The sequence below is a fragment of the Camelina sativa genome, chromosome 2, assembly GCF_030686135.1.
Source record: "Camelina sativa cultivar CO46 ecotype springtype chromosome 2, ASM3068613v1".
Classification (NCBI taxonomy): domain Eukaryota; kingdom Viridiplantae; phylum Streptophyta; class Magnoliopsida; order Brassicales; family Brassicaceae; genus Camelina; species Camelina sativa.
Window position 1 is genome coordinate 2,960,973 of NC_141881.1, and position 53,426 is coordinate 3,014,398.

General features: G+C 34.1%; 6 protein-coding genes, 1 long non-coding RNA gene and 2 pseudogenes across 8 annotated transcripts; 4 read left to right on the forward strand and 5 right to left on the reverse strand.

Moving 5' to 3' along the window:
* Positions 1 to 3,320: 3,320 nt before the first annotated feature.
* On the reverse strand, positions 3,321 to 6,195 carry LOC104716099 (putative 3'(2'),5'-bisphosphate nucleotidase, mitochondrial). 2 transcript variants are annotated; one of them, XR_015576228.1, is made up of 9 exons: positions 5,921 to 6,138; positions 5,727 to 5,823; positions 5,541 to 5,643; positions 5,202 to 5,413; positions 4,807 to 4,866; positions 4,195 to 4,513; positions 3,984 to 4,062; positions 3,823 to 3,873; positions 3,321 to 3,614 (listed from the first exon to the last, which is right to left on the reverse strand). XR_015576228.1 is itself a non-coding variant. In XM_010433443.3 (9 exons), exons 1-9 carry the CDS (start codon positions 6,034 to 6,036, stop codon positions 3,465 to 3,467), a joined length of 1,209 nt encoding a protein of 402 aa, XP_010431745.1. In that variant the 5' UTR covers positions 6,037 to 6,195; the 3' UTR covers positions 3,321 to 3,464. The 2 variants fall into 2 exon arrangements, 1 of the variants encoding a protein (XP_010431745.1); XM_010433443.3 differs by having other exon boundaries at positions 4,195 to 4,535; positions 5,921 to 6,195.
* A 14,044-nt stretch (positions 6,196 to 20,239) lies between these two features.
* On the reverse strand, positions 20,240 to 23,215 carry LOC104716104 (putative 3'(2'),5'-bisphosphate nucleotidase, mitochondrial). The gene is made up of 9 exons (XM_010433451.3): positions 22,942 to 23,215; positions 22,749 to 22,845; positions 22,548 to 22,650; positions 22,158 to 22,369; positions 21,798 to 21,857; positions 21,185 to 21,525; positions 20,954 to 21,032; positions 20,793 to 20,843; positions 20,240 to 20,556 (listed from the first exon to the last, which is right to left on the reverse strand). Exons 1-9 carry the CDS (start codon positions 23,040 to 23,042, stop codon positions 20,404 to 20,406), a joined length of 1,197 nt encoding a protein of 398 aa, XP_010431753.2. The 5' UTR covers positions 23,043 to 23,215; the 3' UTR covers positions 20,240 to 20,403.
* Positions 23,216 to 24,456: 1,241 nt separating this feature from the next.
* LOC147948187 (uncharacterized) lies at positions 24,457 to 25,923 on the reverse strand. The gene is made up of 5 exons (XR_015573503.1): positions 25,665 to 25,923; positions 25,492 to 25,572; positions 25,281 to 25,398; positions 24,938 to 25,123; positions 24,457 to 24,853 (listed from the first exon to the last, which is right to left on the reverse strand). It is a non-coding gene; the product is annotated as an uncharacterized LOC147948187 (long non-coding RNA).
* Positions 25,924 to 28,249: 2,326 nt separating this feature from the next.
* LOC109127182 (uncharacterized) lies at positions 28,250 to 28,797 on the forward strand. Its single transcript, XM_087479996.1, has one exon. The coding sequence runs from the start codon at positions 28,352 to 28,354 to the stop codon at positions 28,613 to 28,615; it is 264 nt and encodes an 87-aa protein (XP_087336122.1). The 5' UTR covers positions 28,250 to 28,351; the 3' UTR covers positions 28,616 to 28,797.
* A 2,613-nt stretch (positions 28,798 to 31,410) lies between these two features.
* Positions 31,411 to 31,917, forward strand: LOC109128067 (putative defensin-like protein 165). The gene is made up of 2 exons (XM_019233787.2): positions 31,411 to 31,531; positions 31,613 to 31,917. The coding sequence occupies exons 1-2, from the start codon at positions 31,480 to 31,482 to the stop codon at positions 31,807 to 31,809; spliced, it is 249 nt and encodes an 82-aa protein (XP_019089332.1). The 5' UTR covers positions 31,411 to 31,479; the 3' UTR covers positions 31,810 to 31,917.
* Positions 31,918 to 32,050: 133 nt separating this feature from the next.
* On the forward strand, positions 32,051 to 34,225 carry LOC104716129 (vesicle-associated protein 4-3). Its single transcript, XM_010433486.3, has 7 exons — positions 32,051 to 32,575; positions 32,982 to 33,052; positions 33,137 to 33,218; positions 33,331 to 33,449; positions 33,531 to 33,608; positions 33,744 to 33,866; positions 33,993 to 34,225. The coding sequence occupies exons 1-7, from the start codon at positions 32,245 to 32,247 to the stop codon at positions 34,044 to 34,046; spliced, it is 858 nt and encodes a 285-aa protein (XP_010431788.2). The 5' UTR covers positions 32,051 to 32,244; the 3' UTR covers positions 34,047 to 34,225.
* A 5,955-nt stretch (positions 34,226 to 40,180) lies between these two features.
* On the forward strand, positions 40,181 to 41,961 carry LOC147948188 (uncharacterized). Its single transcript, XM_087465668.1, has 2 exons — positions 40,181 to 41,716; positions 41,887 to 41,961. The coding sequence occupies exons 1-2, from the start codon at positions 40,181 to 40,183 to the stop codon at positions 41,959 to 41,961; spliced, it is 1,611 nt and encodes a 536-aa protein (XP_087321794.1).
* A 3,269-nt stretch (positions 41,962 to 45,230) lies between these two features.
* Positions 45,231 to 45,905, reverse strand: LOC104716137 (putative lipid-binding protein AIR1 pseudogene; annotated as a pseudogene).
* Positions 45,906 to 51,737: 5,832 nt separating this feature from the next.
* On the reverse strand, positions 51,738 to 52,360 carry LOC104716146 (putative lipid-binding protein AIR1 pseudogene; annotated as a pseudogene).
* Between the last annotated feature and the right edge of the window lie 1,066 nt (positions 52,361 to 53,426).

Consider the following 53,426-nt stretch of genomic DNA (forward strand, 5'->3'; position numbering starts at 1 on the left):
ACGATACGAAACACGTGATTTTGGGGAGATTTGTAGCGTAATACTGTGTATAAATTAATGTAATAAACTTGTGCGATGATAGTTAAACTAATCAAATGATATGTATAAGATAATTAACAATGCAATCACAATCTAAAAAGGGACATGGACGTCGTTGAGGAGTGTCGCTCTCCGTAGCTTTGGTCTGTTTTCACATTAGCTGTCGCCAAAGTTATGATGCCACGTATTTTCACTCCCTCTCTCTCACAATTTCAACCCATCTCGATCCTTTCTTTTCCTTTGGACTTTTTTCTTCTTTTTTCCTAGAAAAAAAAACACAAAACAGTGGATAAATAGGAGGGATTATGAATATAGATACTTCAAGACTTGTTTGTAAATTTGATGTAGAAATGGAACTTTGAAATTTATCATTAAATATGAAAATCATAATAGTTTACATTGTTGTTTTAAGAACGAACGCTTAATGTAGAAACTCACGATAATAATCGAAGTACGATTAGACGAAATATTAATGTTCTTTTTGATGATTAAGTAACTTTATGTATAATTTTTCCTTTTTTGTAAGTTAGTAAAAAATAGTACAATTACAATTTTTTTTTTATTTGATAAAAGCGATATTAATTAATAACCAATCGCCGTGATAGATGATTGCTGATGTTAAAAAAAAAAAGCCACCAATTAATACATTTGTGAGTTTGATGTATCAATGTATTAATACATATACAGCATATTTAGCTGTTCATCTCTGTCTCTCTCTATCCCATCAAACTTTCTCCAGAAAAAATGAAGACCAATCTTTTGGAATTATTAGCTTTTTTCTACGTGAGATTTTGAATACATTATTGTGAATATGTGTGATGCATGCTTCCAAATTCAAATTGACATTTTAGATTTTGAGTTACGTATCTTCTTATTAATCAGCTGGCTAGGTAGTCATTTTGAAGTGACAAAAAATTTGATTGGTACATTTTGCATGGAGTACGAACATGCACGAGTTATCATGAGACTCGTCTTCTCTTTCGATTATTGGCACTTTACAACTACGAAATTAGATTTGTAAAGTACTCTCTATTTCTCCTAATGATTTGCATTTATGATGATGAGTAGCTAAAACTCTAGAACAAACTAATTATAGTTAATGAATTACAAAAAGGATTTAAAGTTTGGAGTCTTTATTATTGGCGGATATGGCCTTGTGCATAATTTCAGGCAAATTAAGAAAAATCCACTCGAATATATTCCAACAAACAAAAGCATCCAAGTAACGAAAATACACAGGGACAAAATAGTTAATTTATCGACAAAATCTTCTAATTAATAATCAGGAAGGTGGATACATAATTGTGATTAATATATTACTAGCAAGGAATGAAATAATGATCGAAATCACTCTCGTATTTATGTTAATATACTAAAACTTAATGTACATAGTACATTACATTAATGTCCCCTTCCTTGCAAGTCAAGAATATGTCGAGTTACGTTTAACGACAAATGAGAACTTCACAAAATGCGAAATTATGTGTGAATGAACAAGTATATTAGTTTATAAGAAAAAGGAGGATAAAAATATATATACTTTACCAAATGAAAATGAATAAAGGAATAATTAACTAAATTAGATTAGAAGATAGCTAGTGATGCCTATATTAGGGTAGTAACCTGTCACACAACTAGAGGCTTTAATTTGCTTGCGCATGAATTTGCCACAAAGAGTAGCCTACGTGTTACTACATATAGTTGACCATATCTTATTTGTTGATAATGTTTTGAGGCGGCTTTTTATGAATTAAATATATATACATTACAATCACAACCATTATGTGTCGATCACAAACTCACCGTGGATAAATCACTTGGAGCTCGATTGGCTTAAACGTATAGAAACATGTGCAATTAAAAAATTTGCGAAAACAGATCTGGTTTGCATACATTTAATTCGAATTGTAACATAAACATACGTGACTTCGTGTATTTGACATCAAATATGTAGTGAGCTTTCACTCTCTATATATATCAACTATATATTGATCTTTTCTCAAACGATTCATTACACTTAATATTTCTAACGAAGTTATAACTCGTATCAGTACTTGCTGTAATGAAGCCAGATGGAAAAAAAAACAGAGTTAGGCAGTAATAGTATGAAGCCACATATACTGACCTAATTTTTCTTAATATAAGATATATGATTGATTAATATATATATATATATATATATATATATATATATATATATATGAATCGAGTCACGTAGAGATTATCGTCGCGTTCCAGATTTTGTTACGTCAGAAAAGAGCCCATTGAATCCTAAATAGTTGAAAGGTGAAGACAATGACCAAGAGTCCACACACACACATACATAACTACATCTATAATAAACATAACATTTATTTATGTATATAAAACTATAATATATATGCGACACGATATCCGAATAGTTGTGGAGTTGATGTGCCAGATCAATTACATCCACGTTATAGTTAATATTATTAATTAGTAAAAGTATTTAATTAGTATCTATTATAGTATACACTTTAATTATTTTAAAAGTAGTGGTTTCTATTCTTGGAGGTTCGTTCGTTATGTTCCATTATAGAGGTGATGCTATCAAAAATAACGATAAAGAATTTAGTGGGAAGACAAAGACATTCCTTCGTCGAGATAATACTAGAAAAGTTGAAGATCTGAATTGTGAAATTTTGTTTTTCTTCGCCGTGCTCACACTTATGGAGGCTTAGGGCAAATTTTTTTTTTTTTTTGAATATTTAGTAAATTATTTTAATATTAAATAAAAATAAAATGTTAATAACAAAACCATGAAAATTAAAATTAAAATAATTTTTTTAAATCACAATGTTCTATAGTAATTATCCACATGTACTACTTTTAATAATTCTTTGTTTAAATACTGTTTTTTACTTATGTTGCTATATATTAGTAAGGAATTTATTTTCAAGATAAGAAAATCTCAATAAAACTTGAAGTATTTTTTAAAATATACAATTTCTAATGAAAAGTTTCCATTATTAAAAATACATTATATTAAGTTAACTAAATATAAGCTTACTTTTTGTATAAAATGTGGCCTAAAATTTTAGTATTTTTTTGGTGGCTTGGGGCATTTGCCCTTCTTGCCCAAGGGTAAGCATGGCTCTGCCTCCGAATTAACTAACTATACAAGGAGATATATAGCAAATTCTACCTGTAAATATGAGAACACAACAAGAATCCTTCAACTATATTCTAATCGGACAAGAGCTTGCTGATTTTGATTTTTTAGTGCTATTGGTAGAGAAAGAGAGATAAGAGAAGAGGCGTTTCAAAATGAAGACCAAACTTTTGGATAAACGAAAACCAACTAGATATACAGTACTTTCAATAATACAATATATAAACAAACATACTCCGAAGTAGAACAAGAATGGAGATCATCTCAAGAATCTGATTATGAATCATATGAATCAAAGAGCTGGTGAAGCAGAAGATGTCATCTCAAGAAGCTGATTATGTAAACGTCCGTTGCTAACTAGAACACCACCCGCGGGGAAAATGACCCTTCTTTCAGATTGATCTTCCTCCAAATTGATTTCATCACCTTCCCAATCTGTTACCTGAGTAGATAAGAGACTCGATCTCTCAACAAACTTTATAAAGAGATCATGATCATTCGACTGACACAAAGTTACTTCTTCTTTAGGGCTTTGTTAGATTCCTAAGCAAGCGCTATGTTGGTATTTGTCGATATTTAAGACTCTTATTGATGAAATGATATGGTAACAAGAATGGATTTGAGACAAAGTGTATAAAGATTTCACCAACCTTCCCTCCGGCTTCATGAACACATATCATCCCAACAGCATGATCCCACGACTACATGTTTTCAACAAAAACTCTTGAGAGAAAGAGATAAATAATACTCGCTACAACAACATACGAAAAAGATTTTGCTGTGCGTATATCCGAATCAAAAAATCGAGTACCTTTATTGTTCGCTGAGTTTTGGTTCGGAGAAGGAAAACCGATGCTCTGCCTGAAGCTACCACCATATACTTGCACAAACTGAACACACAAATAGGGATAGTGAACTGAGTGGAAATTTTATAATTTGCATGAAGAGGTAAAGATTGTTCATTACTAATTTTTGTATGAAGAACTTTAATGTGTTTTAGTAGATAGAAAGTTAGCAGATACCTTCCACAACATGTGGGCACCAGAATGATATCTTCATGCTGTAAGTCATCTGAAGCTATTTTTGCAGCGAAGAAACCGGAGAGAGGAAGTGATTCCCAGGTTTGGCTTTCTTGTATACAAAACCTTGCTTTGTTCACCAAATCACAGGCATCAACAAAACACCTTGTCCAATCACCGCTTACTTTGCCAGAGATATTTTGTAACCCCTTGGTCCACGTTCCACAGCCAATATGCGAGATCATTAGAGTTCCGGTGGATTGATCTGATAAATCTCCTGGCCAGTTTGGACAGCCCATAACTCCCAGCACAATTTCATTATCTACAACAAGGGCCAATCCTACCTGAGATTTATGCATATAAATTTTATGACGAAGAAGAGATATGAGAAACAGAACAAAACAACATGAAACCTCATATCCAACTGCATATAAGAGAAATATATATCTTGTTCATTGCTCAGTCGTGCTTTTGCAAAAAGAAAGTAAGTAAAGCTAAGCAAGAAGGTTTTTCAGGATATATCAACTTATCAATCCCACAAGATAGTTTCTGTAACTCTCACACAAAACTTTTTAAGACTGAAAGGAAATGAAAATCACAGAGTTATGAAAATACCACATATAAAGCGTCGTCTCCTTTAAGAAACCCCCTTGTGCCATCAATTGGATCCAAAACCTGCAGAAAATCAATGGAAGTGAGTTGCAGATAGCATGGACAAATGATATATGTGCATCATTTTCCATTTTAGAGCCGCAAAGACACCTAAATCGAGTATTACCCATTTCTGAGTTCAAGTCTGACATTCCAAGATTGACAACCTTCAAAATGACAATCACCTGTTGATAGTAGATATCTAATCTATTGAGATTACCAGGATGCAAGCGTTCACAAAGAAAAACTAATGGGGGTAGATGATATGGTCTTATCTTTTTGAAGATGATATGTAAGAACACAACATACAAAACTTAGAGAAACCTTTAAACTATGCTATATATATAATAACAACATACCCAATAAGTAGCTGGTTTGTTGCAAAAGGCATAAGCATCTTTGCCACCTCTGTCAATTGCTTCAAGTACATCAGCATCAGACAAATCACTGTCTCCAACGCTTGCTTTTGATTTGACTTCACTTACCACAGAGCTTACAAGGTTATTAGCACGCACGAAATGAGAGTCCTCTTCAGCCACCAAAGGTATTGAAGGAAACAATTTCGATAGCTCTGCCAATCACAAAATAACCAAAAATAAGACTCAAATTTGGAATCTCTACAACATTAATCACTTTAAACCATTGATTCAACACAATCAAGAAAAGCCTATACTATTTGGACTCCTTTGATCTCTCACCTAAGCTGACTAAAGCTTGAACTCCAAAATCAGCAATTGTAACTGGAGTTTGATCATTCTTCTCAACGATCTTCTCTTTAGAAGAAAAAAGTGATCTTTTGACCTAAGCCATTGTCAAAAGAACCAAGCTTTAATAGACACCCATCTGAGAACTGAGAAACAACGGAGGTAAAAAGATTAACTTACATCAACACAGAGACGACAAGCTCTATCAACGGCATCAATGGCGACCTCAAGCTCTTTATGATACTTAGCTTGATGCTTCGGAAACGGAAGATTAGCTCTGAAGAGACACAAATCGAAAACGTTTGAGAGATCTTCAGAGATTGTGTTACAGAGACGGGAAAGTAATCAGTTTGAAGTAGAAAGAAGAGAGAGACCTTACGATGAAGTATCGTCTGCGGAGAGGTGTAGGCGAAGGACTGAATACTGGTGAGAATTTAACAGCGGAGAATCGAACTCCGCTGTCGAGAATGTGCATCGTGGCGGCTGACATCCACGGCGGAAGGTAAACCGGTGAAATTAAACCGGTTTTGGTTAATAAATGAACGACGTTCCAGCTTTATCAACTAAAATTTTGGTTGATATTTTAGTGAGTGAAGTGGATAATAAGGCTTTATTTTTGTATATACTAGTAGACTTTAACCTACGGGACACCGGGATAATTTTTTTTATAAATTTTAAGTTACATTTTATTTTTTTTGTCGACTTATATTTGTTTGTTTGTTAATATTTTTTTTTTTTAGTGTTTGAGATTGAAAATTTTTATTTTGATTATTAATTCCTAAAATTTTACCCGTGATTCAATTTGTTTTTATATAATCGTAATTAATCAACTTAACTAAATATGTCTAATATTCTAAAACTGATGGTACTAACAAAATAATCTGACTAATGATATTTTTTTAATTTATACTAATTTTTTATTAATTTTAATTATATCAATAATCATACTCTGAAATTTTTGAAATGATGTTAAAATATATATATATATTAGTGATAAACTAAGTAAATATAGAAAATATTATTTTTGAAAAGATAATGTTACTGTGAAAAAGATAAGTGTTTGTGTTTTCCCTTGGTGATCTTAGTTATTTTGTTGTCTTTTGAGAGAAAAAAAATGCATAAGAATTTCATATAACTTGAGTATCCACATGTATGTATTATAGAGCTCAAATGTCTTTCTCTTTCCCCTTAGAGATAACATGTTTTAAACAGTAAATCAAGTTAATCAATAGCTGTAAAAAAATTAGTTAATAATATAAAAAAATATAAAAGATAAATTAACAAAGTCTATCAAAAGTTGTTTATAAGTAGGTGATATTGAATTATATGTATCTACTATGTCCTCTGAGTGAGTCTTCGACGGAAAGATGTGCTGCTCATGACTCATCTTGTCTCTTATATAGTTATATGGTTGTGAGTATGTGACTTATTATCTGAATCGTATCCGTCATCCTCTTCGTCCTTTCGTGTGGCCAATTCATTGGTTAGTTTTCTAGATAGTCTTGGCTAGATTTGAATCTAGGTTAGGAGAGTTTTTTTTTTTTTTTTTTTTTTTTTTGGTTAGGAGAGTTTTAGTGGAATAATTAATTTTTAAAGGGATTCATACAATCACATGTACGATTAAAATAAAACTTATGCAACGTTTCCGTAAGACTCAGAGAGATGAAGGGAGTTATCAATTGCTATTTGCTAGTATTTGGACAAACGAATATATCAACGAAACAATTGGCATATAGTGCATATTATGAGTTAACGAAAAACATAGACATAAGGAAACAGACGCTGGTTAGTCATGAGAAGAAACTGAAAACTTAATTTTATTGATATGATAAATAAAACAATATACAACACAATGAAAACATACACATTGAATGGTTAGTGATGAGTAAGATTCATATCTTAAAGCAGAGTGACTAATTTACAACAAAAAATAAACATCAAAAGCAAGAGAAGAAATAAAGAAAATATAAAGCAATTTCCATCGATTTCAATAAAGTTTCTTTGCTGGTTGTAAGTATGTTCGGTTTTAGCTAGCGAGAAGTTATTTATAGTGCTTTAAGATTGATTGAATTAGGTGTAATATGGAATTGAGAATAAATTGATGAGCAAGCAAACAAATCTCTAAAAATATAGTAAAGGAATTTATGATTTAGGTAATGAATATTCCAATAATCTCATATGTATATTGTATAGTTATTTAGTTTCCATTAGATATACTATCTCGATCTCATCTATATTAACTAGTAGAGATATTTTAGGAATTTAAATGATTTCTCGATTTTTAAGATATATTATAAGAGTAATCATTTATGTTTTGTCATACATATTACTTATTGTTTTTTGTAATATTTTATGGATTGATTTTGTAAATAACTTTTTAAATCTATATACTTATTTAAGCAACCCTTTAAACAAATAACCCTACTCCATGTAAAATATTACACAAAATGCCACTGTATTTTAATACAAAATATAATAACAGAATTTTAATATTAATTTGTTGTAACCTGAAAATGATTATCCAAAAAAACAGTAATTATTAATTTATTAAATAACAAGAAATCATTAATAAAATAATTTCAAAATAATTTAATAAAATTATTTCGAAATTATGTAATAAAATAATTAAACAGATTCTATTTATTGTTTCAGAAATCTTAGGAAACAATAACAAACTATTTAGAAAATTATAAAACTTAAATTTATTTATAAAACTGTAACACCCGCAAACCAATTTTTGGTATTTTGGTAAGGGTGTCGATCGACACCTTCTAGTGAGGCATCGATCGACACCAGTTGTGGCCGGTTTGGTCGGTTCAATTTTAATTGTCCGGTTTGCGGGGTTGGTTTACGGAAAACCCTAGCTCGGGTTTTTAAGGAGGGAGCTCGAGTTTTTCTCCTCTTTTGGCCGCTTTTGTCAAGAACAGAGAGAAAGAGGAGGAAAGCTTTGTTCTTGAGTTCCTGGGAGTTTTTGTGAGATTTTCTTGCTGTTCTTGGGAGATCTAAGGCTGGGAAGGTGTTAAAAGCTTGCTAGGAGTGAGGGAATTCGTCCTTATTGGTCAGAAACTTCCTGCAAAGAGGTGAGTGCATGACCATGGCTTATCTAAGCTAAGATCTCTAGATTCTATGTGATTTGGTGCTTATGTGGTTGTTTCTTTGAGTTCTCTATGATATTTCGTTGCTGTCTGGGCTGGGTTTGGCTTCTGGGAGTGCAAGGAGCGGATTGGAGAAGCTTGGAGGCGAGATTCGGAGTTTCTGATCGAGGGGAAATCGCTGCTCGGCATCGGTGTCGGTCGACACCAGTTGGGGTGTCGGTCGACACCAACGCGAGGACGGCTCGAGACTTTAGCGAGTGTCGAACGATGCCATGTGGAGGTGTCGGTCGATGCAAACTAGGGTTTTCGGGAGTGTCGGGCAGGGTGTCGGTCGACACCAGATAGTCAGTGTCGATCGACACCATCTGGTGTCGGTCGACACCCCTTGTTTCAGTTACGATGGACGTTGCATGCTATGTATATTGCCTGGTTTGTTTTATTGATTGTTGTTTGTGGCATGTAGAGATCTTATTGCTTGTGTGTATAGCCCAGTAGATGGGAGGATTGCCTCACTGAGTGTTTATCAAATACTCATGCATCTCAATTTGTGTTTGTGGTGCAGGTAAAGGCAAAGTGTGATCGTGGAATCAAAGGCAATGAAGAGGAGGATGTTCTAGGGACTCGATTGGATGTTGTCTGGCATTTGCTAGGGTGCTAGAGTTGAGTCATTAGAAACATTGCTAGGTTGCTGGTTTCATGTTTCTTGTTGTTTGGTATTGAGATATTGCCTTGCTATAACATTGGTTTATTATTGGTTTATTATTGGATATTGATTATGTTATTCCGCTGTTGAATGTGTTGTGGTTAGGTGGCTAGTGGGTATGGGACCACTAGCTGTAGTTTATTTTAATATATTATATTTAGTATTTATTATTAAAAAAAAAAAAAGGGTCGGTCGTTTCATTTTGGTATCAGAGCCCTTACGGTTCTAGGTTTGGGTTCACTAGGTTTCTGTTGTGATGTTTGGGATTGCATGTCTTGATTGATTATGTGAGTTAGTCAATTGTGTGTGTGCCCAAGGATGAGGAGTTGAGACAGGAGATTCAGAGAGAGGCTCATGCGAGCAAGTTATCTATTCATCCAGGAGCGACTAAGATGTACCGTGATCTTAAGAGGTACTATCATTGGGTCGGGATGAAGAAGGATGTTGCTAGTTGGGTTTCGAGGTGTGATGTGTGTCAGCTAGTGAAGGCTGAGCATCAGGTTCCTGGCGGGTTACTGAAGAGTTTACCCATTCCTGAGTGGAAGTGGGATATGATCACTATGGATTTTGTGGTGGGATTGCCAGTGTCACGGACCTTTGATGCTATTTGGGTCATTGTGGACCGGTTGACCAAGTCAGCACATTTTCTGGCCATTAAGAAGACTGATGGAGCAGCGGTCTTGGCTAAGAAGTATGTGAGGGAGATAGTCAGGTTGCATGGGGTGCCAGCGAGCATTGTGTCAGATAGGGATTCCAAGTTCACTTCGGTGTTCTGGAAGGCGTTTCAGGCAGAGATGGGTAGGCCTGGGCACTAATACCCGTTACCCGTACTCGACCCGTTACTCGGCTCGTACCCGTCCCAAAAAAAGGGTACCCGCAGCTTTAGGGTCGAGTAAAGGGTAGTATATTTATATTACCCGTGAGTAAGGGATGAGTATAGGGTATTAGTTTAGTTTTCAATACCCGTCCCGTTACTCGGCCCTTTACCCGTTTTGCTACCCGACCCATAAATACCCGTTAATATTTTGTATTATTATTATTATTTATTATTAATTTATAGAGTTAGAGTTAAAACCTAAGTTCAACTTAGCCTAACTGAATTAATATATTATTTTTATTTTCAAAATTCGTAATTTTATAATTTTGGAACTATATATTGCATGAATTTATGAATTTTTCATTTTTTGGATTTCAAAAGATAAAATTATTATTACGATTATTAACATTTTTTATCGGGTACTCGTTTTCCGGGTAATAATAAAGGGTCGGGACGAGTAAAGGGTCAACTATTTTTTACCGGGTACCCGTTTCTCCGGGTACCCGTTATTTAAGGGTCGAGTATGAGTAAATTTTTTCTGTTACCCGTTAGGGTCGGGACGAGTAAAGGGTCGGAGAAAATTCAAGGGTACCCGTCCCGTGCCCAGCACTAGAGATGGGCACTAAGGTGCATATGAGTACAGCTTATCATCCCCAGACTGATGGACAGTCAGAGAGGACGATCCAGACGCTGGAGGATTTGCTGAGGATGTGTGTGTTGGATTGGGGTGGCCATTGGGCAGATCACCTGAACCTGGTAGAGTTTGCTTACAACAACAGCTATCAGGCGAGTATTAAGATGGCTCCTTATGAGGCTTTATATGGGAGGCCATGTCGTACACCATTATGCTGGACTCAGGTGGGGGAGAGGAGCATGTTTGGTGCTAGTTTTGTTCAGGAGACCTCAGAGAAGATTCGGGTTCTCAAGCTGAACATGAAGGAGGCTCAGGATAGGCAGAGGAGTTATGCAGATAGGAGGAGGAGAGATCTTGAGTTTCAGGTGGGAGACAGAGTGTACCTCAAGATGGCCATGTTGCGGGGTCCGAACAGGTCATTGTCAGAGACTAAGTTGAGTCCGAGGTATATGGGTCCGTTCACGGTGATTGAGCGGGTTGGACCAGTGGCATATAGATTGGAGTTACCTGAGGTGATGCGTGCATTCCATAAGGTTTTCCATGTGTCTATGTTGCGGAAGTGTCTCCGTGAGGGAGAGGAGGTGTTGGCTAAGATTCCTGAGGATCTTCAGCCTAACATGACTTTGGAGGCGAGACCAGTGAGGGTTCTCGAGAGGAGGATCAAGGAACTTCGGAAGAAGAAGATTCCTTTGATGAGAGTCCTGTGGGACTGTGATGGTGTTGAGGAACAGACTTGGGAGCCTGAGGCAAAGATGAAGGCAAGGTTCAAGAAGTGGTATGAGAAGCAAGCCGCGACTTGAGCTTGTTTAGCATGGTCCCATCTGTAATCCGTGGCTGGAGCGGGAATGGAGTATTCCAGCCCATCTCTCTTGTTACTCGGTCGCTTGGGGTGGTTGGTTGTGCGACTCAGTAACAAGATGAGGTGGTGTTTGGGGTACAAAGTTTCCGTGAGGCGGGGTTGTGAAGAGAAGTTTCCAAAAGTGGAAAGTTTCCAAAAATGGAAAGTGCTAAATATGGAAAGTTTTGCGGGAGTCAGAATTTGTCCATTTTAGCGGTGGGAAGCCTTGGAGGGGATTGTGTGGCCTTTGTGGCGGGCTTTTAGCCAATGGTGTGGCTTTTGTGGCGGGCTTTTAGCCATTTGTTGGCCTTTGTGGCGGGCTGTTTAGCCAGAGTGTCTTTGTGACGGTCCTTCGGGACAGATGGTCTTTGTGACGGTCCTTCGGGACAGATGGTCTTTGTGACGGTCCTTCGGGACAGATGGTCTTTGTGACGGTCCTTCGGGACAGATGGTCTTTGTGACGGTCCTTCGGGACAGACGGTCTTTGTGACGGTCCTTTGGGGACGAGTGGCCTTGGTGGCGGTCCTTTTTAGGACATTTTGTTTGGCCTTGGTGGCGGTCCTCGTGAGGACATTTTTGTTGGCCTTTGTGGCGGCCCTTGTGGCGTATATATGATCCTTGTGCGGTCATGGGGTATCCCGGTGTGGGAATATGTGGTTGGTAAGACATTGAGATGTTTTACGCGAGCCACGGGAAGGAAACCTGGATAGGGATAGGACTCAGACGTGTTCAGAATTGTTTGCTCGCGACTCTTGGGGGACTTAGGTTCTCCTAGTACTGCCATTTTTTCAGAGACTTTGTGGCTCGGGAGTATGGTTGGTATATCGACTCCGGATGACGATCCGGGGGCGCGCTGTAGGGTGGCAACCCGAGAGACGAGTTTGGATTTTTCCTTATATCATTTGGCATGCAGACTTAGGTCTGATGAGGAGCCAATAAAAACTCAAGGTTTAGGCCTATGAGTAAAGGAAAGTCCAAAAAGTCAAGAGCAAATGACGCCTGGAGCGTGAGTCTATCGCCTAGAGGTGACCTTCTGTAGATCGGTCGGAGGAGTGCAGGCCGTGGAGACGGTTGCACGGGAGTCCTTGACTGATGGTTGTTCGAGATTCGAGGACGAATCTAGTTTGGTGGGGGAGAATTGTAACACCCGCAAACCAATTTTTGGTATTTTGGTAAGGGTGTCGATCGACACCTTCTAGTGAGGCATCGATCGACACCAGTTGTGGCCGGTTTGGTCGGTTCAATTTTAATTGTCCGGTTTGCGGGGTTGGTTTAGGGAAAACCCTAGCTCGGGTTTTTAAGGAGGGAGCTCGAGTTTTTCTCCTCTTTTGGCCGCTTTTGTCAAAAACAGAGAGAAAGAGGAGGAAAGCTTTGTTCTTGAGTTCCTGGGAGTTTTTGTGAGATTTTCTTGCTGTTCTTGGGAGATCTAAGGCTGGGAAGGTGTTAAAAGCTTGCTAGGAGTGAGGGAATTCGTCCTTAGTGGTCAGAAACTTCCTGCAAAGAGGTGAGTGCATGACCATGGCTTATCTAAGCTAAGATCTCTAGATTCTATGTGATTTGGTGCTTATGTGGTTGTTTCTTTGAGTTCTCTATGATATTTCGTTGCTGTCTGGGCTGGGTTTGGCTTCTGGGAGTGCAAGGAGCGGATTGGAGAAGCTTGGAGGCGAGATTCGGAGTTTCTGATCGAGGGGAAATCGCTGCTCGGCATCGGTGTCGGTCGACACCAGTTGGGGTGTCGGTCGACACCAACGCGAGGACGGCTCGGGACTTTAGCGAGTGTCGAACGATGCCATGTGGAGGTGTCGGTCGATGCAAACTAGGGTTTTCGGGAGTGTCGGGCAGGGTGTCGGTCGACACCAGTTTGGTGTCGGTCGACACCAGATAGTCAGTGTCGATCGACACCATCTGGTGTCGGTCGACACCCCTTGTTTCAGTTACGATGGACGTTGCATGCTATGTATATTGCCTGGTTTGTTTTATTGATTGTTGTTTGTGGCATGTAGAGATCTTATTGCTTGTGTGTATAGCCCAGTAGATGGGAGGATTGCCTCACTGAGTGTTTATCAAATACTCATGCATCTCAATTTGTGTTTGTGGTGCAGGTAAAGGCAAAGTGTGATCGTGGAATCAAAGGCAATGAAGAGGAGGATGTTCTAGGGACTCGATTGGATGTTGTCTGGCATTTGCTAGGGTGCTAGAGTTGAGTCATTAGAAACATTGCTAGGTTGCTGGTTTCATGTTTCTTGTTGTTTGGTATTGAGATATTGCCTTGCTATAACATTGGTTTATTATTGGTTTATTATTGGATATTGATTATGTTATTCCGCTGTTGAATGTGTTGTGGTTAGGTGGCTAGTGGGTATGGGACCACTAGCTGTAGTTTATTTTAATATATTATATTTAGTATTTATTATTAAAAAAAAAAAAAAAGGGTCGGTCGTTTCAAAAACTAATATTAAATATTTACATATCTAAATCATTTAATAATAACAAATCCTACTATATTAATTGAGAAGTACAAATATGAAACTAACCTTAAAATGTGTAAAAAATTACATTCAATTGCCATTAGAAAAAATTAATTAAGCTTAATTAACTAATTTAAATAAATATAATTAAATTAAAAATAAAAACACTCACATATCAAATATTAAAAAATCTAAAAAAAATCTAAAAAAATATTTTTTTCTTTCTAATAAATTATGGACGAAATTACTAATTATTTTTTAAAAAAAATATATAAACCAATCAGAATTTTAAAAACTAAGATTTTATATCCAAGTATACAATACAATTATTTTTAATAACTAAATTCGAAGATTTTGTTAAGATTTCAAATTATGATTCTACTATCATTTTTATTTTATTTTATTTAAAAATTGTTTAGAACTTTCATATAATATTTAGAATTAATAAAATGCATATTTTTTTCTGCATATGTTGTGATTTGAATTTTTTAAAACGAAGATATATTACTCAATGCATGAAAATGTGTGTTTTAATTTCCACATTGGCGGGTTGGTAAAACTAAATTTCTATAGATGATAAATTAATAATTTTTATTTACTCACAATTATAATATTAAAATTATTATTTTATATTTCACAAAATATGATGCAAATACAACAAATAAACAATATAAAACTGTAATAATACGTCAAAAGTAAAATACTATAATATTCTAAAATAATTAGTATTCAAATAGACTAATAGATTTAAATAACAATTAAAAATAAATATTATCTCAAACAAAATAATTTAAAAACAAAAAATAAAACAATAATTTTTATTATTATATTATAATTTTTTTTTTAAATGTTGACCCGTGCTTTAAGCACGGGATATATCCTAGTATATATTAAAATTAGGATACAACATTGTTTCTATTTTTAAAATATATCTATATACTTATTTAAGCTATGTTGTTAAAAATTTAACCAGTTTTGATGTGACATATTACGAAAATGCTATTATATTTTAATTATTCTAATAACTTACAAAAGAAAAGTTTAGATTTGTTTACAAAATAGTAAAACTCTATTTATTGTTTCATAAATCTTAGGAAATAATAACAAACTATTTAATTGGCTAAAACTTAATTGTTTATACACAATATTCACTATATAAACAATACTAAGTGTATAATATTGATAATATACATAACCTAATTGTAATTTTCACCTATAAAATTAATATACAACATGTTATACCAATAACTTCAATTTGTAAATTTGGTATATTAAGATCTCTAAACACGATCACATCAATTTGTAATACCAAATCACGGGTCAATACATGTTTTGTTGGATTTTTTGGCTTTACCGAATGTATAATTAACGAATTTGATATTGCACCAAACCAAAATAGTAGTACCAACTACGGGTCGAAATCAGAGTATGACCTTAAGTAAATTAAATATATGATTTTATAAAATGTATAGAATTAATAAATTTTCTACTATTATTTTGTAACAAACAAATCCAAATTTACATAAATATTTCCTCACACTGGTAACATTATTCTACAAAATATTAACGTGTATTTATGAGTCGGGTAATAAAACGGGTAATGAGACGGGTAACGAGACGCTCAAAAATCAAATTAATATCCGATACTCGATCATTATTCATGGATAATATAATTATTATACCATTCACTCGATCCTAAAGCTGCGGGTACCTTTTTTGGGATGGATACAAACCGAAAAACGGGTCCAATACGGGTATCGGTAGTAGTTTCCAGGCCTACCTATTAGTAGTTTAATATGAATCAAAATTCACTATATAGTACTATATTATATAACATGTAAATGAATGATACAACATAAACATAATATTAACAAATAACAAAATAAAAAAAAAAAAATTCCCGCGCTACCAGCGCGGGTTATTATCTAGTTACTATAACTAAAATGGTAGAACCCAAAATGTACTTCAAAAATATATATATAGATGTGTTAGTCATATGCCCATATATTTTTTTAGTTGTAGTCATATTTTTAAATTATTGGGATATATATTTTCATAAAATTTATTTTGTGGTGTTAGTTATGCATATTTTATTTATTTATGCTGATAGTTTAAAGAGATTTAAAATGTTTCAATTAAGAAAAAATCAAAATAATAAACAGTAGGTTTGTAGTGTCTCATACATATATAACTTAGTGAGTCTAACAATAGATTATTAGACTAATACATTTTTCATAAAAATAAAATAAAAAACAACAACTACTTTATTAGGTTATTATCTTAAAGTCTTTAATTGTGTATGGACTTTGATTTATATGAAATAATAATATTTCATATATAAACAATAACTAAACTATATATCATATATTACATGTATATCCTATTCGAATAAACTGATATGTTTATTAAGTTAAGATATCATTGGTTAAATCAAGGGAAAATAATGATATTGTAGAATTTATAAAATTATGTGAGACTAGATATTCACCCGCGGTACACCCGGGACTATATATTTTTTGTTTAGAAATACAAAATAAAATTTCTTTATTATATTAACTATATATGTATATAATATATTTTGTATTTTTAATCTACTATAGTTTTACATCAATACATTATGTAGTATATAATTTTCATTGTCTACATATAGTGGTTTATTATATACAAGTTAAGACATCCTTACTATTCATTAAATTTAATTTAGTCAACAAAATATATATTTTTGTGATTTTTCTTTTTCATTTACAATGTAGAGATAATAGTATTACATAATATATTCTATTTTTATAATATATGAGTATATACTATCATTTGACTTTGTAATTTTGGTTGTTTTATCTCTATATTATTTAACACTTTTGTATTTATAGTTATGCAAGACGATTAAAATGATGGAGTGTTTTTTTTTTGTAAAATTTGATTTATATCAATTATTTCTTATTAGTATGGATCAAAAATCTATATATTAATATATTAGCTACTGAAAAACACTTCGATGAAAAAGTAAATTTTTTTTTAACAATTTGTGTCAGTTCGGGCCCTAAATGTTTTTTTAAAATAAAGTTATTATCAACAGTTTAATCATTTGGCTTTCAAACACATGAAAATAAGTTATTATCAACAGTTTTTTAGAGAATGAATTAATTAAATATAAAATATTTAATGCTAATGGGTGTTGGTCCAATATTTTTGGAAATTTGAATAGGAGAAAATCTTCTTAAGTTAGATTCCAAATTTGATATTATTTAAAATAAAAAATAATTGTAAAATTAATGTTAATGGCATTATTGTAAATAAGTTCCAACTCCAGGATTTATTTCATACATGTCTCCAAAAATGTATATATAGATTTGAAATATGAGGTCATGAGAGTTTTAGTGAGATATGTGTCTTTCTTTTAATAGATACTACATAAATCGATTTATCAAAGGTAACTATTTGAGACTTACAAAAGTGCAATTAGTGCATACTAAGGACATCTGCATCAAATAATTTAATCAAAGTTTCTAAAAAACATATTTTATTCTTAATTCTGATAAAAAAATGAAATTAAAAACTTCTTAAGAAATTTTAATATTTCATGGATCCATTAAAGGTTGTTAAACTTGAGGTTCTTAAAAATTTGTATATATATATTTTTCTAAATTATTATGGTAGAATTTTTTTAAAAAAAATATTATAAGAGTTGTATACTTTTAAGAACTTTAAAATGATTGCAATTAATAAAAAATTTAAACAAAAATGACATAAAAGCATATTAAAAATAGATTACAAAAATGATTAATTTTAATTGGAAATAGAAAACAGTTGGAGAACAAAAACATCTAACCAAGAAGGTCGGATGTAAGTATGCAAATGAAAACAATATGAAAGAAGTGTCATCAATTGCTTTTGAAAGAATAATAAAGGAGGTATTGAAATTAATGTTCTGATGATCAGGCCCATTAAAACCTTCAGACATATCATGACGAATAGTAAGTCTTTGAAGACTTCGGTTAGAGACGATGTGAGACCAATCCCAAGTTTCCCAGTACATATCATCAAGAGAAAATAATTTGAGGTATTATGGAAGAGAATGAGAGAAGTGGAAAAGAATGAGAGAATGTGAAAATGAGAAAGTAAAAGAATATCAATATGAGAGAATGAGTGAATGCTTATTTATATGATAAGAATTGATGGAAGTTACATTTAGAATTATGAAGTTACAATAATAATTTATTGTGTTTGAATAAAATTGAGTGGTGGAATATGATCAATGCATAATTTATTTTATTTTCAGTTATAAATTTATTTTAATGTTTGAGTTAAATGTATTTTGTTAATTGGGTCTTAAATATTGTTTAAAGCAATTAAACAATTAGAAAACAAATAAAAAATAAAAAAATTAGAAAGCGTTAAATGAAAATCAACCAATAAGGCCATCTTTATTGCTACAACACATATTGTGTTCTTAAGGATTTTAAAATAATAAAAACGTTGAATAGTGGGTATAACTGTTCTTAAATAATTCAAAATTGTTCTTATACAAGAACTGTTGAATGTGTGTTCTCATGGCAGAGAGGGTTCACCTGGTATGGTACGGCCTTACACTTATTCTTTGCGAATCCTGACTTTAGCTGCATTACAAACCACCTTCAGCATCTCCACCATCATCCAGGCTGTCAGCCCCCGAATCCTTGCCATGACCTTGTTTCTACTATTGACCCTCACCCCGGTGAGCTCTTTGGCTCTGATTCTCCTATCAACGGTATTGTGTCTTTTGACCGTGACCTATCTGTCATCTCTTGAGTTCATCGAGGATGTCCAATCTTGCAACCATGTTCCTGCTTGTCTCCAACTGCTTGTTAGCACTTGTCTCATAGCTTTCATGGATCATTGCCTGATGTTGTCTTTATCTTTAGTTTTGCTTATGACTTTGGGGAAAGTCTATGCTTGTAACCTTTTAAACTTAGGGATCTTTCATCTCTCTGTAATGTTTCTATCTAATTGAATAGAATCATCTGTTTGTCCAAAAAAAAAAGTATAGACTATTATTTAATTATTTTAGTTTTTCTAAGATCACTACAACTGATCTACCGTTAAAGATGCTCTAAGGAGAAACCAAAACTTTACTTTTATGTATATGATTGTAACAGTAAAAACTAAAATTCTATTTTATTTATGCTTTCTCTTAGTAATATAATTAAATTATTTAAATATCAAATAATATAAATATACCATAAATAGTTGTTATATTTTCAAAACTCTTTTAAGTTTTAACTGATCTTATAAGAATATCTATATTAATAAAAATATAAAAAAATGTAAAATAATTCTAAATATAATAATATATAAATAGTTTTTTTTTTTAAGTGTGTGAGATTGATGTTGTGGTTGGAGATGAAAAAAGAATATATAGGACATATAACACTGAATTTGGTGTTATTTAAACACTAATGTTGTGGTTGTGTACTTGTATTTGCTCGAGAGAAGAAGAAGCCAGAAATAGGAATCCCATTTTTGTTTCAAACGGATTGCTTATCCGATATTAATTTGTTTTGTGTGGAACTCGAATCTGCATAAATCTGATTTTGGTCCAATTTTAAAATATAAAACAATTAACTTGAATACTATAAATACAACATAACGATGAGAAAGTATGTTGAAATTATAAATTCTCTAAGATAGAAAGGACCTACAATAGGATTTTAAGTTTAGTTACTTTTCTCACCGTTTTGTAAATTTAGTAAAAAATTAGATAAAAATTTAAATATTTGGAAATTTTTAATAAGATCCAAAATCATGTTAGTTTTCTACACAGTTTTGTAAATTTAGTATTAAAATCATAAAGCACTCTAAAAAGAATTTAGAAAAATAGAACAATCTTTTTAAAATTATAAAATCCGTGGGAACAAAGAAATACAAAATAAATAAATAAAAATCCTAAAACCAATTTTTGAGTTTAGAAAAAAATATACAAAGATGAAAATTTTGACCTGGCCAATGGGATGCGCCATAGATAAGAAAAAGCGAGGACACGGTATATTGGACAGTTTCTTAATGGGCTTTATATGATTGGGTAAGTGGATTTAGAACAGATTGTTCGATTTTGTAACATGAATCATTCAACTATCATTCAAATCGGAGGAGATATGCATATTTATAGCTTTTGAATTTTGATAATCATAGCACAAGAATGGAGACTGATTTAAAGTTACAAACCACCCGTCTCTCTCTAGTCACCGTATACATAATCTGTGTAAGAATAATCTCAGAACCATATAAATAATTTGACAAGTGTATAAGAAGTATATAGTGATGAATCAAAGAGCTGGTGGTGTAGCAGAAGATGTCATCTCAAGAAGCTGACTATGTAAACTTCCATTGCTAACTAGAATACCACCCCCAGGGAAAATGACCCTTCTTTCAGATTGATCTTCCTCCAAATTGATTTCATCTCCTTCCCAATCTGTTACCTGATAAGATGGAGCGTCAGATGTCTCAAGAAACTTAGACTACGAAGCAGACCCAAGTATTCGATCTTAAACAGAGATCATGATCATCAGGCTTTGTTAGATTCCTAAGTTCATAAAGAGCCAGACCGAGCAAACTATGTTGTTATTTGTCAAATAGACTCTCATCGATGAAATAATTTTGGAGATATATGGTAACAAGAATGGCTTTGTGATAGTATATAAAGATTTTCACCAACCTTTCCTCCAGCTTCATGAACACATATCATCCCAATAGCATGATCCCAAGCCTACATGTTTTTAAGACAATCTCTAAAAAGAATGAGAAATACTCGTATATACACAACAAAATAAGAAAAAAAGTTGATGTGAATAGATCAGAATCAAACAATCTGAGTACCTTTATTGTTCTCTGAGTTTTGGCTCGGAAAAGGAAAACTGCTGCTCTACCAGAAGCTACTACCATATACTTGCACAAACTGTAAACAAAATAGGGGAAGTGAAAATGTTATAATTTGCAACTCGTAGATTATAATGTGACTCTAAAGAGCTAAAACTTATTCATTTCTATTTTTGTTGGATGAAGAACTTTAATGTGTTTTTAGTATAGAGATAGTTAGTAGATAGATACCTTCCATTACATGTGGGCACCAGAATAATATCATCATGCTGTAAGTCATCTGAAACTGTTTTTGCAGCGAAGAAACCAGAGAGAGGAAGTGACTCCCAGGTGTCACTTTCTTGTATACAAAACCTTGATTTGTTCACTAATACGGAGGCATCAACAGAACACCTTGTCCAGTCACCGCTTACTTTGCCAGAGATATTTTGTAACCCCTTGGTCCACGTTCCACAGCCAATATGCGAGATCATTAGTGTTCCAGTGGATTGATCTGATAAATCTCCTGGCCAGTTTGGACAGCCCATAACTCCCAGCACAATTTCATTATCTACAACAAGGGCCAATCCTACCTGAGATCTCAGAAACAGAACAAAACAACACGCAATCTCAAATCCAACTCGTACATATGCATGTGAAAAATATTTATCTCCAACTCAGAATTAATTTGTAGTGCTTTTGCAAAAAAAAAAAAAAAAAAACAATAAGTAGAGCATAGCAAGGAGGTTTTTGAGGATATTTCAAAATTCAAATTATCAATCCCACAAAATGGTTTCTGTAACTCTCATACGAAACTTTTTAAGACACTGAAAGGAAATGAAAGTCACAGGGTTATGAGACATACCACATATAAACCCTCATCTCCTTTAAGAAACGCCTTTGTGCCATCAATTGGATCCAAAACCTGCAGAAAATCAATGGAAGTGAGTTGCAAACACAGCATGGGCAGTATAATGAAAAGTATCATATCATCTAGGCACAACAAATATGTGCATCATTTTCTATTTTAGTGCTTCGGGGGACACAAAAATCGAGTATTACCCATTTCTCAGTTCAAGTCTGTCATTCCAAGATTTACAAACTTCAACAATGACAATCAACTGTGGATGGTATATATCTTATATCTTAAGATTAACAGGGCTCAACGTTGACAACATATGGAACTTAGAGACACATTCATATATCATGCTAAAATGTAACATACCCAATAAGTAGCTGGTTTGTTGCAAAAGGCGTAAGCATCTTTGCCACCTCTGTCAATTGCTTGTAGTACATCAGCATCAGATAACTCGTTCTCTCCAATGCTTGTTTTTGATTTGACTTCACTTACCACAGACCTTACGAGGTTATTAGCACGTACGAAATGAGAGTCCTCTTCAGCCACCAAAGGTATTGAAGGAAACAGTTTCGAAAGCTCTGCCAATCACAAATAACCAAAAACAAGATTCAAATTTGAAATCAGAGTTTCATGAAAACAGTGTTCTTTTGCACAAATTCACTACATAAATCACATCACTTAAACCATTGATTATACACAATCAAGAAAAGCCTAAACTAGTGGGACTCATTTACAAGCCTGCTCATTCTATCTCACCTAAGCTGACTAAAGCTTGCACACCAAAATCAGCAATTGTAACTGGAGTTTGATCATTCTTCTCAACAATCTTCTCTTTAGATGAAAAAAGCGATCTTTTCACCTACACAATTTTCAAAAAACCCCAAGGTTTAGCCTTTAATAGACATCAATCTGAGTTCTGAGAATTGAGAGACAACGGAGGTGAAAAGAGGAACTTACATCAACACAGAGACGACAAGCTCTATCAACAGCATCAATGGCGACCTCAAGCTCCTTATGATACTTAGCTTGATGCTTCGGAAACGGAAGATTAGCTCTGAAGAGACACAAATCGAAAACGATTACAGAGATTAGAAATGTGTTACAGAGATTGACAAGTAATCGATTTGAGACAGGAGAGAGAGAGAGAGACCTTACGATGAAGTATCGTCTGCGGAGAGGTGAAGGGGAAGGACTGAATACCGGTGAGAATTTGACGGCGGAGTATCGAGCTCCGGTGTTGAGAATGTGCATCGCGGCTGTTGTTCTCTGTGGCGGAAGGTAAACCGGTAAAATTAAACCGGTTTTGTTTGATATACGTTCCAAGCCTAGTGAACTAGTTATAATTCTATTTTATCTATGTTTTGTTTTCATTTATCTATGGATTCTCTAAATGAGAGATAGATATTGATTGTGCCAAAAGATTGAATCTTTGTGGAGGATATATAATTAATTATATACGATGTTTTCACCAAAAAAATATTTTCTTTATCAAATAAAAATAAAAATCTGTAAATAATTGTTAGATTTTCAAGACTTTTTAAGTTATAACTTATAAGTAATCATAAAAGAATATATATATATATATATATATATTTATAAAATAATAATAAGTAAATTATATATATATATATATGTGTAAAATAACACATTTTGTTTTTTACATATGATATAACACTATGTAAAAAGAATATATATAAACATATAATATAACACTAATTTTGGTGTTAGTGCAACACTAATGTTGTGGTTGCAGTTGTTCTATGAGAAGAAGTAGCAATAAATAAGAACCCTCATTCAAACGATTTGCTTATCTAATCAATTTGTTTGTGAGGTTTGTGGGTTAAACTTGAATTTTTATAAATCTGATTGTTGGTCAACTAAATTTAAATCATTCCTAAACTATAAATTCATTTCAAAACTCTTATGAAATCTTTGGGAGTGTATGTTAAAATTTCAAAATTCATTTCAAAACTCTTAAAATTTTGTATTTTTTAACATTTAAAAGTTTAATAACAAAATGAATTAATTATGTGACATGGGAGACTGTTCTTTGGCTTGGACCAACCGAACCAAATCCTCAGCAAAACAAAACAATTTGTGTCCGGGGTCTTGTGGGCAAGTGATAAGGAGATTAGTTTGGGACGCCAACACGTTTTAAGTTCGATTCATCTATTTTGCGAAACTCCAATACATTGTTTCTCGAGACCCACACATATATGGGTTCATTGCTTACCGTCAATTTAAAGATCCGAAGAAAATGTCTATTTGTAGCTAGCTGTGCTTCTCCCACTGTTTTAGAATTTACTCCGGGTTATAAAAATTAAGAAAAAAAAAAACAAACAATTTGTGAACTTGATATTATTAGTGACTAGCAGTTGACCCGCGCTACGCGCGGAAGTTTCATGATTTTGTTTTTATTTTTGTGGTTTTTTCAGTTTGATATTTTGTCACTTTTTTCTCCCGCATTTCCATCTCGTTATGGTGGTCGTATATATTTTTTTGTTATTTTTGCGTAAGTTTATTCAACTTCACTCTGCCTTGATTAAAACCCTCTTATTGACAATCGTTCAATTAAATTTGGTTGTCGTAGAATGTCAAGTTCTCATCAGTTTCTGAATGTCAAGTTCTCATCATTTTCTGCATTTGTTTTAAATGATAGCATAAATAGATTAGCACTTCTGGTTGTTTCAAAAGTAGAGTTGAAAATTAATTTTACAACGGAAAGTTGGAAAAGAATCTCATAATAACAACCATATAGTAATGCAAGGAAATTCTATTCAGAAGCAGAAGAGAGAAAGTAGTGAAATGAAGGCAAGCTCTTTAGAAGAAGCAATTGGGAAATTTTAATAAAAAAAAGTAGGCTAATTCCATTTCTGTTTCTTCTGTTTTTTGTTCATTGCTGCTGAAGATGAGCTTTCAACTGGTAAATCTCCAGAACCAAGGGTTTTTTCCTCTGTTGATATATCTACTGCACATGACGTGCTTGTCTGCTGTTGCCGAGTTGGAACTGTTATAGGCCCTTTATCACCTAAATCCACCATTTTCCCACCTTCTGCTTGTGTCTGTACGTATGAAATAATGAAGCAAGCAATGAGTAAAATCCTAGAAAGCAATGAGAAAACTTTTGGATGTGATGTAAAGTTTACCTCAACGAAGGTCGGACCAGGGAGCAGCTCAGTAGTTTGATAAATACGTGACACCGTAAATGACTGATGGTGAGGAGTGAAATTGAAGTTAGTCAGCTTAAGTTGGAATGTGAATTTCTTCCCAACAATGTCAGAGACTATTTTGGGAATTGGAGCACTACAGTCTGAGTTCAGTACACCTTCAGCCTAGAGGTTGCGAGAAGATATTAGAGAGAGTTAAGTAGCAACATTAATGCGTCGATTAAAAGCAAAACCAATTAAAAGTAGTTAATGCGTCGATGGTTTGATGGAAAGGAAAATGAAAGGAAATTAGTTTGAGGTAACATTAATTTAGTAAACTGACCTGCGGATTACCAGTAGCAACAAACTGGTTAAGAGCATCAATGGATACATGTTCAATCTTGGATACTCCATGGAATGGTGCAATAGAGTTTGTGTCTTGTTTTTGTTTGCCCTTTAGCCTGCTTGGTCATGTACGAAAATATGGTTAAGGGACATTAGGAAATTTGTGTGAATGAGTATAAAAAAACAATTTAGAGAAACCGTATCACTACCTCTCAGAAAACTGTGCAGTTGTTGTGACGTCTCCGTCTGTAAAAATTTGGTCCTAGACGTGGCATTTAGGTAAAGTTCACCTGGAGGGTAACTTTTGGTTAGTTGTCATGCTAGTTTAAGAAGGCATAAAGGAAGGAGTCTGAATGAATGGGGGGAGAAAATAATGACATACCTCCAAATAACTTTGGGTTTATATTAGTAGCCAACAATATGTAAGGCCCAACATCTTTTTGGCTAAAAACCTTCTCCAGTGAAGTTGCATGATCAAAAGCACTTAGTCGCACTTTCTCCCCGCTTTCAAAACAGAGAACATGTGTTCAAGCAATAAAGACGGTTAATGTAAAAACCATATGGAGCACTGCAGCAGAAAAGAGTTGTAAGTCGGTGAGGGTCAAACCTTTCAAGAGATAGGAGTACTAACATCCTCTCCAAGGTTTGTGTCATTCCATTTCTATATGCCTTGGTTGAACATACTTGGCCCATGACATCTAAAGAACAGAAATGAAGCCGAAACCATGAGGGTAGAATTTTAAATTTGATTCAAACATTGAAACATTGAAGACACACGCCCTTAATATTATCTACAACATATGTTCTTTTTTTTAAACTGTAAAAGGAGGAAATTCATGACCCATCGATAATGGGACTAAACTTCAAACGATCAACTTAATATTGGAAACGGGTAATTATGAAAGAAACTGTAAAAGGAGAAAACTCATGACCAAACAATTATGAATCTAAACTTCTAGCGAGCAACTTAATATTGGAGACGGGAAATAATTAAAGAGTTTACACTTGGGCCCTGACTGAGAATTTTTCGCAAACATAATAAAGGGGGAGTAATAATAGATTGGGCCCTGACTGAGAATTTTTAAATGAGCTGCCAAAGACAGAAGAAAATAATACATACGAAAATGGGTTGTCTCAAGATATATGGAATTATTAAACAGATAGATATGCTGAGGTGGCAGTACCAGGAATGAGTAAAGTGTATTTTATATATATAGATTCATTATAATGTCCTTTGTTTAGATTTTTTTTTAATAAAGTATTAAATGATTTTTTCCAATATGTATATAAATATATAATAATGCATTAAATGATATATTGTAATGTTGTATTTGTGCTTTTTAAAAAATTAATAAAATCCTATAAAATAAATTTAGAAAGTATTTATTTATTTGTGGCTATGGCTAATTTCGGCTTATGTTCTTTCGCTTTGACTATGTCGGTCATGTCATATTTCAAATTTCTGAGACCACTTGTTCTGAGATAAATGGAATCCTGTCGTCGTTTTTTTGTGGGTTCAACTAAAAGAAAAACAAATATGCGGCTAAGATGTCGTAGCCAGAAACGGAAATGCTAATTATGCTACGAGTTATGGACCTACACAATTTTGACATTACTATTTGGTAATTAAAGCTTGGCGATTGATCCATTATAATCCCCACATTTCCTCTCAAGAGTGTTCAGTGTTGCGATGTCGGTATTACATGGAGACTTTGCAAATTTTGGCCAAAAGAAAATTATTTAGAATATAATGGGTGATACATTATACGAACGTACCTTTCTGGCTAGCATGTTTTGGAGACTTAGCAAATAATAATAAAGAAAGTATATGGAATCTTTATATTAAAAAAAAGAAAGAAAGATGGGAACCTTTCGGATGAAATTCACTATTCAGAGACGATACTCGACTTTGTGACTACTAGCATACTTCACCTAGCTTTATATATTGCCATCACCATCACGACCAGACAGAAGCCACCACCACCAAATGGATAAATGAAATATCTAATTACAAAGGTTCGTTGTTTCTATCGTGTTGGTGCGCATACAGGCACGGCTTGATTGTATGAGATGTGAGGGGGTAAGCTTAGACTCTCTGTTCGTAACAATGGATACACAAATGAAGAACTTGGTGCATGCATGGCTTACAACAATGGATCAAACCTTTTTTTTTTGCCGAGGTTCAAGTAGTGTATACATGAAGGGAAAACAACTTAGTGGCAGACAAGCTTGTCCCTTTAACAATTAGCACACACCACCCAAAATCCGTTTTTTTAAATCTTCCATCTTTACGTATATATCCATATAGTTTGCTCTTTTGATCATGTAGTACAATACAAAAAAATGACATGAAAACGACCGTATTTTATAACATTATATTCCAACACTTTCGAGTTTCCAAATGATTTCATCAAACGTAATATTAATATTTTAAATTTGAGCATAAAACTATAAACTATGAAGTCGTGTGTTGAAGAAAAAGCATGATTGAAATACAAATATAGAAAAGAAAACTCGGTCAAAAACTCGAGTAGACAACCTTATCAGAAAAAAGGTAATTTACAATAGCCAACGTGAAGCAAAACAAAAATAAACGTTATCTACTTATCTTGAAACGATTAATGAAACAACTAACTTCGTCGTCAAAGTGAAAAACATCGTAATTATGATGATTCATAATTATCCATCAGAAAAAAACGACATATGTAATGTAGATATTTTAATTTCTTTATCAAAAAAAAAGGACATTAAAGTAAAGAGAAAGTAATAAAAATATCCATAGATTCATTTTCGATCATATCCCACCACATGTCGCGAACCTTCTCTTAACCGCCACTTGTCAGTCACTTTATCCAATAGTAATCTCAAGATTCGTCGAGCCTCCGGTTTAATACCGACTCAGCCGGTAGTTTCTCCTAAATCATATGGCTCACTCACTAACTTTGTCCCTCTATATAAACCAAAAACACCTCTCAGTTCTTCCAAAGAATAACAAAACTCTCTCTTCGGAATCTGAAAAGCCATAAATTTAGCAGAGAAACAAAAATCTTAAGGATCAGAATTTTATAAATGAACAGAGTGATTAGTCAGTTTTCCGGTAAGTTGATGAAGGAGAGCGGCGGTGATGCGACGGCTTTAAGATCTTCCGTCAAAGAATCAGTCTCGTCGCCGCAAAGTTCACTTTCGTCTTCGTCGCCGTCGTCTTCGGTGAGGAGACTTAATAAAGGCGATCTTGAAGCGAGACGATTTGGTTTAGCGGCGAGTGAGAAGCTGAGGCAGGCGGAGGAATCTTTAAGGACTGTCATGTTTCTGAGCTGTTGGAGTTCTTGTTAGATCTGATCTGAATCGTTTCTTTAACTGTGTTTTGATGTGCTTTTGAGTTTGAACTGATTGTAAAAATATTTTTGTAATTATCCTACTTTGTGTACTTCTCTGTAAAGTCTCTTATGTACATATTGAAGAGAAGCTATGAAGAAAATGGTTTGTTTATCATCAAATCAAACATTTTCATTAAACTTTGTGAATACAGTAAGTAATTTACTAATTGAAACTATAGAGTATAAGATTTCTTTTTGTTTTAATAACGTTGATGATACGTAATGTTGCATATGATGTGTTTGGATTATAATAATAAACTCCAACTTGGAATCTTTTAATGGGTGATATATAATTGTTTGAGGTGCATCAAAATAAATCGGGTTATAAAACTTTATTTCTAAACTCACAAAATTATCAAAATATATGTCTGAACAAAAAAATAATCCAATGTGAATTTTGAGTTTTGAAAAACATAATATGAAATCAAACACAAATACTATTTTAATATTGATTATAATTATTTTAAGATTCATATAATTGATTGTATTTCTGGTGATGGTGGGTTAACTTGAAAAATGTAGATTTGAGGGGTTTTTAAATGCAGAGAAAACCATTAAAGATCATGAATTTTTTTAATAAACTAATATATATATATATTTAGTATAAATAAAGAATATAAGACTATTTATAAAATTAAATGTGTGCTGTCCTGCAAACTGGACAAGGCAGCTCAAGATGAGGTTTTTGGGTTCCATCCGAACAGTAAACATTTACAGTTAACTCATTTATGCTTCGCTGACGATCTGATGGTCTTTGTCCATGGAGATAAGACATCTATTCAAGGTGTACTGATTGTCTTTGATGATTTTGCAGCTTATACAGGTCTGAATATTAGTTTGGAGAAATCAACTATATTTATGGTGGGTGTCTCCACTGATCAGAAAAGCGAGATCCTCCAGCAATTCCCCTTTGCTTCTGGCTCTTTACCAGTTCGATATCTCGGCCTCCCGCTCCTCCCAAAGCGCATGTCCTCTGCAGACTATCGCCCTCTGATTGAACAAATACGTTCGAAGATAAACTCTTGGACGGCTAGAACACTCTCGTTTGCCTGCATTCGCGAAATTGATCAACTGTGCTCAGCATTCCTTTGGTCTGGCCCTTCTCTGAATACTAAGAAGACTAAGGTAGGATGGTCAGAGGTTTGTCTCCCTAAGTCTGAGGATGGTTTGGGGCTTCGTTCCTTACATGAGGCTAATAATGTGAGTGTCCTGAAGTTGATTTGGAGAATCCTCTCTGCTAAGAGTCCACTATGGGTCAACTGGACCCACCTTTACCTCATTCGCAGTGGTTCTTTCTGGTCAGAAAAAGATAATACAGTTGTTGGATCCTGGATATGGAAGAAGCTTCTGAAATACAGGGACATAGCAAAACAGTTTCACCGCATAGAGGTTTACAATGGTGAGTCCACTTCATTCTGGTTTGATGACTGGAGTTCTCTGGGTCGTCTATATGAGAAAGCTGGGGATCGTGGTTGTTTAACTATGGGAATACCAATCTCAAGTACGGTAGCTGAAGCAATGGACCAGACTCGCCGTAAACGGTATCGGAATGAGCTCCTCAGCCTGGTTGAAGAAGAACTACACCGGAAAAGTCTTGAACGTGTTCATAACAGACAAGATGTTTCTCTGTGGAAGCGGAAAGGTAACACTTATCATAAGACCTTTCGAACGAAGGACACCTGGTTACACATCCATGGAACGCATCCATTGATGGCGGAGGCTCGAGTAATTTGGTTCGCTCATGCAACCCCACGATTTGCTTTTCTCACTTGGCTGCTGGTGAAAAACAGACTCGCAACAGGGGAACGAATGGTAAACTGGAACACAACCGCAAACACAGGTTGTGTGTTCTGCAATCATCCGATGGAGACACAAGAGCATTTGTTCTTTCTATGTCCGTTCACGCAGCAGCTTTGGGAGTCGTTGGTGAAAAGACTAATCACGGACAAGTACACAATGGATTGGACGCAGGTGATACACTTGCTTATGGGGACAGGGTTGGACAAAACACAATGGTTCCTATTGAATTATGTTTTTCAGAATGCTATTCACTCAATTTGGCGGGAGAGAAATGATAGGAGGCATGGAGAACCATTCTCATCGGTGGAAAAACTGGTGAAGATCATAGATAAAAACATCCGTAACAGGATAAACACAATGCCGGACAAAGATGGCACCCTCATTCAAGTTTGGCTGGCCTCAAGGTTCAACTGATACTATGGATTTTTCCTTTTCTTTTTCAAGATTTTAAGCATGTAAACACCAGTTTATAAAAACTGTTGTAAAATGTTTATTTTTTTTTGAATATAATTTAACATTAATTCAGAAAAAAAATATATATATATATATATAAAAAAAAATTAAATAGTGTTGAATTCTCATGTGCGCTAACGTAGTAGTAATATCATATACATATGTTATCAACAACAACTTTTGTTTTTTTTTTGTTAAAGGGTTGGTGTAATCAACAACTTTTTTCAGCCCTTTATTTGATGATATAATATATTGTGAGACATTCTATTACAGGTGTGCAATTATTTGTAGGAAGGCAGTCAAAACTTGTCTCGGTCATCTTCAAATATTTTCATCTCATACCTTCTTCCTTATACGTACGATTGTATATTGATACGGTCAAGCCTTTGCATCAATCTCTAGAGAATCATCTCCTTCCTTAATATATCACACAAGTGTTGACCGACAGAGCTTAGAGGATTGTATATAAGTGTTGGCCATGAGATTATGAATAACATAATAAAAATTTCACATTCACTCGATTTCTTTCTCAAACGTTTTTCAAATATTAATAAAAAATCTCGCACCATGAACAAGCAATTGTTTTCTTATTTCATGGTTTTTGTAGTTCTCCTCTCAGGTAACTAACTTTATTCTTATAATAATTTCACATTTTCGTATATGATCAACGATCTAATATGTCAATGTACAATGGATGCAGTAATAACGATTGTTCCAAAAACTGAGGCACAAAAGAGATGCAGGAAAGTACTAAACCCGGGAACACAATGTTTGTTGGCAAAGTGCAGAGAAGATTGTTTCAAGCAGTTAAATGGCAACGGAGTTTGTGTTGAGACGCCACCAACCTCTGGCAAGTACACATGTAACTGTTTCTACAATTGTGGCCCTGGACTATGATTTCTGTATTTTAAAAGCGTTCGATAATTATGTAAACTCAGTTTAAAAACATTATCATAATCTATATATAATATGGGATACGAAATAAAAAATTTTATCTTCAAATTACATATGAAATCCTCATCTTCAAATAATAAACATGATGTTATCAAAAGACATTTCCACTTGTAATGAAATCTCAAACGTCCTTTTTTTTTATTTTGCGATTTCATTATTAACCGTATCTTACTTACTAACCACTACAATACATTAGACGATGATAAGCTTATACTATAAACCTAACCGTTTCATTCAGAACGCAATCGCCACAAATAGAACCATAAACGCTATTTCATTCTGCGTTTCTTTTTACTTCTTCTTTGTCTTCTCTTTTAATTAAATAAAAAAACACTAAACCCAATCAAATCCACTTTGAAGCTTTCCCCCGATTCTCCAATGGCCTTAACGGAGGAGAAATCAGATCCCGATGGTCGACGCTGGGGCAAATTCAAACTCCCCTTTCGAAACTCCAACAACGCTCAAGCTACTTCCTCATCCATGGCTACTTCTTCTTCGTTAGCATCATCGTCTCATCTAAATCAAAATTACATTCATCAAACACGCCATTTTCAATACCACGGACCTCCTGTAGTAGAAGGATTAGGTCAACAAAACCATCATCAATCCGCCGCCGCCACGATCCCTTCTATGTCATCTGTCGCTAGATCGCTTCTTCCTACGAAACGCCGATTGAAGCTTGATCCTTCAGCAAAACTCTACTTCCCCTGTGAGTTATCTATATATTAACTACTCTAATCTCAATCTCCATTGAATCAATTGAATTAACTGATTTTATAATTTCTCACTAGAATTTGACTGATTTGTTTTTGGATCATAGTGTGATATGGACTTGACTGGGTTTTAGCATTTTTGTTCTTTTTCTTGGAATCCATATGAAATTGGATAATATATATATTGAAGATGATGATGTTGACCTTTGTAATTGTCTGCTTACTGGAAATAAAAAATATTTACATATACAGATTGATAAGGTTACTATATAAACTGTGTAAGTTGTCAATTTCAAGATTCACTCTAGTTTACAATGAGATAGTTGTTTCAGGTCGTAGGATGGTGATTCTGTAATTAGTTTTAAAGATTTACTGATTTAAGTTTATGAACTTTGTTTGAAGATGAGCCTGGGAAGCAAGTCAGGAGCGCTATTAAAATTAAGAATACGAGCAAGTCTCATGTAGCTTTTAAGGTTTGTTCTGGATCAAGTTTTTGATTACGGTTGTTGCCATCGTTTTTATTTTTTAATCTCTGCTGATTCGATCGGTTTCTTCAGTTTCAAACAACGGAACCAAAGAGTTGTTTTATGCGTCCAGCTGGTGCTATTCTTGCTCCTGGGGAAGAAATTATCGCAACTGGTTCGTTTCTATCTTGTATATTGTATGCATGTTGGTTTAATCTGCTTGATCAATTGGTATTTTAAGCATTGGCTTCGAGGATTATGTGTTGACTGTTTCTATTTATTGTTAGTTTTCAAGTTTGTTGAGCCTCCTGAGAATAGTGAAAGGCCGATGGAACAAAAGAGCGGGGTTAAGTTTAAAATTATGAGCCTGAAGATGAAAGTCCCAACGGATTATATGCCTGAGCTGGTAAGTGACAATGGTAATAACTATTGGTCAGAATCTTGAATTGAAGAGAAGATAGAGTGAGACTTTTGTGTGTGTTTGCAGTTTGAGGAGCAAAAAGAGCATGTCTCTGAGGAGCAAGTAATGCGTGTGGTATTCTTGGATCCTGAAAGCTCTAACCCCGTGAGTCTTTCTTCTTCCGTTTTTTTTTGTCGCCATCATTTGTGAACTAGTTGGGATCATTTCTCTGCTTTAGACACTTGTAAATATAGCTGATCTTTAAATCTTGTTACCTTCTCTCTCTCGCTCTCCAAAAAGATGATGGAGAAATTGAAGAGTCAATTAGCAGAAGCGGATGCTGTAGATGAAGCACGGAAGAAAGCATCAGAGGGTGTTGTTGGTCCAAAGCCAATTGGAGAAGGACTTGTAATAGATGAATGGGTGCGACGCAATGCTTATTATTTTCATAAGATTAATCATCTCTGGGTTTGTTTGTTTCTTTTCATAAGACAAGAAAGTGTGATTATAATGGTTTAATGTTTTTTTCTCCTTTGTTGTAATAACCAGAAGCAACGCCGAGAGAGGTATCTTGCACAGCAACAAGGAGGAGACATGGCTTGAAACTAAAAGGTCACCAATACAGAATGTGTGTGTGTATGTATGTGTTTGGTTTAGTTGTGTGGTAAATCACAATGTGTGTGAAGAGAAAAGAAAGAAAAAAAAAATGTGACTTTTGTTATTTACAGTTCAGAACAACGATTGTTCCAGCTTATAAGAAACATTGATCTTGTTATAGTTTACTTCGACCTCTACCGAACCAAAAGCTTTGTCGCCACTAACGTTCTGCTAACTCCTGGATCTGCAAGTTCTGATATAAACAGAGCACACATGCAAATTGAAAAAAATTCAATATTCCGCCTACTAAAAAAATAATCGTATCGATTCTATGTTAAATTTTTTCCAAACTGTGACAAATCCCCTATATATTAATAGATAAGTATATTCAAGAAAATGCTGATGTGTCAGAGAGCTCGAGACACCAATGAATTTATTGCCTTCATTATTATGGATATTTACACATATCCCTTATATATTAATAGAGATCTATTTTCAAGAAAATGCTGATGTGTTGTCGTTGGAGAGCTCACGACACCAATGAATTAATTGTCTTCATTTTTATGGATATTTACACATAATTGCTATTGAATGATTAAGGAATATTCCTTTACAATTAATTAAAAAATCAAACAGTTCAATTTTAAAATTTATTTTAATCATTTTTATAACATATTTAGTTATTAAAATATAAAATCATAAGATCTAAATCGTTTTCAAAATTAAAAGGTAAAATCGTTTATTAAACTCTGGCGCGTGGCTTGATGATTAATCGTGATAATGTACGATATATGCCATGCGCCAGAGTTTAATACATGATTTTACCTTTTAACTTTTTTATTTATTTATTTAAAAGACATAGAAAGAAATTTACAATCTTATTCCTCAACGATTAATCACCATTCATCGGACACAGTAAAATCAAAGGGAAATTGCAATTGAAACAAATAGCAAATCAAAACGAATATAGAGCTAACACAAACAAACAACCGAGTTTTGATACTTGAAAACAAGAAAAAACAGAGCCATGAGACGAGAGAGACAGAGGTCTTCAATGGCGGCGAATAAGTTTACTTGGAATAATTAACCCAAGCTTATTCGTAAATGACAATTTTACCTTTTCTTTATAGATTATTCTGTAGAATAGTAGTTTACTTGGGATAATTAACCCAAGTTTTAGCTAAATTGAATTAAAATCTAGATTGATAAACATCATTAACAATTTTCAACCATAAAATAATAATTTTTTAAAAAAAAATTATTTGATACTTTAACATTAACTAATATTTACTCTGGCTTTAGTAAGAAACAACATCTAATTTTTACATAATAAACATAGAGTTTTTTTAGTTTTTATTAATATTATAATATTTTACTGTGTGTGTCAAATAAAAATTTTCTCTAAAAATTTTGACAAATAAAAAAATCCCATAACACAATTGATAGAAATACCCAAAAATTAAATATCATAATCTCAAAGAGATTTTTCTCTCACGCCAACATTCCTTATCAACATATATATATATATATATATATATATATATATATATATATATATATAATCACGATTTAGTACATCCCATACATTAATGTGAACATGGTCTCTTAATCTTTTTTTTTGTTTATGGACCTGGTCTACTATCGTTAAAGGACCAACTACGCACGTTAGGAAATCAAAATTTTTGTTCAAACGTTTAATTATTTTACTCCGTTAACGACATTTTTGTTGGAATGAAATGTGAATTCGTTTATATTTTGTTCAATTCGTTTATCATTTATGCATTAATGTCTCTGTTCTTTAATATATCCACCAAATATTACATCAATGAAGATCGAACGTGTAGCTTTTTTTTTATATATATCATCATATCAAATAACCAATATCCAAATCAAATATTCAAATTTCAAATATCCAATCAAATATTCAAATTTCATCTCGCATTTTTTCATTCCTATCTTTTGCTTTCTAACATCATACTAGAATATGACATCTAGCACGGGTTGAAATTCCTTCCAGTAGTTTATTTGCTAATTTTTATTTAAAATATCGTATATGTGATTATTTTCTTTGTTTTATAAGTTTTTTTTGAATGGAACAATATGCCATGAAATCATATACTGAATATGACTTATGAATAACATCTATTTTGTAAGATATATTCTAGTATATCTAGATTTTAATCCGCGGTATAACACGGTTTAAGTTGTGTGATAAAAAAATTAATTTTTGTTTGTTAATTTTATTTGATTTGTTTAGTATTTAAAATTATATATTGTATTTTGATTGTTAATTCTATGATTTAACCTATAGTATAACGCATATTAATTTTAGGACCAAATATGTAATGTATGTTTGTCAAAACCATCGTGACCGAGAAAGCCTACCAAACAACATTATTTCAAACTTAAATTTAATTCGAGAAATCATATTTTTGAAATTTTAACCCGTGTTCTAGCAAGAAATCATTTTTTTTTGAAATTTTTTCATATTATAGTGACATATTATTGACCCGTGCTATAACAAATCAAATTAAAGTGTTTATAATTTTTAGCTTTTTGATCTATCATATATTTATGATATTCTTAAAAATATCAAATTAAACTATTTTTAAAGATTCCAAATTAAATTATTTAAAAAGTTTATTATAGTATATAAAACTATACAATTCAACAAAAGAAATCTATGAAATGAATTTAAATATTCAAATTTTGACCCGTTACTTAGTCAAAAATTTTTGATAAAGTAAGGTAAGATTTTATTTTTAGTATAATCAGAAATTACTTGTAATAAGCGGAAGAATGATTAATTTCTGAGATTTTTTTGCTTATATATGGTTAGTTAAATATTCTTTAGAGATTTTATTTTATTCTTTAGAATATATTTTTAAGAGGATCCTAATCATAAATCTATATAACCTATCAAATAATTAATCCATATAAACTATCAAATAATTAATCTTAGTTATAACCTATATTAATATTATACGGTCTACCAATTTGAAGTTGTGTACTTCCGTTTTATTAAAAAGGGGATCAATGGCGTCTCTTCTCGCAAACGGTGTCTCCGGCTTCTCACCACAACCCACTTCAGATTCCTCAAAATCACCAAAAGGGTTTCACCCAAAACCCGAATCTTTCAAATTCCCATCTCCCAAATCCCTAAATCCAACGAGACCACTCTTCATAATCAGAGCCGATGTCAGAATCGACTCATGGGTACATAATCAAGCTCAGCCGATAAGCTTCAACAATATTTTCAAAATCTTGATCACGATAAAAAGCACGGATTCATCGAAGACATAGATTCCTTCACGATCCCTAAAGGCTTATCTGAAGAAACGATTCAATCGATTTCAAAATTGAAAGAGGAACCTGAGTGGATGCTCGAGTTTAGGTTCAAAGTTAGGTGTTCCTTTACCAGAGCAGAAACGTTTCGCTAACGTTGCTGTTGATGCGGTTCTCGATAGTGTTTCAATAGCTACTACTCATAGTAAGACTCTTGAGAAGTCTGGTGTCATCTTTGTTAGGGGTAGATCCTCACTCCAACAAAAGGCCCGACCCAGAAAGGGTCCAAATAAACCTCAAAGGAATGAGAGGTATTATGGTCTTTTTGGAGGATGAACCGACACAGTTATCTAGAAATACGAACGTACGGCGTTCGAGGAATGGGGTTGCGAAAAAAGAGGAAAGAATACGGATAGAAAGTACAAGCTCTATCTCGTTCAAAGTTTAGAATCGACGAGCTCACAGCTCGTCCGTTGTCTTTCTTTTCGTTATGTCAAAAGCAATGATCTAAATTATGCTCTTGACCATGTCGAGAAGGCATTTGAGCTTTAGAAATCCATGAGAGATCGCGGATTCTTGTTTGAAGAAAGAGTTTACGTTCCTCTTCTTGATTATTTGATTGATATGGATATGGTAGAGGAATTCCATAGATTTAAGGATGTGATTAGTGAGGCTATTTCTGGTTCGGTTGAGAGACTTGGTTACTATGAAATGCTTCTTTGGATCCAACTTGGCGACGGAGAGAAGATTGAAGAACTTTGCAGTACAAATGATGGTAATAAGGGGGAAAGCTTACAAGGTTAGCCATATTCAGTTTATGACAACTCTGGTGCATGTTTTGTGGAAAAGTGTTAACCTTTTTGTTTTATCTTCAAATAACAAAAAAAATATCTGCTTGCACTATGTAAGAAAGACCAAATGTACCATCTTCAGAGTCTCTTAGAGATAGTAGATGTCACAAAAGTTCATTCGTCGGACCTATTGTCAAACATATTTGAATACCTTGGGAGGTTTTCATTGGATTCTGTTGCAAGAAATTTCCTGTGTGAACTAAAAGAAAGTGGTAAGAGTGCGTTTGACATAATCCAAGAAAATTTTCTTGATGTTGACTTATTGTACAATAACATGCTTATGCTTCTAGAAAATCATTGTTATAGCATGTGTATTATGTATTTCATTAACATGCACAGATGAAGGAGTGACGAACGTTTCAAAGTTACCTACAATACACTAAAGATTTAATTTGGTCTCATACTGTTAAATTATAAAAACTATGCAAACTTCACATTTCTATACGAAATTCACAAAAAAACTTCGAATGTGAATAAAGGAAGTTATTGAAAAACTACATAATATTAATTTACCCGGTGTTTTGTTTTAATATACCAGATATAACCCGACGTTTGATATAATTTACTCTATCTAGAAAAATACTTAGGTTCAACCTCGCTTGTATTCACCCCTCTTCTCTCAGTCAATCAGAATCATGTATATAATATTTTATTTAAAAAGTAAATTAAAATTAAATAAAAAAGTAAAACAAATTAAGGAAACAAATTCTGTATACTTTTAATTAAGGAATGTTAAATATTGGCTTGGTTTAGATTGTACAATTAAAATAAAATTACATGTCGGTTTGAGTTTACAAATGAGAATTAAGGTTTAGATTTTACAATTAGAACGAAATTATATGTCGGTTTGGGTTTACAAATGAGATGGTTAGGGTTTAGATTTTACAATTAGAACAAAATTATATGTCGGTTTGGGATTACAAATGAGATGGTTAGGGTTTAGATTTTACAATTGGAACAAAATTATATGTCGGTTTGGGTATACAAATGAGGTGGTTAGAGTTTAGATTTTACAGTTAAAAAGAAACTATATATCGGTTTGGGTTTATAATTGAAGTGGTTAGGGTTTAGATTTTACAATTAGAACAAAATAATATATCGGTTTGTGTTTATAAAATAGCGGTTTGGATTCTTTATTTTACAATGATATATACATATTTTATTTCCTCATTTTATAAGGGGTGAATCCAAGTATTGTCCCGCGGTACAAAGACAAACGGTTTGTCACAAACCCCAGATTCTAGGTCAACCAAACCGTCAACGAGGCTGCAACACGGCTAAACCAAAGAAGCACCTAGCTCACATTGAACTAGTTATGCGCGTTAACGCAAACACCAAGCTTCAAAACATCTTTTGGGCATGTCTCGACGGCAGGAGCGCTTCGGGTTGGCTATGGTTTGTAAGAAGACGATGGTGGAAAATGGGAAGGGGTGGCTTCAGTTAGGGAAAAGAAGAGGATGTTAAAGGCAAGGAGCCAAGGAAAGTGGCGACAGAGTTATTAGGATACATGAGGATTGGTTATTGATTGGTTCACAATCGGTTAACCTTGGTTCAATTAGTTTGGTTAATATGTGTTAGTATATAAGAAGATGAGATTAAGAGAGTATGGTCAAGCTTTGTAATATACACTTTATTTCCAATAATAAAAAGTTTGTTAGAGCTCTCTGAAGCTCGCTTCTCCTCTTTCTTCTCTGTTACCTTTTCCGGTGTATCAGAACTTTAACATGGTATCAGAGCAATGCTCTTAAGTCTTCTGCTTCGATTGATATTATCAGAATCTTTGTGAGAAGCTCGATTGAGAAAGATGAGTTGTTCAGTTTCGTTTCTTTGGATTGTGAGAATTCCTATCGCAGCGATTTTAGAACTTTTCGTTGGTGTATTCTTTGGGGTTTTTATTCTGCTTTTCATTTCTCGCCTTTGATTGACCTTGATCGTGGCGAATTTCTCAATTTCTTTTATCAATTTCGTCACGATTCTTGAAACTTTCTTATTCTTTCATTGAGAATGGAATCTTTTGTTCCTCTTTCTTCGGGTAACCCAACAAATTCAAACTCGCGTGAGACAGTTGAATCTACGCGTTTTCAGATGGATCAATATGAGAATCCCTATTATTTGAACAGCAATGATCATGCTGGACTTGTTTTAGTCTCTGATAGGCTTTCTACAGCTTCGGATTTTCCATCTTGGAGGCGATCTATGTTGATGGCATTGAATGTGCGTAACAAATTGGGATTCATCAATGGTACGATCTCGAAATCTTTGGAATCTCATCGTGATTTTGGCACTTGGTCACGTTGTAACGACATTGTGAGTACCTGGTTGATGAACTCAGTAGATAAGAAGATAGGTCACAGCTTGCTTTATATTTCTACTGCTGAGGGAATGTGGAAGAGTATATTGTCTAGGTTTAAGCAGGATGATGCACCTAGGATATTTGCGATTGAGCAGAAACTTAGCAAGATTGAGCAAGGTTCTCTTGATGTTACTACCTATTATACATCTTTGGTTTCTTTGTGGGAAGAACACAAGAATTATGTAGAACTTCCGGTTTGTACGTGTGGGAAGTGTGAATGTGATGCAGCTGCTAAGTGGGAAAAGCTACAGCAGCGTAGTCGAGTGACTAAATTCCTTTTGGGTTTGAATGAGAGTTATGAACAGTCTAGGCGTCACATTTTGATGTTGAAGCTAATTCCTACCATCGAAGAGGCTTTTAATATGGTCACCCAAGATGAGAGACATGGAACTATTAAGCCACTTACTAGGGTTGATAATGTAGCTTTTCAATCCTCGGCACCTATTTCTTTTGATGCTGATGGTGCTTATATTGCTGCTTACAATACAGTGAGACCTCAGAAACCTGTCTGTACACATTGTGGGCATCTAGGACATACAATTCAGAAGTGTTATAGACTTCATGGTTTTCCTCCGGGGTACAAGACAAATACTGGTGGCTATAAGGTAAATAATATGAATCCATCGTCTTTCAACCCTCGTATGCAGAATACTCAGTTGCAACCTCGTATGCCTCAAAGTCAACCGAGAATGCCTTATGATCCTATTCAGAAGGCGAATACTGTTGCTAACGTCTATGCAGAGCAGGTTCCATATTCTTTGATTGGTTCTTATCCATATGCAGCACCACCTGAATCAGTTCCTGTTTCTGCTATGACCTCTAGACCTGATGGTAGTGCTTTTCAGACTCCACTCTTTACTCCGCAGCAGTTACAACAAATTTTATCGCAATACAATATTCCAGTACCAGCTCCAGAGACTACGGCTACTTCTAATACTGCAACTGTCACTGAACATGGTCTCATGGCTCAAGCATCTACTTCTGGTACTTTACCTTTTCCTTCCACTAGTTTACGATATGAAAATCACATCCTTACAATTCAGAAACTTGCTTTATCTTCTCTTCAGAATTTTCTAGCCCCTAATGATTGGATTATTGATAGTGGGGCGTCTAGTCACGTTTGTTCTGATTTAGTGATGTTTAGAGAGTTAGTTCCTATTTCTAGTGTTACGGTGACTTACCAAATGGTACGTAAGTTCCTATTACACACACAGGCACCATATGCATTTCACAAACATTGATATTGCATAACATTTTACATGTTCCTGGCTTTAAATTCAATTTGATTAGTATTAGTTGTTTAGTTCAGAATCTATTTTGTTCTGCTCATTTCTTTCCACATTGTTGTCTTATCCAGGAACTTTCTCAGGGATTGATGATTGGGAGGGGTAGACTCATCAATAATCTCTATATTCTTGAGACAGAACAATAGACCCTCTCACCATCGCTTCTTGCTGTTTGTTCCTTCTCTGCTTCTGTGTTGGCTGATGGAGTTTTGTGGCATCAGCGACTTGGACATCCATCATCTGCAGTTTTAAAAAGTCTAGTTAGTTTGATTCCTTCTCTTCGATCAGTTTCTTCGAATGTTTCTCCATGTCAGATATGTCCATTAGCAAAACAAAAACGCTTAGCTTATGTTTCTCATAATACTTTAGCTTCTAAACGTTTTGATCTAGTTCATATGGATATTTGGGGTCCTTTTAGTACTGTGTCTGTAGAAGGTTTTCGGTATTGGTTAATGATTGTACTCGTGTAACCTGGGTTTATATGTTACGTAATAAAAGTGATGTTTCAACAGTCTTTCCTAATTTTCTCAAAATGATTTTAACACAATATGGATCGAAAGTAAAAGTCATACGATCTGATAATGCTCTAGAATTAGCATGTAGTGATATCATCAAAGAACATGGTATGTTGCATCAATTTTCTTATTGGAATGAATGTGTATTAACTGCAGTTTTCTTAATAAACAGAATGCCTTCACCATTGTTAGATGATTAGTCTCCTTTTCAACTACTTAGTGATAAGCTTCCTGATTACACAATGTTTAAAAGTTTTGGTTGCTTATGTTTGGCATCCACTCACACTCATGAAAGGCATAAGTTTTCTCCTCGATCAAAACCCTGCATTTTTCTTGGCTATCCCACTGGTTACAAAGGATACAAACTTTTGGACTTAGAGTCTCATTCAATTTTCATTTCTCGTAATGTGGTTTTTCATGAAACTGTGTTCCCATTTAAAACATCGGATTTGTTAAACAAGACTGTTGAGATGTTTCCTAATAGTATCTTACCGATGCCAGCGCCTTTACATTTTGTTGATTCTATGACTTCCCTTGATAATGTTGACATTGATATACCTGAGAACACTGATACATATCATACATCTGCATCACACACAACACAATTGGAACCTCATATTGTTTGTGTAGAGCTTCCTCCCATAGCACAGGATGCAGTTTCTGATTCTCTACCTATTGCTAGGCCTAAACGAACGGTAAAGGCTCCTTCCTATCTCTCTGAATATCATTGTGCTCTAGTTCCTTATATTTCTTCAGAACAATCTTCTATTCGTCTTTCTTCTTCTCTTTCTTTACCTACTACAGTATTTTCTCCTAAACACCATACTACACCTTATCCTATTTCTTCTGTTCTTTCTTTGGATCGTTTCACTCCTGCTTTGCAATCTTATATTTTCTCATACAGTCTAGAGACTGAACCCAAAACCTTTGCCCAAGCTATGAGATCAGAAAAGTGGACTGATGCAGCTGGTGAGGAGCTTCATGCTCTCGAGCTTGCTAATACTTGGGATGTTGAGACTTTGCCTCCAGGTAAAAATGTTGTTGGTTGTAAATGGGTGTTCACTATTAAGTATAATCCTGATGGCTCAGTGGAACGATACAAAGCGAGGCTAGTTGCACAAGGCTTTACGCAACAAGAAGGTTTGGACTATATGGATACATTCTCACTTGTGGCTAAACTAACAAGTGTAAAATTTCTCCTTGGTGCTGCTGCTAAACAAGGATGGAGTTTGACACAGATGGATGTGTCTAATGCCTTTCTTCATGGTGACTTGGATGAGGAAATTTATATGAGTCTTCCTCAAGGTTATACTCCTCCACCAGGTGTTGTCTTACCTCCTAATCCGGAATGTCGTCTTCGAAAATCACTTTATGGTTTGAAACAAGCCTCTCGGCAGTGGTATAAACAATTATCTTCGGTCTTCTTGGGTGCTAACTTCATCAAATCTCCTGCTGATAATACTCTCTTTGTCAAAGAAAGACCAGGATCTTTTATCGCTGCTTTGGTCTATGTGGACGATATAATGATCGCAAGTAATGATAATCAAGCGGTTGAGAGCTTGTAGGTTCTGTTGAAATCAGAATTTAAAATAAAAGACCTTGGTCCGACAAGATTCTTCTTAGGATTGGAGATATCTCGTTCTTCTCAAGGCATTTCGGTATGTCAAAGGAAATATGCCCAGAATTTGTTGGAAGATGCAGGTTTACTTGGTTGTAAACCGAGTCCTATACCTATGGATCCTAGTCTTCATCTTACTACATCTATGGGAACTCCTTTGTCTAATCCTCGTTCTTATAGGGAACTCATTGGATTGCTACTTTATCTCACCATTACCAGACCTGATATTACATTTGCCGTTCATCAATTGAGTCAGTTCATTTCAGCACCTTTGGACATTCATCTTCAGGCAGCTCACAAGGTTTTACGGTACATTAAGGCTAATCCTGGCCAAGGACTTATGTACTCTGTTGATAGTGACTTGAGCTTGAATGCCTTTTGTGATGCTGACTGGGGGAACTGTAAAGATACTAGGCGGTCTATTACTGGTTATTGCATATATCTTGGTAACTCGCTTATCTCGTGGAGATCAAAGAAGCAAGGAGTCACTAGTCGGAGTAGTACAGAATCTGAGTACCGTAGTATGGCTCAGGCGACATGTGAACTCATTTGGTTGCAGCAATTGTTTAAGGATCTTCGTCTTCCAGTTCCAGGACCAGCTAAACTCTATTGTGACAACAAGTCGGCTCTGCATATTGCTATGAACCCTGATTTTCACGAAAGGACAAAACATATAGAGATAGATTGTCACACGGTTAGAGATCGGATTAAAGCAGGTACTCTCAAAGTCTTCCATGTTCCTTCGGAGAATCAACACGCTGACATCCTCACCAAGCCACTTCATCCAGGTCCTTTCTATGGATTGCTTTCTAAGATGTCATTATCAAGCCTGTATCTTCCAAACCAGACATCTTTGAAGCTACAGAATTGAGAGGGGCGTATTAGGATACATGAGGATTGGTTATTGACTGGTTCACAACCGGTTAATCCTGGTTCAATTAGTTTGGTTAATATGTGTTAGTATATAAGAAGATGAGATTAAGAGAGTATGGTTAAGATTTGTAATATACACTTTATTTTCCGATAATAAAAAGTTTGTTAGAGCTCTCTGAAGCTCGCTTCTCATCTTTCTTCTCTGTTACCTTTTCCGGTGTATCAGAACTTTTTCAAGAGTTTCTAAAGAGCCATTATGCTTAGCGTTTTGAAACAATATTGAGAGAGTGTATTGGTCAATATTAATAAGATAGGTGTGTACCGAGTACGGACCATGTGGTTAGCCCTAGCCCCTAGCAACTAGGGTAGTTTAGCTGGCGATCTGAAGTAAAGCGTTTGGAACGCAATGTTAAGTGTAATAAGTGAATTATTTATCAAATTTTAACGGCACGGTTACAAAAAGACGGAGGAACAATAAAGCAAAGGAGTACATACTTGCTGGCGAAAATAAAATAAAGGGAGTACAGACTTGCCGATTACAGATAATCCATTATTGCATGAGAACGTACGTTCCTTATAAACAATAATCCAAGTAAAATACAAACAAAAAAAAAACCTTAAAATAAAACGAGAAGATAAGACAATAGGTTCCAGATTCATAAACTGTATGTTATAAATATTCAACTTACGCGCACTGGAAGTTCGTTGGGGCTTTTCTACCGCAAATATTGAGGAGTACGCTGAGATCGATGGGAAGGTTAAGGTTGATTCCAAGAATGTTAACCTTGAGCAAAGTGCATAGGCAGGCTGCAGCCTCAAGGTCAACCAAACCTTGGATGAGAGAGCAGCATGGCTTTACAGGTGGGTTTCCCAATGTTAGGTCCACTAGCTTGAGAACATTGGCACAAACACCGAGCTGTAGGGAATCTTTAGGACAAGCCGCAGAGGTGTAAGTGACAAAGAGAAGGTTGAGAGAAAGGAAGAGTGCAAGGGAGGTTCTTGGAGCCATTGGTTTGTGGAGTTGTAAGGCTCAAGAAATAGTAGTGAGTTTAAGTTTGTTTGAGATTGGTGGAGATAAATGTTAAGTGTTTAGTGGGTATTTATAGGGTTTTCATTAGGAGAGAAATGTGAAGGTTCTGATTAGTTGATTAATTTTTTTTTTTATAGATATGATTTGATTATTAAAGAACACTTAGTTTGATTTAAAAAAAAAGTTTTCATCATTGTCCAAATTAGCTGGTAATCACTAAAAGTTTATGGTTCTAACGTTAATAAACAACTTAGGTGTGGTGGTAATAATTTATATATCCATAAAAGAAATTTGGTGGTTGAAGTCGATCTTGATACAAATTTACGAATTATATCAATATGTACAGGCCTTCACGATATTATTCAAAAGTTAAACAAATATATTAATTTTATTTTAGAAATTAATTGTGCAAAGTCTCATAAATTATGTATTACCGTTGTAATATTATATATCCGAATATCCATAATCAAATCCCATACTTATCATCTTGGTTGAATTACCTTTTTTTTTTTACATGAAGATTTTTTTTTTGTTTCTTTCAATGAGATAGATTACTATCTACAGAGTATTATCTAAAGCCTTAGATATAGTATGTGTGTTATCCGTTATTTTAAATCATGTGCAATTTCTAATTAGAATACATACACAGTTTTATTGTTACAATTATTTTTTTTCTTATTTTTTCCTATAACTAAGAAAGAGGTTCTATGCCAAATTTTGATACGTTTCTTTAAACACAAGCCAACCTTTAATAAGTTACATATACGTATCAATTATCACTGGATTGTGACCTTTTATATAGACTACATACTCCTATTAGCACGTTACTAAAGAACAATTATTCACAGATCGTTATTAGTACAGCACCAAGTAATAAGCAAATATATTACCTACATTGCAAGTGAGTATATGTATCTAGGTTTTTTTTTCGTTTTTTTCATAACTAGAAAAGTTGAACCCAAATAGCGTTAGTTCCTTTAAAAGACGCAAATTATAGTCAGACATCTATTTCTGTGAGTTTTTGGCAACCTCGGCCAATATACGTAACTAAGCACATCCCAAGACTAAACGGTTCTTTATTCCTTCACGCTTGTCACGAAGCAGACTTCTATGACCATTATTTCTGAAACATCATTTGCATGTGATAATTGTTTACTCATTATAAACATCATTAGTCTACTCATAATCTCACACAAAGACAAAGTTTATGACTTCATTTGCATGTGATAATTGTTTTGGTAAATCTCAAATGGTTAGACTTATAAATCATTCCTTATAACAGGGGTTACAAGATGGACAGATAGACTAGTTTGGATATTTAATAATAATAATAATAATAATAATAATAATAATAAGATTTTAATATCCAATTAAAATGATTTGATAAGTCTAACCTAATAATAATCGTATAGTTTCAACGTCATCCTTTCCCCATTTTATTAGATGGTTTAAAACAACACTGAGATCAAAGCTCAAATTTTTAGTGTGGAAAAAAAATGAAAATCCCAATTCGAGTAACTTAAAATTTAGGAATACTTATGCGCCCAATTGCAACTTTGCAATGCATGCAATCTTCTCCAATCCAATATGAATAATATAAAAGAATTCGTTAGAGTAGATCCAAAATATAATCTATATATTAAGGTGTTATAACGAGAAAATCGTCGTTATTATTTCTCTTTTGGATAATAAATTTTTTTTTTTTTTTTTTTGTCAACAATAATAATTTTCTATTATTTATATTGAATGAGATATATGTTCGAGATCATACTACTTATATCCTTTTCCTGAATATATAACATAGTTTCGTAGATAAGTCGTGTTGATTTTATTATATTCCGTAATAAAATAAGGTTGAACATGCCAAAATATGGTTCACGGCAACTAGCTGTACGTAGGAGAGATCGAGAATTTAGCTTTCCCTTCGACAGGCTAGTAACAATATGAGAATCATCATGCCAAATCATTCAATTTATTGATCAAATATTTATATTCTTAAACTTAATATTGAATTTCCTCTTTAATTATCTACATAGCATTTCTAAAAGAAGTGAAAAGTGAATGAAGTTGATATTTCGGGCAAAGAAGTTGATATATATAGTTCAAATAATTTATACCAAGTAAGATATTGTGGTGATTCTAGTATTGTACGTTGATTATGGCTAAGTTAAATTTTAAAAAACCATAGCAAAAAAAAAAACGGATAAATATATGTTTCCATTCGAATTTTTCTATATTAATAGGAAATAAGTAAGAAGTGTAGTAAATATTATAAAATATCTAACAGAAAAGGATAAAAAAAATACTTATGTACGGTTACATACATGTAATAATGGCATAAATCAATGCATATAAACAATCATCAAGTGAAAACGAAGTTGAGCTTTTTCTGCGGATCCCGATGGACTGTCCACTGCTCTTTACAGGCACTGCCATGACAACCTTATCAATTTCACCTAGTCATTGTTTGACAGAGACCAATCCGTCTAACACCAAGCTTTTCGTGGCAAATTTTGATTCCTCGAGTATTTACCTGATATACTTAACCGCAAGGCAGTATATGCGGAGTCAAATTCACAAAGACCAATGATACACTAAATATTTGCGAGATTTGTAAATAGCTAAAACATTGGTTTCAGAAATTGTAAATAAAAGTGCAAGAAATAAAAGGATTTAACTTATGAGATTAAAACATTGGATCATAGGGTATTTCAGAGATCAATGATCAATAGGGAAATGAAACAAGGAATTCAATAGTTAATAACTATTCTAGAACATGAACACAAGATTTGACTAACCCTCTTTCAAGGTATTATCACTAAAATTGACTACTCAATTACTAAACTTTCATTTGTATCTCCTAATCAAATTTGCATTCAAACAAGTTCACTAAGTTCACAATATCCCCTAACATCAACTTTCACAGGTTAGAGAAATATGGCTCAATTCATATTGGATCATGCATTCTATCGAACACTTATGATGCATAAAAAAAACTAGAATATAGAACAAGGTGATCAGTCCTATTCTAGCATTAAGAGCATATGAATCAAAGAACCACAAAAAAAAAAATAGAACTCCCAAGCAACAATTAAACCATTAAATCATTTGATCCCCTACTTAGAACCCTAATACCCAATTAGGTGACTAATTACACATATTGAAAGCAACAACACAAAGAGATGAAGAAGAGATAATTAAATTGATGAAATTAAATGAGGAAAGAGTTTAGAAATCTTCTCCAAATTGTCAAAGAGGATGAATCTCTAATCTCCAGAAATGGCTTACAAAGTCTCCAGGTGCAGAAAAAATCAGAAAAGTAGAATATAGCTTACTAATTAGGTTTTCGGGGGTATTCATACTCCTATTAACATAAAAGAAATAAAATAAAAATGAAAATAGAAAAATTTAGAAAAAGGAAGTAAGTATCTGGATTATAGTCAAAATGACAACACACTTGTCCAGAATTTAGTAGACTTGTGCATAAATTTCAGCAGACTTCACCAGACTTGTGTACAACATCACCAGACTTGTCTACAAACTTCACCAGACCTCTCTAGACTTCTCCAGTCTTGTCTACAGACTTCACCAGACTTGTCTACACACTTCACCAGATTTCTCCAGACTTCATGATTCAGTTCAATTTGGAGATGTCCAAAAGTCACTTCTTGCTTATTTATTCCCGTTAAGCTCAAATCCAACCAAAATGCTTCAAATCTAACACATTGTCTTCACACCTAATCACAACTCAAGAAAAAACCAAAAAAACACAAAAAACGGAAGAAAATGCGACAAATGACTCAAAACAATAGTAAATAAAGGACAAAAGACACCAAAAACACAATACATCAAATTTATCGACAAACTGTGACCTTTCATGTGACATTTGCTTCTTAGATAGTGTCTCAAAGCTCTGTTGGATCATATTTATTATCTATATTTGTTTAGTATTGGGGATTGTCTTTGTTGTAATTTTGATTTCAAATTTGGATTTTTGTATCTTCTTTCCTATACTTGAATTTATGAGAATGAATCAAGTATTTTGACAAAAAAAAATAAAAATAGAAAAGTAAAAGTGTAGTAAAAATTTTACTACATACAGATCAAAACAATAATCAAGTGAAAACGAACGAAATTGAACTTTTCATGTATGTTCTCTGAAGGCGTAGATCTTCTTTTTTTTGTTTTTTTTTTTAAAGTTGACCCGATATTTTTGGGATGTGCATGATGCTTAGGTTTTCATAAGATATTATTGTTACCAAAAAACATGGTTCACACTTCATAATATTCGTTAACTAATCATAACCCAAACTCGCTATACATTAGTTCAAATATACAAATGTAACGGTCTCTATTGGATTCTCATTGGGTCAGAATTTTTAAATGATTTAGAAAAAAAGGAAAAAAATAACGATTTATTTTATTATGAAATTCAGTCTACAAAAATATATAGTTAAAAGCTATGTTGCATGGGAACGGAAACGGATACACGGAAACGAAACGTTTTGGAAACAGGAAACGGGTTTTTCCAAAAATTAAGTAATGGAAACGTGTAGGAAACGTATATACATATATATATATATATATATATAATAAATCCCCAAACATAAAAACCATATTAAAAAAATCTGAAACAACACAAATTCAAAATATAAATATTAAATAGTTTAATTAAAAGTAAAACTGTAAAAAAAAAAATGTTCAAAATCAAATTTTTTGACCAGCCATATATTTAGGGATTTTAACTTTTAAGCTACTAATTATATTATATTTATTTATCACTATATGTATCATGAATTGTTATATTTTCAATTTATTTATTTATTAAATTTTGAAATTATAAAAAAAAGTTTCCGTCGTGTTTCCAAAACGGAAACGAAGTTTCCATCGTGTTTCCAAACAGAGATTTTTAGGAATCGTGTTTCTGTGACTTATTTCCGAGTTTCCACGAGTTTCTGTTTCCGAAACGTGTCGGAAACACGAAACGCACCTCAAAAAGAGTTTCCATGCAACATAGGTTAAAAGAGTCATTTGCGTTAGAAAATCTCACATCGACAATGACTTCTAAAATATATTATCTCAAAAACAATGATCAATTTACTCATTACAAATTAATTTTGATTGTGGATCTTACAAAACCTAATAATCTGTATATATATATTTAACATATATAATCCAAACTCGCTACAGCTATACATAGTTCGCATATCAAACATTAATATTCTAAAATTAACTTAATCTTGTTTTTTTGAGGTTTAACCGACTCTTGGGTTTAGACTTTTCGTTCCGTCGATCTTATTGTGAGGCCTGACTTTGATTAATTCAAAGACACCAAGTTTTAGAGTTTCAGAGTACGTTGTCGCTAGATGCTATAAACACTGTAAACCATGCATGGCTTTTTGATGCAGAATTAATCAATCCAAAATGTCAACCAAACCGTCAATAAGCTTTAAACGCGGTACAAAGACAAACCCCAGATTCTAGGTCAACCAAACCGTCAACGAGGCTGCAACACGGCTAAACCAGAGAAGCACCTATGCTCACATTGAACTAGTTATGACTTATGCGCGTTAACGCAAAAAACAAGCTTCAAAACATCTCTTGGGCATGTCTCGACGGCAGGAGCGCTTCGGGTTGGCTATGGCTTGTAAGAAGACGATGGGAAGGGGTGGCTTCAGTTAGGGGAAAGAAGAGGATGTTAAAGGCAAGGAAACTGGCGACAGAGTTTCTAAAGAGCCATTATGCTTAGCGTTGAAACAATATTGAGAGAGTGTATTGGTCAATATTAATAACCATGTGGTTAGCCCTAGCCCCTAGCAACTAGGGTAGTTTAGCTGGCGATCTGAAGTAAAGCGTTTGGAACGCAATTTTAAGTGAACAGTGTAATAAGTGAATTATTTATCAAATTTTAACGGCACAGTTACAAAAAGATGGAGGAACAATAAAGCAAAGGAGTACATACTTGCTGGCGAAAATAAAATAAGAGTACAAAGTTGCCGATTACACATAATCCATTATTGCATGAGAACGTAGGTTCCTTATAAACAATAATCCAAGTAAAATACAAAAAAAAAAACCTTAAAATAAAACAAGAAGATAAGACAATAGGTTCCAGATTCATAAACTGTATGTTATAAGTATTCAACTTACGCGCACTGGAAGTTCGTTGGGGCTTTTCTACCGCAAATATTGAGGAGTACGCTGAGATCGATGGGAAGGTTAACGTTGATTCCAAGAATGTTAACCTTGAGCAAAGTGCATAGGCAAGCTGCAGCCTCAAGGTCAACCAAACCTTGGATGAGAGAGCAGCATGGCTTTACAGGTGGGTTTCCCAATGTTAGGTCCACTAGCTTGAGAACATTGGAACAAACACCGAGCTGTAGGGAATCTTTAGGACAAGCCGCAGAGGTGTAAGTGACAAATAGAAGGTTGAGAGAAAGGAAGAGTGCAAGGGAGGTTCTTGGAGCCATTGGTTTGTGGAGTTGTAAGGCTCAAGAAATAGTAGTGAGTTTAAGTTTTTTTGAGATTGGTGGAGATAAATGTTAAGTGTTTAGTGGGTATTTATAGGGTTTTTATTAGGAGAGAAATGTGAAGGTTCTGATTACTTGACTAATTTTTGTTTTTATAGATATGATTTGATTATTATTATTATTTTTTTTTTGAATAAAATGTAAAATTTATTCGAAAAAAACATTGTTACATCAAGTGCAGCTTGAGGCTGAGTGTTTTTGAAGTTTTAAACATGATTTTAGACTGTACAAATTTTAAAGAAATAACGGTGTAACCCCAGCTATCTCCTCAAACGCGAAGCTAGCCATCGCTCCATACAGCCAGCAAATTTTCCGGTGGTTGGAAGGGAAAGCAGCCGATTGCGTACTTGTCTGTCAAGGCGTGTAACGAGCAGAGTGGAGATTATCGGTGGCTCCCCATGTCGGCGGTTATTTCTCTCTTGCCAGAAGGATTGTAATGAAGCATGGAAAGTATAACGCAGCAAAAACAGAGTAGGGGTCCCCAACGAAGTATCCCGGAGGAGAGATAAGTTGGTTTCCCAATCTGTAGAGAAAAGTCGTGCAAGAAGCTGAGAGGTGAGGCCTGACCATACATCCGTCGAGTATGAGCAAGTGAAAAACAGATGGTTGCGGGTTTCTTGTGGTGCACCGCATAGAGAGCAAGAAGCATCAATCTGAGCATTCCATCGTAACATGCGATCTCCTGTAGTCAGGCGATTTTGTGCGGCGATCCAAACCATAAAGGAGTATTTGGGCGTGGCCTGTTTGAACCATACACCGGTGGTCCACGACTTCCTCTGACCAGAAATCCGGGTACGTTCCCAGGTCTCCTGTGTGCTAAACTTCTGCTTGAAAACATCCCCTTTCCCTTTCCAGAGAACCACATCCTCTGCTTCTACCCGTCCTCTGTTTCGAATATTGTCTAATGCTTGTTCCATTTGGTTCAAATGATCCACACGATGACGTCTCGGTCGATGATTGAGAGCCTCCGCAACTGTAGCATGAATTGTGATTCCCATGTCGATAGTTCCCCGTTGTCCAGCAAGATTAAGCAAGCATCCCAACG

Excerpts from the sequence above, each read along its gene's own strand:
- LOC104716099 (XM_010433443.3), bottom strand. The coding sequence starts at position 6,036 with ATGTCAGCCGCCACGATGCACATTCTCGACAGCGGAGTTCGATTCTCC. Across the intron at positions 5,414-5,540 it reads TCAAGCTTTAGTCAGCTTAG|AGCTATCGAAATTGTTTCCT; the intron begins GTGAGAGATCAA and ends TGTGATTGGCAG. Across the intron at positions 3,615-3,822 it reads TTCATGAAGCCGGAGGGAAG|GTAACAGATTGGGAAGGTGA; the intron begins GTTGGTGAAATC and ends TTATCTACTCAG.
- LOC104716104 (XM_010433451.3), bottom strand. The coding sequence starts at position 23,042 with ATGCACATTCTCAACACCGGAGCTCGATACTCCGCCGTCAAATTCTCA. Across the intron at positions 22,370-22,547 it reads GCAAGCTTTAGTCAGCTTAG|AGCTTTCGAAACTGTTTCCT; the intron begins GTGAGATAGAAT and ends TGTGATTGGCAG. Across the intron at positions 21,858-22,157 it reads ACAAACCAGCTACTTATTGG|GTTTTGGATCCAATTGATGG; the intron begins GTATGTTACATT and ends GATTTTCTGCAG.
- LOC109127182 (XM_087479996.1), top strand. The coding sequence starts at position 28,352 with ATGAACAGAGTGATTAGTCAGTTTTCCGGTAAGTTGATGAAGGAGAGC.
- LOC109128067 (XM_019233787.2), top strand. The coding sequence starts at position 31,480 with ATGAACAAGCAATTGTTTTCTTATTTCATGGTTTTTGTAGTTCTCCTC. Across the intron at positions 31,532-31,612 it reads TTTTGTAGTTCTCCTCTCAG|TAATAACGATTGTTCCAAAA; the intron begins GTAACTAACTTT and ends CAATGGATGCAG.
- LOC104716129 (XM_010433486.3), top strand. The coding sequence starts at position 32,245 with ATGGCCTTAACGGAGGAGAAATCAGATCCCGATGGTCGACGCTGGGGC. Across the intron at positions 32,576-32,981 it reads AGCAAAACTCTACTTCCCCT|ATGAGCCTGGGAAGCAAGTC; the intron begins GTGAGTTATCTA and ends CTTTGTTTGAAG. Across the intron at positions 33,053-33,136 it reads AGTCTCATGTAGCTTTTAAG|TTTCAAACAACGGAACCAAA; the intron begins GTTTGTTCTGGA and ends CGGTTTCTTCAG.
- LOC147948188 (XM_087465668.1), top strand. The coding sequence starts at position 40,181 with ATGGAATCTTTTGTTCCTCTTTCTTCGGGTAACCCAACAAATTCAAAC. Across the intron at positions 41,717-41,886 it reads TTACGGTGACTTACCAAATG|GAACTTTCTCAGGGATTGAT; the intron begins GTACGTAAGTTC and ends TGTCTTATCCAG.